The 71,094-nt window shown below is 33.7% G+C and overlaps 6 protein-coding genes across 9 annotated transcripts; 1 reads left to right on the top strand and 5 right to left on the bottom strand.

The window, feature by feature from the left end:
- Positions 1 to 15,607: 15,607 nt before the first annotated feature.
- Positions 15,608 to 17,700, bottom strand: LOC118029304 (uncharacterized). Of its 2 annotated transcripts, none has more exons than XM_035033163.2 (2): positions 16,949 to 17,700; positions 15,608 to 16,205 (listed from the first exon to the last, which is right to left on the bottom strand). In XM_035033163.2, exons 1-2 carry the CDS (start codon positions 17,235 to 17,237, stop codon positions 15,886 to 15,888), a joined length of 609 nt encoding a protein of 202 aa, XP_034889054.1. In that variant the 5' UTR covers positions 17,238 to 17,700; the 3' UTR covers positions 15,608 to 15,885. The 2 variants fall into 2 exon arrangements, with proteins under 2 accessions (XP_034889054.1, XP_034889055.1); XM_035033164.2 differs by having other exon boundaries at positions 15,608 to 16,196; positions 16,949 to 17,681.
- A 2,068-nt stretch (positions 17,701 to 19,768) lies between these two features.
- LOC118029303 (long chain acyl-CoA synthetase 9, chloroplastic) lies at positions 19,769 to 26,021 on the bottom strand. Its single transcript, XM_035033162.2, has 12 exons — positions 25,786 to 26,021; positions 24,957 to 25,445; positions 24,619 to 24,699; positions 24,157 to 24,426; positions 23,407 to 23,538; positions 23,118 to 23,291; positions 22,758 to 22,987; positions 22,035 to 22,152; positions 21,365 to 21,496; positions 21,122 to 21,256; positions 20,845 to 21,051; positions 19,769 to 20,081 (listed from the first exon to the last, which is right to left on the bottom strand). Exons 2-12 carry the CDS (start codon positions 25,401 to 25,403, stop codon positions 19,914 to 19,916), a joined length of 2,094 nt encoding a protein of 697 aa, XP_034889053.1. The 5' UTR covers positions 25,404 to 25,445; positions 25,786 to 26,021; the 3' UTR covers positions 19,769 to 19,913.
- A 9,376-nt stretch (positions 26,022 to 35,397) lies between these two features.
- LOC118029302 (uncharacterized) lies at positions 35,398 to 40,093 on the bottom strand. Its single transcript, XM_035033161.2, has 9 exons — positions 39,742 to 40,093; positions 39,360 to 39,596; positions 39,128 to 39,264; positions 38,920 to 38,986; positions 38,439 to 38,538; positions 38,064 to 38,227; positions 36,784 to 36,830; positions 36,661 to 36,711; positions 35,398 to 36,031 (listed from the first exon to the last, which is right to left on the bottom strand). The coding sequence occupies exons 1-9, from the start codon at positions 39,812 to 39,814 to the stop codon at positions 35,669 to 35,671; spliced, it is 1,239 nt and encodes a 412-aa protein (XP_034889052.1). The 5' UTR covers positions 39,815 to 40,093; the 3' UTR covers positions 35,398 to 35,668.
- An 8,636-nt stretch (positions 40,094 to 48,729) lies between these two features.
- LOC118029300 (UDP-galactose transporter 1) lies at positions 48,730 to 53,422 on the top strand. Its single transcript, XM_035033159.2, has 5 exons — positions 48,730 to 49,220; positions 50,617 to 50,866; positions 50,978 to 51,185; positions 52,413 to 52,644; positions 52,981 to 53,422. Exons 1-5 carry the CDS (start codon positions 49,110 to 49,112, stop codon positions 53,206 to 53,208), a joined length of 1,029 nt encoding a protein of 342 aa, XP_034889050.1. The 5' UTR covers positions 48,730 to 49,109; the 3' UTR covers positions 53,209 to 53,422.
- A 328-nt stretch (positions 53,423 to 53,750) lies between these two features.
- Positions 53,751 to 55,818, bottom strand: LOC118029301 (uncharacterized). Its single transcript, XM_035033160.2, has 3 exons — positions 54,988 to 55,818; positions 54,170 to 54,291; positions 53,751 to 54,071 (listed from the first exon to the last, which is right to left on the bottom strand). Exons 1-3 carry the CDS (start codon positions 55,372 to 55,374, stop codon positions 53,921 to 53,923), a joined length of 660 nt encoding a protein of 219 aa, XP_034889051.1. The 5' UTR covers positions 55,375 to 55,818; the 3' UTR covers positions 53,751 to 53,920.
- A 4,246-nt stretch (positions 55,819 to 60,064) lies between these two features.
- Positions 60,065 to 68,673, bottom strand: LOC118029265 (uncharacterized). Of its 3 annotated transcripts, XR_012169831.1 has the most exons (17): positions 68,129 to 68,673; positions 67,827 to 68,003; positions 67,556 to 67,696; positions 67,224 to 67,391; positions 66,523 to 66,840; positions 66,277 to 66,362; positions 65,487 to 65,571; positions 65,179 to 65,391; positions 64,542 to 64,601; positions 64,253 to 64,332; positions 63,803 to 64,119; positions 63,609 to 63,700; positions 62,188 to 63,528; positions 61,826 to 62,106; positions 61,053 to 61,220; positions 60,602 to 60,949; positions 60,065 to 60,427 (listed from the first exon to the last, which is right to left on the bottom strand). XR_012169831.1 is itself a non-coding variant. In XM_035033107.2 (16 exons), the coding sequence occupies exons 1-16, from the start codon at positions 68,405 to 68,407 to the stop codon at positions 60,814 to 60,816; spliced, it is 3,942 nt and encodes a 1,313-aa protein (XP_034888998.1). In that variant the 5' UTR covers positions 68,408 to 68,673; the 3' UTR covers positions 60,465 to 60,813. The 3 variants fall into 3 exon arrangements, 2 of the variants coding, with proteins under 2 accessions (XP_034888998.1, XP_034888999.1); XM_035033107.2 differs by lacking the exon at positions 60,065 to 60,427 and having other exon boundaries at positions 60,465 to 60,949; XM_035033108.2 differs by lacking the exon at positions 60,065 to 60,427 and having other exon boundaries at positions 60,465 to 60,949; positions 66,577 to 66,840.
- Between the last annotated feature and the right edge of the window lie 2,421 nt (positions 68,674 to 71,094).

Below are 71,094 nucleotides of genomic sequence, written 5' to 3'. Positions count from 1 at the left end.
CAAACTAGATGCGACCGTACGTGCAGCTCTAGTTTTCATTCTCTGCATCTAACCAATTTTATATAAATAATTATATAATTCAATTGAAATGTTAAAAAAAATTCGACAGCACCTCTCCTATACTTGGATACTACCCAAATCCACAAACCTATAAATATTAACAATAGCCACAACAAATTGACCCAATCTATACTAATTATTCCAACATATTCAATTACTAATCCTAAAGTAAATTCTACATTAACAATTACAATTCAACAAATTATTCAATAATTATGTCAATACAACAAAACTATAAATTCAAAATAAATAGAAACAATTAAACACAAATCATCAAGTTAGAGTAAAATTAATAATTCTTCCAACATATTCAATTACTAAATCTAAGATAAATTCAACATTAACAATATTAATTCAACAAATTATTAAATATTCATTATGGCAATAGAAAAATAAAATATATTCAATAAATTTAAAAAAAAAATATAAACTAACAATTAAAAACATATGCAATTACTAATTATTCCAACAAATGCAATTACTAATTCTAAGGTAAATTCAACATTAACAATATTAATTCAACAAATTAATCAATAATTATATATGGCAATACAAAAATAAATTATATTCAATAAATTAAAAAATATATATAGACTAACAATTAAAATCAATGGAAATAATTAAATACAAATCATGCAATAATAGAGTAAAATTACTAATTATTCTAACATAGTCAATTACTAATTCTAAGTTAAATTCAACTTTAACAACAAATATTCAATAAATTAACTAATACCAATTATAACAACACAACAATAAAAAATATTCACAAAATTCAAAAAAAAAACCGACATCAAGAAAAGAAATGAAATATACATACCTTAATAATATGTCCAATTCAAAACTTTATCTAGATTGCAAAAAATACACCAAAACAACAAAATAACAAAAATAAAATAAAATAAAATAAAATAAAATAGAAAAAACCACATACCTTTATTCAAATCTTGCAAGAGATTCAAGGTGAAAGCCTTGAAGGATTGAGAGCAAAAAACTGAAAATTATAGGGCAGCGGAGGAGAAGAAAAAATGAGGTGAAGCAGCGGGCGCTGGAAGTTATAGGTTATATGGCAGATTTACCGACGGATATTAAAAAAATATTATTAATTTTTTAAATCCATCAGTAATAGGTCAACAATTCGTCGGTAAGTTTTGAATTTCGCACCGAATTTTTTAATTGCCCTCCAAATTTTTCGCGGTCCGTCGGTGATTCCGTCGGTAATATGACACAGTTAGAGGTGCATTCAATTCACACCCTTTGGAATTCGCGCATTCCATCGGTATTTTTGTCGGTAAAATTTGCCCACCGACAACTTACCCACGGATGAATTCCGTCGGTATGGACGTCGATAACTTCGTTTGTATGGATGTCAGTGATTGTGGCATTTTGGTGTAATTATTTTCAAACTCTCTGTGATATGCCGACGGACAAATGTCCGTCGGTATGGACGTCGGTGATTGTGGCATTTCGGTGTAATTATTTTTGAACACTCTGTGAGATGCCGATGGACGACTGTCCGTCGGTATGGACGTCGATGATTGTAGCATTTCGGTGTTATTATTTTCAAACTCTCTATGAGATGCCGACAGACGGTTGTCCATCGGTATGGACGTCGATAACATCATCGGTATGGATGTCGGTGATTGTGGCATTTCGGTGTAATTATTTTCGAACTCTTTATGAGATGCCGACGGACGACTGTTCGTCGGTATGGACGTCGGTGATTGTGGCATTTTGATGTAATTATTTTTGAACTCTCTGTGAGATGCCGACGGACGGCTGTCCGTCGGTATGGACGTCGGTGATTGTTCAATGTACAAGAGGTGTTGTGTTTGTATTTTCTATTTACCTTCCTGTAAAAAATGCAATGATAAATTGTCCATCGCACAAAACAATAGCAACAGTGCTTAAACAATAAATATATATTTCATGTTTCAAAATATATCATCCATAATGTAAATTACATTAAGAAAAGGGTTTTACACAGGGCTTCGTTTTGATAGTTAGTCAGAATTTTCTTCTTCTTCGTCATCAATTGAATAGTCATCACCTTCATCGCAATCTTCAATATGGATATCATCTTCTTCATCAACATTTTCTTGTCCGCTAGAGCTCAAAACAACGTTCAACTCCTCTACGTCAACATAAACAAGACTATCATCGGAAACACGAAAATTTGAATTTTCTTCCAATTCAATCGAAGGAGCAACTCGATATGGTTCAACCAACTCACTAACTTGAAAGACTTCATCCCACACACTTGTTTCTTCGTTCTCATCCTGAACAACCTTGACACGACCCCGTGGTTTCGTTTTTAAAACGGACAACCAATCAACTTTTGATCGATCCTTTCTAAATGAAGGGGTGTATGTGTAATAAACTTGTTGACATTGCTTTACAAAAACAAAGACATCATTTATGTTGCGGAGTCTAGCTTTTGAGTTGATTTCAACCAGACCATGGTGCGTATCAACTCTGATTCATCTGTCCATCTTGTCATACCAATAGCATTTGAATAAAAACACTGTATTCTGCTCGCTATGATATTGTAGTTTGACAACCTCTTCTAATCTACCATAGTAGTCAATTTCTAACTCACTACTTATGGATCCTTTAACACAAACACCGCAGTTGTATGTCTTTCTTCCTTGCCCGTATTCTTCAGTATGGAAAACATATCCATTGACAAAATACACGTTGTAGCACTTAACTTTTCTTTCAGGCCCGAGGCTTAGTGAAGACAATGACTTAGACGCACTTCTTCCTATTTGATAAACCTTGTATACATGTAATGTACATCAATAAACGATAAATGAACGAGAATCTCGTAATGGCATGCATACGTACAGTAATTTTGCAAGTTAGAATGAGTTTGTGATAGTGCTTACATGTGTTCTGAACCATGTGGTAAATTGTTCATCTTGTAATTGAAAGATCTGGGAGTTGGTTAGCTGCGAGTTATTGGAGAGCAAATATTATCGATGTTGCCTGCAAGTGATAATGAGTGTATGATTTCACAATATATAATTGCCAATATTTGACTGACAAAGTTTAATTAGTATTACACATATATAAACTTACTGAATAAATGGTCTCAGCTCATCACAGTTAAATAGAACATAGTTGTGTGCTTGTTTGAATTCTATTTCCGAAAAATATCTTCCTCGTACGGCATTTTTAGGTGTGAGTCGTCCAGTATTGGAGAATATTGACAAGTTCCCACTGGAAGGCACTTCACCGCCATCGTCATGCCGTGGAACACGATTGATTCTTGTTCTCATATGAGGTTCGAAATAATACGAGATAAATGTTGATATCTCTTCAACAATATAGGCCTCACATATCGAAGCCTCAACATGCGCCTTGTTCTTAACATTTTTCTTGAGATAAAACAAGTACCTGCATTGAATTACAATTCAAGTATTTCCAATTAAGAAAAACATAGAAAAAACTTTTAGATATGAATTCCATTGCAACTGTAATACCTCACCGTTCGAATGGGTACATCCATCTATACTGGACCGGTCCTCCAGCTTTTGCCTCGAACGGTAGATGTATAGGGAGATGCTCTATTGAGTCAAAAAATGAAGGAGGGAATATCATCTCAAGTTTGCATAGTGTCTCGATGATATTCGTTTAAAGCCTCTCAATGTGCTCAACATTCAACTTGCTGGAGCATATATCTCTGAAGAAATGACTGATCTCCGTCAATGCATCCCATATTCCCTTTGGCAACAAATCACGAAAAGCTAATGGGATGAGTGTTTGCATAAACACGTGGCAGTCATGACTCTTCATTCCATACAATCTGCAGTCCTCTATGTTAACAAGCCTTGATATGTTCGATGCATGTCCATCCGGAAAACGCAGACTCTTAAGTCATTTGTAGACTAGCAGTTGTGCGTTTTTCTCTAACACGAAGCTTGCCCTTGGTTTTGCGACCCGTGACTCCTCATAAACCAACTCCATATTTTTACGGTTATAGTATAAAGCTATATCCAATCTAGACTTGATGTTATCCTTTGTCTTCCCCTTCACATCCATGACGGTGTTGAAAATATTCTCAAACATGTTTTTTTCGATGTGCATGACGTCAAGGTTATGGCGGAAAAGATTGGTCTTCCAATAAGGAAGCTCCCAAAAGATACTCTGCTTTACCCAATTATGGGTCAAACCAAAACCAGGAAACTTTTGCTTACTTGATTGAACGCCAAACATAATGTCACCGTACTCTGATACAACATGATGCAATTCTTCACCAGAAAGACGCGGGGATGCAACATCTTTTTCAACTCTGCCAACAAAGAAATCTTTTATGTTCTTTCTGAACCTGTGATTAAGTGGCAACAAGCGACGGTGACAGTCAAAAAAAGAAGTTTTACCTCCGTTTGCTAGCGTGAATGCCTTGTTGTTTTCCATGCAGTATGGACATGCGAGTTTCCCATGTGTGCTCCAACCAGAAAGCATTCCATAAGCTGGAAAATCATTGATAGTTCACATCAAAGCCGCCCTCATAAGGAAATTCTGTTTCCTCGATATATCATAAGTCAGAGCTTTAGAGGACCACAACTACGCCAGCTCATCAATCAACGGTCGAAGACAAACATCTATATTCCACCCCGGATTGCTTGGACCGGGTATGACAGTAGAAAAAAACATGAACTCCGGCCTCATACACATTCCCGGTGGCAAGTTATTAATTGTGAGTATGACCAGCCAACAAGAATAGGGAGCAGCAAATGACCCAAATGGGTTGAATCCGTCTGTACACAACCCAAGACGGACATTCCTTGATTCAGCTGAAAAATCAGGATGCACACTGTTAAAGCGTTTCCACGCTTCACCGTCAGAAGGATGCACCATCACACCATCAACCGCATCATGTGTTTGGTGCCATGTCATGTGCTCAGCAGTCCTTCGTGACATGAATGACCTCTGCAGTCTAGGTGTGATTGGGAAATATCTAAGTTTTTTATACGCCACTAGAGTCTTTCCCCTGCCAGTTCTGGGTTTGTAACGCGAATGCCCGCATGTCATACACTCGCTCATCTCAGCATTTTCAAGGTAGTATAACATGCAGAAGTTAGGGCACATGTCAATTTTATGGTATCCTAAACCGAGGGGTTTCATCATGGACTTCGCAGCATAGAAGTTCTCTTTGAGCCTGTTCCCTTCAGGTAAAATGCTTCTTGCCCAATCAATAATTTTATCATACCCGGCCTCACTCAGCCCGTGATCTGACTTGATGGTGAACACCTGTGCCACGGCCGACAATTTATTGTGGTATGTGCAGCCATCCCATAATGGTTCGTCAGAATCTTTCAACAAATCAAAAAACCTAGCTGCCTCTGTATTAGGTTCTTCTTCTATGATTGGACATTGACTGACATTACCTTAATTCATTTTCATTGCATCCATAACCATGTTTCTGTAAGGATTAGTGTTGTCATTTGTCGCTTCATGCACGTTGCTAGCACTAAAAGTTGACCCAACCACCATTTCTCTCATTCTCCTATTACTAACAAATACCTCTCCATGTGCATACCAACACTAGTAATCCTCCACAAACCCTTTGTGTAGAAGATGCATCATTACAGAATCTGGATGCAAATACTTTTTATTTTGACACTTCCTGCATGGACACCTAATACCGCCTCCAGTAAAATTTCTGGAATAGATGTTGTGAAATTAATAAAACCCTGAACCCCGTTACAATAATCCATCCTCCGCAATCCTTGGGGTGAATCTAGATACATCCATGAACGATCATCCATGACTTCTATCAAACCTCTATAAAATTATGATGACATCATGTATATATTAATTAACTAAGTTAGGTAAATAAACCTGTAAATATATTACTTTACCTCGAGATTATCCAACAAACCAATCACAACTTCTCATAAATATTAAATATTCATTATCATTTATCAACGTCCATACAAATATATATATATATATATATATATATAATTAACAGAAATTACCACTCTGCAATACCATCGATAAAACTTAAAAATGACCCATTAAGCAAGCTATTAATTATTTCAAAACATAACATGTAATTTGGTAATTCCACAAAGTTTTAACAATTTACAAACAAATACAATCTTACAAAATCTAAAACAAATCATAACAGGTATAAAATTATACATTCATAAACTACAAGTTTGTTTGAGAAATAACAATAAAACATGTACTTCTACTAATAAAAATACATATACTAAAAAAACAATAAAATTGACATTTAAATGTTAAAATTTAAAAAGATAGAATTACTTACAAAAATTAATAAAATCCGTCAGTAAATCAGAACACGGATGCTGTGACCACAAAACTTCAAGAAATACAACTGCTGAGATGAGAAAGATTTTTGTTTGGGGGCGAGGGGGGGCTAGTTATTTGCAGATGGGGAGAGGAAGAAGAAGGAGAAATGGGGGAGGAGAGTGTCGGCAGGGCGGCCATATATTCACTTTTTCCGACGGACTCATCGACGGTTTTATTCCGTCAGTGACTCCGTCGCTAATTGTGACGGGGAATCGACACGTCACCACACGGACCTGCTTTTTTAAATCCCTCGGTGATTCCGTCGGTATTTTTTGACGGTGCACCTGTCACTTCACCCGTATGGATCTGGCATTCAAATCCGTCGGTGATTCCGTCGGTATTTGTGACGGTGAACCGGTCATGTCACCCGTACAGGTCCCAGGTTTTGAATCCATCGGTGATTCTGTTGGAAAAATCATCCGCCAAAACCTCCACCTCAGGTACCCGCCCTTTTTTCATTAATTCTGAACTTTATGTCCGTAATTCGGTCGGTAATTACCGACGGTTTACCGACCGAATTACGGACGAAAATATTCTGTCGGTAATTTCGACCGAAAAATACCGACAGAAATATGCCGTCGGGGATTCCGTTGGTATTTAGCGAGTTTCTGGTAGTGTAAAATTAGTGTTATTATGTATAACCAACTGATTAGTTATAGAGCATATTCACTAATAACTCAAATGAACAACTTGGTTGTTTCCTAGTTTTAGGCCTTCAATAACAAATCATATATGGGCCTCAATCTAATCCCACACAAATGCCCAAGAAGCCTAGCATTGGCACACTTAACACTATAGTGTTATGACCTCAAAGAGGTTAGTGTGGCGCCAAGTTTTATTTACAATAACTACCACCAATGAAAATACACTTCACACCTTATCAATATAACAATAGTCTTTTTTACCATTCATCTATAGATGCCAAACTTTCCCACCAATTATTATAGAGCCTAACCTTCCAATACATCACCAACACGACTTTACATATGCAGTATAGATAATTCTTTTCCATCATTACTCAACATGGTTTTTGCAACTCTACACTAAACAAGGTAATTTCATGTGATTGAGTTATATAAATACATTGGGTCACTAAGTAATAACACACAAGGTCAAGAAAAGTTCATAGAATAAAACAACACATGATCATCATAATATAAACTCTCCTATATTTGCATTCTCGTTGTTAAACGTTCTTGCCCGTCTACATATTATTAACTTATGATTTCTTGATAATACAAGTTGCAAAACAAGTTGTTGTTGTGCAAAAAAAAAAATAACTAGAAGATAAAAGTTAGGATCATTTTGGGTCCACGTTACTGGATCCACGGTTACCTTCCACGTATTATTTGCCTGATTGCAAATCATGGCCACTCTTCTTTTCTTTACTTGTTAATTGAAATACAAGTCTACATTATAACTAGCATTGTTTTTCCATTTTCAGATAACCAGCGTTCCACCAGTGTGGTTATATATATATATGATCATTCGTTGTAAAAGCTCCTGGGGTCCATGTTTTCTGGATGCATATTCATTGAGACAATATCTAACATTATTTGTCTTGATGATTGTTTTGGTGCATATGCTGTGTGCTGTCTATTTCAGAAACACTATTTTCCTGATCAAGAATGATGGCCTAGCTAGCTAGCTAGCTATGGATTACTAATTAAGAAATTACATGGCTTGTGTAGCACAACGTTTTTCAATGTTTTTGGATTAGTATACGCTGTTTCCCAACATCCATTACATCAAGCTAGCATCCACAGCATAGGAGAAGGGGGAAGTGATCGCAAGAAAGAAAACGAATAAACAAGTAGGGAAGTTTTTTCTTTTCCCAAAATAGATATTAAGGAAAATGGACTGAAAGGTCCAAAAAACACTTTGAAGCCATCATCTGCTAGCACAGTAGATGGGATGTGTTTCAATTCAGTCCATACGTAGTCAGGCAAGTTCTTATCTTTGTCCCAGTCACTGTCTCTTCTATGGTGGTCACATGGATGTGGTTTCAACGTTTCAGTGCTTTTAATTCTGTCTCTACTCTCTGCTAAAAAGTTAGGGTGAAGTTCATGTGTCAAGAGACCAGTATATAATGCATGATGAGGACTTGTTTCATCACACCATGGACTCACCAGTCACCATGTACGAAGTAGGAGCTCTTAGCCTCCCACAAGCAAACAATTAAATGCTAGCAAAAGCATATTCCTGACTTCGCATCGATCCAACCAAGCGAATGAAAATAAAACTGACACGAGAATCAAGCCTAGAGAGATAACTACGGTTAAGGGAGAATATCGGAGTGTATGAGATTCCCCTGTGAAATCTAAAATGCCAGGGGAAGCAGGAAGAATTGGTAAAGAAGGAGGAGGAGGAGGAGATAGTTATGGGCAGAGGCCTACCAATTAGGTATTTAAAGTCTCTAATGTAATTATTTCAAAAATAGTTTGGATACGTGGACAGGAGTTCACTCTCTATGAGGTGTGACAAAACAATGTGAAAGTGTACCCCCAGCGGAAAAGTTGTTTGCTTAAGATTGCACAGAAAGCCCTTCATCATCATACAAGTAAAGAAACTAAAATTGTTACCCTTTAATGTTTCTGACCACGCGCGTTCTTGGATCATGGTGGAGTGGAAGAATTATGGAGTCCTTATGGCAGCTCCAATACTCTTTTGCTTTCTATGCTTATCGTCTTGTATATTTTAACATATTATGTATAAAAAGATTGTGTATATGTTGGCATAAACTTTGGTGAAGTCATGTAACTCGATTGGAAAGTAAATAGTTGAAGTTGCCATCATACAGTGCTGTGGGCATAAAGGAATATAGATACAGTCAATATTTTCATACGCAACTGGTGGATCCAATTGCCATCTTCTTCTTGTATTGTTGTCGCTTGAGCTGGGTGAAGATTGATGCCTTGTCATTTTCGCCCACTCCTTCTGAGGCTTTTCTCATGGTCCTGTGAAGGAATGGTCCTATTAATTAGGTTGAAACAGGGACATAACATGCCCTGTGAAGGGTCCTAATGAACAAATCAAGCCTCATGGCCTTCTTTGCACATGCAAGATGACTCACACGAGGGGCAGGGAAACATGAGGTTGATGATGAACTTAATTTCTTCTTAATTCATGAAACACAGAACAATTAAACACGAGGATTTGATGCAGCTCTTTATAGTATCATAAATTATGTGCTCTTTAAGAATTAGGAACACAAGATATATAACGTCCAAGGAACCAAACATTTATGTTCCAGTCTAGACAATTACAAGACAAGTGATAAAAGCTACGTGAGGGCCCTTGAATGACCAAATGTTTCAACTCTATATGTGCACAATCAGAAAGCCAAGCAGCTTTAATTAAAATGGGCAAGGAAATACTTACAAATACTTCTCTCTGCAGGGTATGTTCAACATCATCAATGCAAATTGTGAAGAAAAAGCACATGGCACCAAATCTTTTACAGTCTATACGTGATGAGTCAACATTTTTTTTTATAGATTTTTATAAATAAAAATCATATTAAAAATAAAATGGGTCAAGTAAACACGTCAAATCAAAAAACTTAGTTTTAGCAGTTAGTCAAGCCCGAGATAGCATTGGTTTGACAAGCCCGTCATACCAAATAAACTTGGGCTTTGTAGTTAGCCAAGTCCAAAATAATGTGGGTTTAGCAAACATGTCAGACCTAAAGAACTTGGACTTAGAAATTAGCCAAATCCAAGATGATGTGGGTCTGCCAAGTACACCAAATACAAAGAACTTGGACTTGGTATAACAAACACGTCAGGCCTAGAGAACTTGGACTTGACAATCATCTAAGTTTAAAATATTGTGGGTCTAGCATGTTAGCACTTTGTCTTGGCAATCAGCCAAACCTAAGGTAGCATGGATCTGACAAACATGTCAAGCCGAAAGAACTTTAACTTAGAAGTCAGCCAAGTCCAAGGTGGTGAGTGTCTGACAAGCATGTCAAATCCAAAGAACTTGAACTTGGTAGTCAGCCAGATCTAAAATTACATGGGTCTGGCAACCATGCTAGAATTAAAACACTTGAGTTTAGCAGTCAACCAAGCCTAAGGTAGTGATTACCTGGCAAGCATGCCAAACCCGAAGTATTTGGATTCAATCATTACCAAGTTCTAAGGCTATATGCTTGACCCTAGACGATCATTTAAAATAAAAGTATTGAAAGCATGACAAACCACCATGCCTCTCCATCTATAATAATCATTCATATTAATGTAATAATTTTCTATATTCATAGGTGCATACAAGGTCTCTTAAAGGACCTACCATACTTACTATCTCTTTAATGATATGTAATGGATATGTGTCTCCCATTAATATCACCAAAAGCAAAAGGCTTTCCAATTTATCCATTCTGTAAAACGATAAGATTCAAGGGGTATAAATACCCCTTGAACCATCAAAGTAAGGGTTCAGAAATTTTTATCTTTTAAGATAAACTCATAGATTTCAGGACATTAACTAACTTAAATCTCAATAACAAACATCTTTGTTTCTTGAATTTAAAGCTTTTGTAAGTTATTTTTTTTCTTTCTCATAAATATACTCACTTTATCATTACAGGATCTTTAAATCAACCTCGACTAGGACTATTTTTTCATGTACTCAAGCTTTTACCATAAGCTTATAATTCCTTAGTCTAAAGAGAAGTATCAGAACATATTGATTAACCACTATCTCAAATACTAAATAACCTATTATTTATGTATCTTGAATTTTAAAACATCATCAGTGGTGTTGTCTATAGGAATACTTACAAAAAGTCATAAATAGCTAAAATCAAATGTATAAGCCACCAGGTAGTTTATTACACCTTAGAAAGCAATGAACAAAATCTTAAGACTAATCTTAACTTCCTAGAAGAGTCGCATCTAATAGTTGTAGTTAGGAATGAAGCTTATAGGCTCAGAGCATTAGAGATGGTATGTGTTCTCACTAGTAGCAATCTCTAAGCGATTGATAAATGGTCTCATAAAGACAATAGTCCCAACTACAACAATCACCAAGTTATCTAACATCTTGGGTCTCAACAGCATGTAAACTACCTGTCGCAGAGAACCCATCTCCACCCTTAGTAGGGGACAACATGGATATATAATCATTGTTGGATGTTGGTCGTTTAAACTTTCCTTGTTGGTTTTAAAATTTTTCTTAAAAATTTTATGTGTTGGACCTGGGAAAATATGTTTTCCAACCATTGGCGTTAGACCTGTGTTGACCTATGTTGGTTTGTTGGTTGTTGGTCAATAAAAATTTTCTAAAGAATTTTCTAAGTATAAAATATGTATGTTTCCTAAATCTAGGCATTTGACTGTTATGATTACTTAACACATGTTAGCATGCTTAAACATAATAATGATGCAAGTGATGTAACATAAAATTTCAAAAAACTAAAATATAAAACATAGGCCTTATAGCCAAATTCAAGGCTTTTAAAAGCCCAAGCATTCAATACATTATATAACACTTAAAGGAAATAACAAAAAATCTAAAGGAAACTACATCTTCATGCCAGGTTCCTAAGCTAGGTAAACTTCATCCCTTGTTGATGTAGCTCTGATTGGGAAGACATCAACAAAGTCGATGACTTGGCCTTCTAGGAAACTCTCACTAAAGTCAACTTATATCCCTCTAGAAAGGTTAAATAAATACAAGTTTGACATTACCATGAAAAGCTTGTCTCCTAATGTCTTCGTTAGAGACATACTCCTTATATTCGGTCCAAAAAACTTGGGAGGAGTTCTTCAAGTTTTCCATATGTGTACAAGAGTTCTAAACCTCCTTCCTAGTTATCCCTAGCTCCTCTCTCAAAGTCTCCCTCACCCTTTTCAGCTCAACCATTTTTTTTTTTAATTAGTCATCCCTCTCTCCAGGAAGTCAATACGATTGTAAGTCTCTGTCATCCTTTGCTTAGTTGACTCCAAGACATAGTCTGAGCTCTTATCTGCCCCTGCAGCCTAGAGTAAGTAGTCCTAAAAGAGTTCATCTCAATAACTTGAGCAAAGTTTTCTTTTTCAAGTCTGTGTACTTCAGACTTTTCAACACAGTAATGCTTAATGGCCTCCTCATTAACCCTTCTCTCCTTAACCCGCCTACTTTTCAAGTATAAACACATCATAAAGGTCTAAACAACCAAAAAGATAAGATAAGTTATGTTTAAAAATAGCATAATAAAATAGATAAAGAAAAATATTTAGTTCGTTATCTTACTTGAAAAGCTATATGTCCAATAATGGTCAAGTAGAGCTAGAAGCTTAGGTCAATCAATCATTCCATATCAGAAGGAAAGGTGAGGAGTTTATCTAATGTCTTTATCACATCCAAACCACCAAGTCTCAATATTGATATCCCTTAAAGAATGGTCTCCATTATCCCCCTCCCTTCCTCACTTAGAATGGGGAAACAAATAGAGGTGTGGTTTAATTTGAGATTAGAGAAGATATCCTCCTCTCGAGAAGATGTAGGGCTTGGCTGGAGGATCCGAGAAAAAAGTAAACTAGGCTTGAGGGAGCATGAACACTATATGGAGGAGGGACAATCTCCATATTATAATTTGAAAGGATGGAAACTCTCTTTCTCTTCCATTGAAAGACAACCTCTAGAATGACCGAGGTTAGTGTTGGCACCTTGTGGCCCCTTGGTAAGGCAGACCGAGACCCCTTTGTTGCCTTTTGACACATCTTATCAATAAGAAGGCCAATTACAAGGATGTCTTCAGAAACATCATCGGCTTAGACTGTGGCAATCTCCTCAATGTTCATTTGAATAAAAAACCTAACTCTTCATCTTCGCATCAATGATTAACTGTCTTTAGAAGAGAAGCCTCCACTGGAAAAGGGCATAGAAGGGGTAAACCCATTGAATTTGAATCCAACAGTCCCATGTAAAGACCTTGTATAAGAATCAGTCAGAAGATGAAAGGTACTAAAATAAATAAAAAAATAAAAACATATGAAAACGAGATTACCTAAAACACAATATTCTCTTTAGCCATACAATCGATATCATATTCGGTATGGAGATTATTCAACCTGGTGCACACCCTCTCCTCCTTTGGACCCAAGAAGGGCTTATCATTCACACCTATTGAGGGTGTTCTCCAATAATAGGTACAGCCCCAGATTGGACTATACTCATCCTGAGGTTTAGCTAGGTCATCGTACCTCACTATCACCCATTGTTCCCTCTATTTTTTTTAGCGAGAGGAGTTCCCCCTTATAATGTTCTTCATTGGCCTATTTCATCTATTGATGAAAGTAAAAAAACAAAGGGATTTAAAGTCCATTTTCAGTGCTACTGATCAAGGTATGATATTGCTTAAATACCCTAACCATAGGCTCCTTATTCAAAATCCTTAATAACTTTTGAAATAACGATAGAATGGTCCATCCATTAGTATAAATCTGAGTAGGACTAAGGTTGTAATACCTCAAAACATCATTTACAAATCCATGTAAAAGAAACGAGTATTCAAGCTCATATAGACATATGGGGGCAATAATGATAATATTACCCCCATCATATTTGCTGATGACCAAAGAAATACTATCACCAGTTTTAGGGGCTATCATTATATACTCTCTTAGCTGACTAGCATTGGTTAAGGTTACTTAATCTCAAGTCACTAAACTCCATGTGTCATCCATCAAAGTCCTAGGAAAACTTAGTTATCCCCTCAGGTTTGAAACTTCTTAGGGAATGACCTCATCTTTTCTTCTAGCAAAAAATGGTTGAGCATCATCCGTTTCAGATCTCGGGTTAATCCTTATGGCCAAAGATCTTCAACAAATGATTTCAGTTTTGGGTCTGAAAGTGAAATCACCTTCAAGAGATATATTTTGCTTCCCTTTTCTAGAAGTCATAATGTTAGAGGGAAGAAAAGGCTGAAAGAGTTTTTACGAAAACACAAGGAAAGAATCTAGTTTACCTAGCCAAAGAAATCCTCCCTGCTATTAAATTGTTCTCTTATTGTGAAAAATTCAAAATTCCTAAGTTAGGGAATACTATAAAAAAAGGTTTAGTAAAAGCAAAAGAAAGAGGGGAAATATAAAAATGAGAGACAAATGTCACCTCATTGTAACTTAGGAATGTCAAAAGCTTGCAATATTTATTACAAACTTTCGGGTGGTCTTCCCAAAAAACTTTGCTTCTTTTTCCCTAAAAAATCTGTTTAGATCACCAATGTCTAAACACCTTTTTCCCAAATAAAAATAAGACGTGTACCAACCTTTAATACAAGATTACACATTAAAAGTTTAGGGGAAACTGATGAGTCAATATTTTTTTATTATAGATTTTAAAAAATAAAAATTATCTTAAAAACAAAATAGGTCTAGCAGACACACAAGACCTAGAGAACTTAGACTTGGTAAATAGTGTGGGTCTCGCAAATATGTCAAGCCCAAAGAACTTGAACTTGGTAATCAGCCAAGTCTAAGACAATATGGGTCTAGCAAGCATACCAAACTCAAAGAACTTAGACTTGGCAGTCAGCCAAGCCCAAGGTAGCGAGGGTCTATAAAATATGTCAAACCCAAAATACTTAGGCATGGTAGTCAGTCAAGCCCAGAGTAACATGGGTCTAGCAAGTATGACAGGCCCGAAGCATTTGAATTCAACTATTACCAAGTTCTAAGGCTATATGTTTGATCCTAGACGATCCTCTAAAATAAAAGTATTGAAAGCATGACAAATCGCTCTGCCTTTTTATCTGGAATAATCATTCATATTGATGTAATGATATCCCTATACTCATATGTATATACAAGGTCTCTTAAGAGACCAACCATATTTATTATCTCATTAATGATATGTAAGGGATATTTGTCTTTCATTAATATCATCGAAAGCAAAGAGCTTTCCAGTCTTTCCATTATTTGAAAACGATATGATTCAAGGGGTATAAATACCCTCTGAACCATCCGAGTAAAGGTTCAAAACTTTTTATCTCTTAAGATAAACTCATAAATTTCAAAGCATTAATTAACTTAAAACTTAAGAACAAACATTTTTGTTCCTTAAATTTAAAGCTTTTGTAAGTCATTTATTGTCTTTCTCATTAATATACCAACTTTTTTATCGGATGATCTTTAAATCCTCCCGATTGAGACTATTTTTGCAGGTATTCAAACTTTTACCATAACCTTGGAATTTCTTAGTCTATAAAAAGGAATCAAAGTATCAAACATATTGATTAATCACTATCTCAAACACTAAATAACTTATTATTTACATATATTTTATTTTTAAACGTCATCAATACTGTATATAAATATGAAAAAAAAGGTAAAAATAAAAAATAGAGAAACCCATAAATCTCAAAGCCAAGCAGTTTTTAAGAGTGATGATAAAGCTATTTTGACTCTACCATCTCAAGAATATAGAGCTTTACAGTCCAGAATGAAGCTCAAGCCACAAACAGGAATGGTGCGGTGGAAAAGGCAGGTGTTCCTTTCTATAGAATTCTCTTTCTTATTTGGTTCTCCTCTTTGTCAGAGTCCTTATCCAGCTCTTCCTCACCTTGACTCCCTCCACCATGGTGGACCTCTTCCATCTGATTAGCTGGAACATATGACCAATCCCCCTTCGCCACCTCAGTGAGGAACGCGGTTTTGCCTGCTCTATCATACTGACGGTCTCCTTAATGTCTCTGCCTTGTTTGGCTTCCATGTTGAGATTTTGATTCCATGACTTGCTACAAGGATCGATGAAGACCTTAGAAACTGTGCCCTTTTCCCATGAGGCAGCACCATTGTCCTCAAACTTGATTGATATAAAGGAGTCTGCAAAAGCTTATTAAATTAAATTGAGATAGTGAGTTACAAAGAGAAAAGGGATCGAAAGATATGAAAAAAGTAGCATATTTTGTATACTTTCTACTTGGAAGCACAGATGCATGTTGCGTTTCAATTGCATCAGTAATTTTTAAATACAAATAAGCGGAGACTCATGCATAGTATTAGCCATATAAAACATGATCTGCAAGAAAAGACATCCTAAGGGGTCCGTTGTTAGGTTTTGTTTGCATGACCTATCTGTGTGATGAATATTAGCATGATCTGTTGAATATTACACTGATGAAATTACATATCCATATGATTACCGCTATCTGTCATTATATAGAAATTCATCTTTTCATTAACTCTTTTCCTACAATAATGTTGTGGGCTAGTTTTTTCCTCAGAAACGTGGGCTATGTAGGTTCGTGAATTACAAGTTTTTTTCTTTTATTTTTTTACGTGCTTGATTTACAGTAGCAAAACAATTAGAAATAACGAAACACAATGATACTAATAATTAAAAAGTTTCTAAATCTCATCTGTTAAGTGCGGACTGATCTGGATGGTATGTATATGTACTCTGACTGCCTATACTTTTGTCACGACACAAACAATAATTTTGCATAGACAGACTACCCTCTTGCTGGAAGGAGTTCAAGAACAGCAAAAGAACTGGGACTCTTGTAATAATAATAATAGCACTAACAATCAAAGTGCCAAACAACAGCAGAAAACATTAGCAGCAAAAATTATACCTTCTTGACTGGTGGGTTCAGCATCGTGATCAGAGTTATTAGACTTCCGGTTCCGAAGCTCAAGCCGGTTTAGCAAAGAACCAAGAGCGAAAATCTTTGGAAGGTTTATGGGTGGCTTTTTGTGTGTTGTGCCTTCATTTCTACGAGCTGCTCTAGCAGAAGAAAGATTGCCTTGCTTTGCAGCCAATAGGAGGAGCCTCTCACTCAAGCATAGTGGACAAACCCCAACAACAACCTCTTTGGGATGGAAATAACAGTATGAATTGTCTTCTGATCTGTAGGCATTCATGGTATGGTGATGAAGAGGATCTAGTGGAAGAGAGAGCAAAATACTGTGGAGTTATAGGGGAGAGAGAAATTGAAGTTAGAATGTGTGTTTGTTTGCTTGTATAAACTATATATGTATGGTGGAGTGAAATTTAAATTAATTAATTGAGGGATTAATTACATACTAATAAAGAATTCATCGACAAGTAAGATCATACTACTGAAGATGGCACCCTAATAAATATTAGAATCACTCAAGTTTGAAGAATATAAGAGAAGGGCAGTGGCCTGTGGGTTTTTCAGAGACATTCTTGTATAATTTCAGAATCCATTTCCCTTTTGAGAGAAACCAAGAATTGCTTAAGAATAGGGTTTTTCTTGGAACTTTCATGGAACTCGCTCTGCTTGGCTTGCTTCTTTTCACTTTTTTCTAACTTTTTATCCAAAGCATGTTGTGCAAAGCTAAAAAGAAAAGGGAGGGAGGGGATTTTTCGCGAAAGAAAACGTCTAGTGCTTAGGTAATTAATTAGTGATTAATCAATAATCTAGGGGCCTTAGCTTTTTCGATCTTTCCACTAAAGAAAATGTGCAATTGACTATGGTGGCTAGCAATCTTACTCAGAAAGACAAGATCCTGTTCACCGAGAAGACATTGGATGGTGGAATGGGTCAATGGAATAACGGTGAAGTCAACATTTGCAACTACCGTTTAATTTTGGAACCACTAAAAGGCAGTACAGGTATGGCTCTCTGGAGTGGAGGTAAGGTGCCATGATTCTACTGGTTTACAGGAACTTGTCCACTCCATAGCTTTTCTTCTTGCTTTCTTTCATTTCGTTTTCCCTAGTTGACAGATTAACAAATACACCAAAAACTGTACGTCATTTACTTTAATTCAATCCACTGTAAAATATATATTGGGTTATCGTAATGTAATGATTATTTTACCTTATTTCCTTTGATTTCTGAGGCTTGGCTCGAGAGTAAGGCATTATTTTCAAACATTTTTTATGGTAGGGTTCAGTGAGCTTCAATAATAAAATCAGTCATTTTTAGTTAGGAATTGTAATAAATAAGAAAAAGACTTTTAAATTATAAGCATAAAAGTATTTATTTTTGTTTTTATAAGAATAAATTATTTAAAAATTAAAATACGAACACTTAGCTCGATGCATAGCTGAAATCAAGGATGTTGGGTCTGGCAATTTACTAAATCCTTGTATGTTTAGACTTAACATGTAGCTAAACCAAATGATATTAGATTTGACAGTTTTCCAAACCTATGTTTGATTAGGCTTAATACTCGACTGAATCCAATAATATTAAACCTAAAAACAAGCTAAACTCATGTTATTTGAACTCATTTATAACAATAAATAAATTTATAGAACAAACCAAATATAAAAATATAAAAAGATGAAATTACCCATAATATTTTATAGTCCATTTAAAATTACACTTGCTTACCAAGTTACAAAAAATTACAATTTGCAATCATGGTCAAAGAAATATTTCAAATTGAAGGAAATGACCAAAGTTCCCCATATATATTATAACAATAAAAGACACCAAACAAGAGGTCTCTTCTCCCTCCATCTCTCTTGCAGAACTTGTGATTTCTCTCAAATCAAACAACATAGAATTACTATTGAAACTTATTTATTGCACGAATTTGTGTTTCAACGTTGTTGTCTTTTCTGGGTGGTGGGATCTCTCATAGGTTTTATCCTCAAATCAATATATAGCAAGTTGGTTTTTATTTTTTATTTTTTCAAATGATGGCTTTGAAACTTAATGATAATGTGTTGTGATGTGGTAAGAAAAATGATTATTCAATTGTTTATAGGTTGTATAACTCTAGCTTTAAAAAAATCAAATTTGCTATAATGCAACATTAATCTTGAAGAGCTAGAAAACCCTAAAAAATTGATTGATTCTTCTTTAATTGATAATAACCAACATAAAAATATGATTGTGGTAGTGAAAAATCTTTTATTATTGTTTATTTGAAAACATAGAAGAATCCCAAATTGTAATTTAAATTGTTCATTGTTGCCCAGAACCCTAACTGCTTAATTTTTTAAAAAAACATAAATTATTGGGCAATAAACCCTTTATTAATTATGCTAACCAATTATTGAGGATAATTAGTAAAAAAAAATTGTGGAAACTCTAAACACTTTTTTTATGTGAATAGTTGATTTTAGGAAAGGATTTGTATTTTACCTGTATCATCAATCAAAAGTTATAGCATTAGAGCTGGTTATGAGTGTGTTTGGCTCGGAAATATAATGGTTTTTTTTTTAAATGTACAATATCAATACTTTTAAAAACTTAGAAAAAACATGCATTTTACTTCAAAAAAAAAAAAAAAAAAAACCTACACTATATCAGTGGGCCTACCATGGACGTGATTACAGTGAAGTACCTACAAATAATTGCAGTAGTAGTTGCAGATATTTTTTAGCCACGACTTATATTGCCTAACTGAGGAGGTCTCTTGTGGTGCGCTCTAATTCAGGGCCCAAGGCCTGTGCTTTTTCAAGTTTGAAATATCAGGAAAATGTTTGGGAGAGGGCATCAAATTGAAGGGCTCTTAAAAGTTCACCGTTCTCTGATCTTTACCAAAAAGGAATACCAGTAAATATACAAGAAAAATTATTGCAGGATACGTGTAAAAACTTCGAGAGTTTCTGACTCAAGATTCATATAACTTCGAGAGTTCTTCAAAGAAAGCCTTCCTAACGGCCTCTCTCTTAAGCTTGAGAGCTGCAGTGACTAGGCCAGTTTCAGGAGTCCATGGATCAGGAAGCAATTTGATCTTTGTTGGGATCTCAAGCTTCTCCAATCGTGCTGCCTTTGCTGCCTGCAAATTAATGAAACAGGAAAACTTAAAACATTGAAAAGATAATGATTAAAAAAAAATTCAGGCACACATTCTACAATATCTGGAGCATTATTGTGAAGAAGGCGGAGAAGTAGCATAGCTGAAAAAGACTGCTCCTCTTTTGCTGCTCGTAGAAGGGAGTTACGGTGGTAAAATCTTGAGCTAGCAGGCAAGGGCAAGTGCTCCGCCAGGCATAAGACAATTCCTAAGAATACTTTCAATGCACTCTATGAAACTCCCACATCGGGTAACATTGATTATGCATCACAATCTAGATAACACAACCATCTAAGACTCGCTTATCTGAAATACTAGGGTTTTCTATCTGATGTGCAAAAGTTCTTACAAAACAAATGCATGGTCAGAAGTGCTTTATGAGCAAGGCAAATGTTGGCCCCCAATTTTGGCAACACTCAGAAAGGATGAAACTAAAACCACCACATTTCTTTACAAGTTGGTCAGAAGTTTTATTCATAATCATTTTATTCCTGATAAATTCAAATAAAGGCTCTACAAAAATCTCATCTCTTAACATCTTGCCAGTCGTATTCATGAGCATATTTTGGTATCCAGTTGATTTATTATTTGAACAGGAGACTTCAAGAGCGTTGCACAAATGTTGCTTTTCAAGTTTTTCTAGTACTTTGTGCCATAAACATTGGAATGGGTAAAAAATATAAGCTAAACATCCACTGGCACCCTTTTCAATTCTAGAAGCTAAAACATGATCAGAAAGGCATACCTTCAAAAGTGATGCCTGCAGTTCTTTTATTGTTTCTTCTTTCTCACACAACTCTGCAAAATCAGTAAATGCAATTCCCTTCTTTGAAGCCCATTCTTCTAGAGCAGGTTGCGCCGCCACTACAAGGGCTACACAGTAACTATGAAATGGATCTGCATGCAGCATTATATTCTCAACATAGGGGCTCACGACAAGTGCAGCCTCAACCTGTAAGGAAAATGTTAGTCCCAACGAAAATGTGATGGAAAATAGCGTTTTATGATATATATACCGATACCTTTCCTAAGGAGATATATTCCCCATGTTGAAGCTTGACTATATCCTTTTTACGGTCAATTATCTCAAGGCAACCATCAGCGTGAAATTGTCCTATATCACCTGTATAAAACCACCTCATTCCTCTCTCATCAACCTTTTCACAAAAAAAAAAAAAAAAGCATTGTCAAACCTTATGTTGACATTTTTCCTTCAGCACATGGTTCTATAAGATAAACACTGGCATGAATCTTTGATATGTTACCTTGTACTCCTCTTTTGTTTTTGCTTCATTTTTAAAGTATCCCAACGTAACATTTGGACCACCAATAACTATTTCCCCACGAGGCATTGGTGAATTGCTAATTAAATACCCACCTTCAGGCCAATCTATTAACTGAAAAGGAACACATTATATTATTAAAATTTAAGAGTTCATTCACTGAAGTATAACAGTGAGACAAGATGATCCAATCAGAACTACGACAAAAATGAAGAAAACACGTGCACAACATTGAATTAATGGCAAAGCATCATATAAACAACACTAAATGATAATGTTTAAACAGCATGTTTATCCATTAATTGACAGGAACTCCTAGCGTAAAAATATATTGCAATTATGTGAAAACCAGGATTCTAGAATAACCATTGGAAATCAACATAGAACATCAGCCAACAACAAAAACCTAAGATCAAAACTCAAACTCCACTTCTTTCCTGAGCTAGCCCCAGAAGGCCAAAATCTCAGAGGATATGGCAATACATGTGGATACCCACAAAATCACTGCTTAAAAGCACCCCAATGTCATGTATGGAGACTCATGATATATATTTCCAAATTAAGCAGATCATTGTTCATGACTTGGGAATTTCTGAACAGATCAGCATGAGCTATTTCAAAATTGACATTTAAATTTTTAATCATAGCTTACCTTAATATACGAGCAAGGGACTGGATTACCAACTCGACCAACAGATGGATCGTCAAACTCAGAAAATGTCCCACCAGCACAAGTCTCTGTGAGACCATAACCTTGGCATATTGGAGCCCTGTATGAATCCATTAATGTTGGTCAGGGGCAGAAAAAAGAAAAACAATAAACCAAATCGTAAAGAGTGGAGAAAGGCCTGGTAAAAAATGACAAGCCCTGATAATGTGGGCAGTCATTGATGTTTGTGATAGTAATCATAGTGAAACTATGAAAGATGAGGATAGATTCATCTAATCATGCATCTACACAGCTAAACATTTTTGCATGTTAGGATCTAAAAAACAACCATTAAACTTGAGTCTTCATGTAAATACACAAGTTCTCTTTTCTAAGTGGAAGCCCATCTTTTATATTTAAGTCTTAAAATAGAATTGAAATAAAGAAGTGACTTAGGGCTCAAAATCCCATCTGCCACGTTGCATGAATTTAGAAATGAAAAATGCAACTGCAGGTGGGGTTATAACCATGATGCCATGCTGTAATTATCTTCTGATGCTTTGCTTGGTAATTTTGTAGCCCTTTTTCAATGTTACTGAAATAAACAATGTTCAGGGATGGAAATATAATTTTTCAAAACATTAGCATGATTAAATATCTCAGTTCCATGGTTAATAGATCATTTATACATAAAGATTCACAAAAATCTGCTAAGGCCATACTAACCCAAGGCAAATGTTGATAAATCTTTGAGTATCACCAGAAAGAGGAGCACCACCAGAAAGCAAAAAGCGGATGCGACCTCCCAAAACTGCCCGAACCTTTCTAAACACCAGGAAGTTCCACAGAAGCAATTCTATGCCCCTAGCGCCAAACCAACTACCATTAATTGCAGATATTCGACGAGCATATGCAAAATCAAACAATTTCTTGGTAAGGCCACCCTTTGCATCAACCTGAAATGTCAAATATATTTTAATAACCAACGTTGTTTTCACGGAGAAGTCATTCAGAACCACGCACGCACGCACGTGTGTGAGAGAGAGAGAGGGGGGCAGAAATGAGAACTTGTCAAAATTCCCTAACCTTCTTCTGCACACCATCTCGGACACGATCAAGAATTGCTGGAACAGCTGCCATTACAGTTGGCCTTAAGACAGTCGCATCCCCCTTTGTTCCCCTTTTGATCTTGTTTGATGTATCAGTGAGTGTCATTGGGGTTCCATATCCTATAGCACTTCCAGCACTTGCAACTACATTCTGTAACATAAACAGTGAGGTGAAGCATGTATATACTTGTGTGTATGAATGTACTAGGGGATATGAGAAGGCATATAGCTACTGTGGTTATGTAAACTGGATAAATGCTCCATACCTCAGCCGCTATTTCAAGGATATGAGCCAATGGTAGGTAAGCCAGATAAACATCCTTGTCGTCAAGGCCAGTAACAATTGTCCTGACAGAAGAAACTACAGCTAGGACATTACCATGTGTCATCATTACACCCTGTACAGAATGGACATAATAGATAAATAACTAATCAGTAAGCTCTGATATGGGGTTGTATAATTATTAAAATGCCAAAAACATAGACCGGGATCGATAATTCTTACTTAAAACTCTAAACACTATAAGAAGGTAAATCAATAAATTCTGTGGTAGTGCTTCTAAATGAAGTCTTTTAACATAAATTCTCATAGCATGTCAATCCTGAATGTCAAGAACCATAAGCACCAGCACGGGCTTAGCAATACCTAGGGAACGAGCAAATATCCTCAATTGAGGCATGAAATAGATGGATCATTGTTAGTCTGCTATGTTATGTACAAGTCAAACATATGGAATGTGACCTTTCATGGAGCCTTTGAGCTTTAAGTCAGAGCCAACTTCTCATCAATGTAAACAGCCAAGGAGTAAACTAGTTTGGAGAGGAGGTTAGGAGGATGCTTAGAACCTTGGTAAATATAGATTCCTCGCATAATCAATTCAAACACCGCATACAGATCCAAGTTACTCCTCAGTCAACAACTAACCAATGAGAAACCAACTAAGATGCAAAATGGTGAAGTTGAACAAGCTAAAGATGAAGTGGAAGATGCACATCATGCAATAGATGCTCCTAACCTTAGGCAGCCCAGTACTCCCACTTGTGTACATTATAACTGCAACATCTTCTGATAGAGGTAAAGCAGCATCAACTGGATTTTCTCGTCCAAGTTTCTCCACATCAGCTACTGACACAACTCTCCAGCGACCACTCTGCGCCACAGATGATGCACTTGATGGAGTTTCATCATCCATACATATGATGTATTTTACTGTTTCAAGCTGTCCGCTTACTTCTGCAAGCTTTTTCAGTTCTTTGGCCCCACAAATCACAGCTGTAACTTCTGTCTGGAGAGAAGCAAACTCAATTAAAATTCAGAAATATGCTGCAATCAGACGAGTAAAAATTTATACCAGCATGCCACCTGCAGTCAATCATTCAGTGTCCAGCAAATAGGGTTACAGCAATGTGGAAGTGTTTTGGGGTAAATGCCTATCTAGCGAATTGGAGCATTGACTAGAGAGAGTGAGAGAGAGAACCTCGTTTAATGAATAGCAAACTGCTTCCTCGCCCAAAGATGCGTAGATGGTAACCACAGAGACATTGCGCCTAAAACAACCCTGATACGACATAAACCCATCAGTAACTCAGGTTATTATGTGAGGCATAGGCTGGATTTTGGCCTGCTGAAAGTAATACACCTACACATTCCGTTCATCTACTAGATAAAGGAATGTGAATTCCAAAGAGTTCTGTATAGAAATATACTTGATAAAAACTCAAGCTCCCTTGCATCACTTTTCATATAACATGCTCCTTGAAAAAGAAATTGCAATGTGTAAATATATCAACATGATATTCACAAAAGAATGAGCACCTGCAAGGAAATAAACCACTCTGCTCTTGTGTCAGCAAATATCGCAACACGTTCCTCACTTCTAAGCCCTAGGTGAGCTAAGCCAGAAGCAAAATTGCACACTTTTTCAAACACTTGCCCATAGGTCAGCCACTCATACTCTCCCAAATGAAGCTTCTCAAAAGACCTTCCACCGGCAGAAACTTCAGTGTCCTTTGAGATTAATGTCCTCGTTCCGAGCAAGCATTTATGTTCATGTTTCTTGCACGCCATCTCAAAAAGTTGAGCAAGAGTTGAAACACCTTCCCATGCAGTTTCCAAGAGGGTTGGAAATTGAGCGTTCCGAATCGCATATCCCGGTTCCCCACCGACATCAACAGGCACCCCACGTTTCTTTGCATTCTTTGTTTTTTGATAGAGAAGAGTAATTATAAGGGGAACCAGGATAGCAACTATATACGGAATCATCTTTCAACAATAGCCCCTGATTCTATCAAATCTTTCTGAGTCCTGAAAACAAACAAAAAACAACATTCATTATTGTCTGGGTTGTTGCCTTGTAACGATCAAAGAAAAGATATCATCAACAACAAAATGATGCTCCATGGATTATCCATCTATCTATCTATGTATCCAGTGAAACTAAATAAATAAAAAAGTACTATTAACAATGAATAATTGCAACAGCTCAACAAAATTGAGAAAGAAAGATAGATGCAAGAAAAAAAAAAAACTATAATTACAAATATCAAAAGGGCATGTGATCTCTAACATAAAACAAATAAATAACTACTATTAAAAGACATTGTAGCAAAAATCTGATAACATTGACCGATGAAAGTTTTATTACCGGGCGGGCTGGCTGGCTTCGTTGAGTTGTGTCTCCGAGTGGAAATGAGTTAGCAAGATTACAAAGGATTTGTAATTTAAGGAGAGAGGGGATCGAAACGGAAGCGTTTTAAAATAACAATCTTGGAGATGGAGGGAGGAGAAGGTTTTTTTTTTATAGGAGGAAACAGAGGGAATGGAGGTTCCGACTTATGGCTTACAGGTGCTCGGTCCTCCTCCTCGAACTTGTTTCCTTTTTCATATTTTTAAATACGAAAAAGAATTAAGTGGGTGTTTAAAAGTTTTTTTTATTAAAAATATAATAAAATAATATTTTTTATTTTTTTTAATTTATTTTTATATTAGCACACGTTGAAAAATCTGACAATGTTGAAAAAATAATTTAAAATAAAAAAAATTCCATTCAACACAAAGACAGGTGGCTGCTTTTGGGCCATGCATTTGGCAATTTCATGTGGTCCATATTGTTCTGATGGCTCTGCGGTTACAGTTTAGGTTTAAGAGTTTCCTCTCTTTTCTTCCTTCTGGGACGAGAGTTACGGTTTTGGCCTTGACAAGAGATATTTTGGAGCTCCAACTAGCGAAAGGAGGGGCATCGGTTCGGCTTTTGATAATAATAATAATAAAAAAAAAAAAACCAGATAAGAAAATAATTATATATATATTATATATAGAATAGGAACTAACAAAATTTTAGTTTAACCAATCCGCTTTAGTTCGATTTAATTTTGGTTTAAAAAAAAAAAACTGACAAAATTTATCGGTTTTTTAATGGGTTTTTTAATGTCAACTTTTCAATTCATGATTTTTTTTTTTTCTTGATACTAAAAAAACACGTTAACAAAACCAAATCATTCTTTTTTATTTTAAAAAATAACTTTTAATCCTACTAAAAAAGTTAGGTACTATGATTTGTAGTTCAAAGTCAAATGTGGTAACTTTTTAGTTAACCTTTTTCCGAAGGCAACCTTCTTGTTCCCCTTTTGTTCAGGTGAATTCTACAATGCCTTCTCCATGCATTATTCAAATTTAATGCCTTTTTTTTTTTAATGGAATTCATAAACGTTTTTTAGAATCTTTCACAGGATTCCAGAATAAAATCACTTTTAATTCTGAAATTTAGCAATCTTTTAATGAAATCCACATTGATGTTGCAAGAGACATTAGATCAAACTTAAAAAGGGCTAAAATAAGAAAACAAGTGGCCACATAGTTATTTTATAAAGTGATTAGTTTAAAGTGATTTTTCAAATATATAATCATATTATAGAGTGACAAACTCAAAGTAATTTTAAAAACATATATGGTTATTTTATAGATTGATGAACTCGAAATAATTTTAAAAAATAATTATTTTACATAATGACAAACTCAAAGTCATTTTACAAAAATATAATAAGTCATTTTATAAAGTCATTAGCTAACTGAAATGATTTCAAAATTATATTTATTTTCCGAGTGATTTTTAAATATAGTATTTTTATAAAGTGACAAAATCAAAATATTTTTTAAAAAAAAATAAAACATATGATCATTTTATAGAGTGATGAACTTGAATGATTTAAAAAATATAGTTATTTTGTAGAGTGAAAAGCTTGACATATTTTTCAAAAATATAGATAAACTCAATTAGATTTTCAACCTGTCATTTTATAGAGTGACAAACTCAAAATGATTTTAAAAAACATAGTCATTTGATAAAGTGATATAAACTCGAAGTGACATAGTTATTTTATATAGGGTAACGAACTTGAAGTATTTTTTTTAAATATATTTAATATATAGAGAAACAAACTTGAAGTGATTTAGAAAAAAAAAAACAACAAACCTATTAAAGCATAAAGAAAGCAATATTTCACATTTTGAAAGATCAATTTCCTTTTCTTTTTTTTATGCCATTTGCATACTTGAGGACCTTCAACTTTAGAAGTGTCAAGAATAAGATATTAACTTACTTTAATTGTATAATTGATCCCAATACATTAAATGTTTACTACAAATGATCACCAAATAAACATGATTTATCAATCATATTAGCTCGACCCACAATCGACTCTTATCATTGCCCCCTAAATGTAGCATGAGATATCTATTCATCATTGCTTCTTTTTTTTCATCATCACTATAAAGAAGTTATCATCTTAGCTTATAATAGAGTCCATCAAATTATTGTTTGGCTATTATCATCACGATTGGTCCTTTCAACTGAATTGCCCCAACTGATTTAATTATGTTCATCTTTCCTAGTGGACATAAAAAAGAATGCATGCTTCATTATCATTTTTATCAAGAACTTTTCAAAATTATTCAAATAAAAAGATTATATTGTAATTCATCTTTCTTGTTTCAGGACTAAGCCATAAATTTTAATAATTGTGTTCACGTAGGTCTAATTATTGAAATAAATTCTTTGAGATGTAAATCTAACTTTCATTGAATGGAAATGTATATTTCTTTGGTCAAAAGCTCAAAACATATCATTCCAGTGTCATATGAGAAAATGAGTTTGTGAAGAAAATTAGATTTTTTTTTTGGTATATAGAAAATGAGTTTATGAATGAAAAGGTTATTCCTAAATTTCTAGCTCTTTTTAAGAAATGACTCGAACATATTCTAAAAAAAAAGGAGTTATTTTGTAAAGAAAACGTTGAATTTCCAAAACAAGAGTTTTGACTTTTCTAAAAAAAAAAAGGCACCTTACTTTTTATTGTGTTGATTTTTATCATTTAATGGTAAAAACTTACGATTCGATGTTATAAAGAATGATATGTAGCATATACACAGATCATGATTTCATTTAAGAAATATTTTACTTCTATTTTTAAAGGTTGAAACTTATCAAGATAAACAATGTTTTTTTTCAAAAATGGCTTTTAAAAGCATGTAACACATATTAAGGTTCAGGTCTATGAAAGAATTAGGTAAATATAATGCTTAAATGATGTTTAAAGGTTAAATGACATCGAATCACTTATCTAGTACATAGATATTCTATGATTGTCACCTTAATTTTGATATTTTAGTAATTAATTCCACCTCAATCTTTATTCTCCAAGTTTTATCTTGTTTTTTGTCATTGAAATTGTATCTTCAATTTTAGACTTTGCAACATTATTAGGGAACATTTTGGAGAGCCTTTCCATTTCATTTCATTTCTCTGCTTTTCTCTCTTTTATAATATTTTTATTATATTCTCTTCTAAAAGGTTAAAACTTATCAACATAAAAAAATTTTTTTTTAATCAAAATAGCTTTTAAAAAACACATAACATAGATTAAGTTCAGTTTTATGGGGGGAAAAAAAAAAATTAGGTATATATGATGCTTAAATGGTGTTTAAGGGTGAAAAGACATAGAATCACTTATTCAATACATAAATCTTCTAAGGATTGTCACCTTGATTTTGATATATTTTAGTAATTGATTACTCCTCAATCTTAATTCTCAAAGTTTATATCTTTTTTTTGTCATAGAAATTTTATCTTCAATTCTAGACTTTGCAGTATCATTAGGAAAATTTAGAAAGTCTTTCCTTTTATTTTATTTTTCCTTTTGCTCTCTTTTATAATACTTTCATCCCTTTGATATTCTTCTTGTTTTAGTGTACTTGGAGAATTTCATCAATCGTCTAAGATTAAAACATGCTCTTAAGGGATTATCCCAGTCTTGGTTATTATCCAAGAAATATTTAAGGCTTAATGAGGGATGATAATGGATATATTTTAATTTTTAGATATAACGAATATGGTTTTTCTTCATTTTAAATCTATACATGCTCATGTTAATAAATCTTAGCCTTATTCAAATATCATTATTAATTGAGAAACCATGAGGTTAACCTCATAAAATAAATGGTTGGAATTATAACCTGAATGTGAACTATTTATTATTATTTAAGTCATAAATCATTTGATTCTATTTTGAGCAGTACTATGTCATTTTAAGCAAGCTTTTGTTTTTAAGGTTTATTAGTAGTGAAAAGGTAACTTTATGATTCAAAAAGAAGGATCGTCAAGACTTTATATTTTAAGATATATCGAGGATGGAATAGATATTTTAATATTAAAAATGAGAGATAAGTTGGACTCTGCCTTTTAAAGTTCATCAAGATCATAAATGAGATTTTGGAATTCGAATAAAGATTGCCCCTAATATTTGTATGATATGTTTTGGAATTTGATCGATGAATTTGTTAAATGTTACTTTCACATAAACGTATCTTGATTCTCAAAACAATAATTGAATATAAAGAAAATAGCACAATTAAAAAAAATATATGATGCAGTCCTAAAATAACAAAGTTCTAAACATGCAGGATGATCATAGTTGCAAAGTTTAGGCACTTATTCCATGATAGCCATGATATATTTGTTCACTAAATCAAAATCCAATTTGAATCAATTACTTGATCCACTAATCATCAAGATAACATCATACTTTGGTTGCCCGCTTTAACTATCCCAAAACCTTTATTGATTATATTGTATTCACTACATTTCTCTTCAAATGATAATTACCCATGCTTAATTAAATTTTTTATATACTTCTTAAACCTTTTAAAATGATTTATGGAATAACCCACAACTTCTACATGATACTCACATTTAGCATATTTGTTTATACCATTTAGGAAAATATGGTCGGATGGGTTCGAGTGGTAAAGGTACTATTTGATAGGCATCCATATAGTGTTGATAAATATTAATGAGAGGAACTGGGAAGAGAGATTGTTCATAGCATTTTCTTTAATGACTTTGACTTTGTGTATTTTTAAAAGCATGATGATGAGGTTAAAATAAATATGGTAAAGGTGTTTGGTTTTTATGGTAGAATTTATCATTTTACAGGGTTGAAAGAGTTCCATTGCTGGTTAAAATTTTAGGTGCTTAATGATGACAAAAATTTGGACAATGTGATCAAGTTCTTAGGCCATTTCCTCTAATGCTATTGACTTCGTAGATTTTTTTTTCAAGCAGCATTCTCTTCAACAATATCTTATTTGCCCCATATCATCATTTCTTTTCATAGAGTTTGTTCAACTCTTTCAAACACAACCACAATATCTAAGAATTGCTTTAAAGTATTACAGATCATACATTCAAAATATGGAGCCTTGAAAGTGTTTATAAATATGAAGATTATTTCATTTTCATATAGAAAAGGATTGACTTTAACAACAATTCATTGCCATCTTTGAGCATATTCTTTGACAGTTTCATCTTTTTTTTCTATGTAATTTGTAAGATAATTCTATCGTGGGCCAATTTTAAATTTAATTAGTATTGATTTTTAAAAGCTTTAGCCAAATGACTCCACTTCTTAATTTTAATTCTATCAAAATCCTTGTACTAATTAAGAGTAAGATCATCCAAGCTTTCATGAAAGTGATGCATCAATATTTTTTTTCTTTATAGATTACATTGACAATTATGGTATGATGAAGCCTCAAATAAGTTATAGGATATTGAGATCTAGTAAACTTGTTGAATTGTGACACCTTAAAGCCTTTAAGAATAACAATTTTGAGTACCAGACACATCTTAATATCCTTAAAAAGACCATACCAATTTATCTTTTCAATGGCTTTCAGTCACTCTTCAAATGAATGATACTAATTTACATTTACTTTTTCAATATTCATCTAAAAAAGACAATTTGATCTTGGAAGGGGTTCAAAGTGGCTATATATTCTTTTTTTAACAGCAGTGCCTGATCTAGTTTAGTAGATTCAATAACGGTTAAAAGTTTATTTTTGGCAAGCCAACACATTTTTAGTGAAAAAATAAGGTACTTCTCATATGATCTTAGTCTATGAAAGATCTAGAGAAGACATCCCTATAATGAGTATAGGAACTTGAAGCCTTGTACTAAGGTTTATGGATTGTAAAGTTGGTTCAAGTAAACCAACTAATTGATTCATTTCACCTTTTAAAGAGTTGGTTTATTTGGTATGCTCTCTCTCTCTCTCTCTCTTCATCTCTTATAATTTGGTTTAATGTGGGCTTTCAAAGAAAATTAAACTTTTAAAATGTGAATTGTACTTATTTCTATTTTGGTGTGAAAACTAAAAAATAACTTATGCAAAGATAAAATATTTATGTAAAAGAAAAATAATTGATTGTTTATGATAATATAAAGAGACACCATAGGGAAAGTTCTAGCCATTATGTGTGAGTAGATTAGCTAACTTATTGATCTAAAAAAAAGTCCCTCATCACTCAGGTGAACAAACCTTAAAATTCTTACTCAAGGCTTACGAGTCATAAAGAGTACCAGGAAAATTTCATTAACTACTAATTACGATCCTGTAAACTTTTGACAAGAGTCTCGGGTTTATGAGTGCTAGCCCGAGACAAAACTACATCAAGACACTATCTTTTTTTTATGCTAACCTAAGACAATTTGTATGTCAAATAAGGTGTCATGTCATGGTGTATAGGCACAATCATGAACAATTTATAAAAATAAAAATGATACATGACATGCATGTAAACGAGATATGTAAAACATAAGCAATGACATACATATTGATCAATTTAATCAAATACACATGGTATGAACATTAATAAAAAGTATCACAACATAAAATATATATATATATATATATATATATATATATATAATCAAATAGACAAAAAGCTTAGCCCTAAGATCCATAGTGGAAGTCATCATTTTATCATACAGGACATCTCTACAAATTGATTATGTAAAAAGGGGGGTTAAAAAAAAAAGAAGTCACCATCTAATTTTAAAGGTAAAAAACCTTGACTGGTCTTTTCAAATATTTTTAGGTAAAAGGTTGATTATACTAAAGAGAAGATGAAAATCGCCCTAAAATACCCTATCTAAAATAAGTTGTTTTGTGTTTGTTTTTAATGATAAAAATATATATTGTACTTATATTATAAGAGTTTGTATAAATTAACACATATGTATGTGTTTTTAAAGTAAAATAATTAATACATCATTTGGGATCTAGGTTTAATCCTTACTTTTTAGAATACATATAGGAGATTCAAAAAAATAGTAAATGATAAATTTGGCTTTAAGCCTGTTTTCTTTTGGTTATACAATTTGTATTTTTATATTTTATAAAGTCTGATTTCACGAGGACAAATTTTTTTAAAAGATTTTACTATAATCGAGTCAATTCTTTGATGAAAATAAAACCTTATATTTTTCTTTTGAAAACCACAAAGTTTAACTTTTCAAGAATAGATTTTTTTCTAAGAATTTTGTCACTCACATGTTGACTTTTTTATTAAAATAAAAATGAAACTTTTATTTGCACATTTTTTTTTTAGAAAACTATGTTCATTACTTTTTTTATAAAAAAAAAAACTTCAACTTCTCGAGTACAAAACCCTTTAAAAAAATATTATCCACAAGTTGATTTTTTAATTAAAAAGATATTTTTTTTGCAAAAACCAAAATCACACTTTTAGATGAAAAAAAATAATTTCTCATTAACATAATTATTTTAAGGATTATACAGTCATCATGTCCACGATGACTAATTGGCATGCATAACGAAATCCATGTCATAGCCATCAAGAAGCAAGTCTCAATATAATCCAATAAAATTCCATACATGAGCAAAAATTGTCCACGTATTACAAATAATCTGACAAAATCCAATTAATACAGACAAGTATAATCTATTATAAAAATCATCAATACAGGCAAATATAAATTATTTAAATAAATAAATAAATCATACATTGGAGTTCAAAATTAACCTTCATGAGTTATTGGAGTCAGTTGGAACCACAGCGAAGTAGTTGAAGCGAAGAGATGCAATGGCGGCGTGTGGGCTATACGCGTGGAGGGACCGGTGGGATTCCAGGGCATCGTTTTGCATACCGACTATGGATCAGTTGCTCCTATTTTCCTTCTTGTATCTACTTCGATAGTGTAAACCACCACCACCACTTGCATAAAGAAATCAGGGTGGAGAAATCAGCTGCTCCTCTTTTTAAGGCTATTGTTATCGTGGTTAGTGCTCAACAGAGGAGGAGAATGGTTCGGCGAGCCTCATGGTGTTGGCTAGGAGTGGCTGGTCAACCTTTTTAAGATAGCATTTACTTACTATCCTTAGAAGAAAAAAAAAAATAAAATAAAGGAGACAAGACTAAAAATAATACTGAGAGATAATTATATTTAATAATAATATACAAAGATAAATTGATTGTTTATGTATATGTTTAATTGTTTAATTTAATAGTGGATAAGATATAATAAAATATTAAAAAAAATTTATTTTACTTTTAATATATATTGTTATCAAATTTATATATTTTTAAAAAAATATCAAATATTTTATTTTTTAAATTAATATATATCAAGTGTTGAAATTAATAATATTATAATAATTCTAGTTATAAAAATTGGATTGACTTGATGGATTGATCTAGGCCTGAATTGATCTGAGTTTAAGAAAAATAAAGGAATGATTGACTCGATCTAATCCGATCAAAAACCCAAGTCAACTCGGGATAAAAAACAAGTAAAAAAACTCATTGACTTTTTTGAAAAAAAAATTAAAAAATTTTGGGTCAACCGAGTTGACCCTTCCAACCCATTACATGAACATTATCTCGAGTCAACACCCGAGTTGAGTTTTAAAATTATGATAATAATCATTTGTATCTATACATTGATTCGGGTCAACCCATGTTGACCCTCTCGAACTTGTAACCTGAACCTTTGCTTTGGTTGATCCACAAGTTCGGGTTTTAAAATTACTATAATAACAACTTTTAGCATTATATTGATTCTTGAATTAAATTTTAAAACTATGATAATAATATTTTTATTTTTATGTTGATACCCAGGTTAATGGTTAACTCCACTCTTGATTTAAGTTTTGTCCTCGATTGATTCTCGAATCGAGTTTTTAAAAATATAATAATTATTTTTATTTTTATTTTTATTTTATTTTTAACTTAGTTCAATGCTACTTATGACCGTGTCTGACTAAAAATATTTATTTTTATATCTATATTTTTATCTTTTTAACTTAATATACTTCTTTTTTTTACTGTTAAAATGTTTACGGCTACTAGGTATCGTTTGCATGGACTTATGACTATTTTGGGTAAAGTAGGTGTCTTGCCTTTAGCTTTCTTCTCTAATTTGCTCGGTGGTTTCTTTGTAAGGTTTTTTTTTTTTTTGGTTAATGTCTGTATTTATATCGTGCGCTTCTCTGTGTGGAAAAAGATAAAAATAATAAACTGGGAAAATAATGAATCTTCATATTACTTCAATCTGATTTTCCAATTTTACTTAATTTTTCTATTTTCTTTTCTTTTCCTTCTTTTGCATAATTTTGCTTTATAATTTTTTCCCTAATCACCTAGTTCCCTTTTTTCTTTCTTTCGTCTTCGTTCATCCCCTTTATTTTTATATCTTTTTTTTTTATCACACGAAATAAAATAAATAAAAACAGAAATTAGTTCAACTTTATTATAAATGAGTTATGACATAATATGTGAGACCGAGGACTCATTCGGCGACTCTGACTTGAGGTTCAGTCCAAACAAAACAGTGCCTTCCACTTAGAATCCACCTGCATGTGAAAATAAATTAGCGACATTTTGCCCCACCAAAATCCATTCAGCTGTAACGATCCCTTTTTTTTTTTCCTCACCAAATCCTTTCGCACACTACAATTCACAATGCGAACATATTCCAGAAATATACATGGTTCCAAAATCCAAATAAAGCTGCACTATATATACTAGCTTTTCTTTGTCTCAACATCGAATAAATTACCCATGGCAACTGTGTGGACATGTCAAAAAGGCAAATCTCCTATTTAGAGTGAGAAAAGGAAGAAAATGAGGAGGATGCATGTCGATAATTGATACTTATTGTATCAATGTTTTAGTTTGTCGGTGATCTTCCATTCATGGCATCTTGAGCATTTCCATGGGAAGCTGCCCCTGAGAACATTTCCATCATTGACCTGAAAGCTCCTCTTAGTTCATCTGGCATATTTTCTGTCATATTCACACCTATGTTCCCGCCTATTCTTATTTCAGGTTCATCAGATCCATTAGCGCTCCCATCTTGTCCTTGCCTGTCCGGAGATTGCTCTCCCATGTGAGCAGTCATGTTCCGTAACATGCTTGAAAAGTCAACAGGAACGCCGTTAATGTCAAATTGCATTGGCATGCTATGGCTCCTAGACCCTCCTGTGGATTGATTGCTAGATTCATAATTATCACGATTGGATGAACTAGAATTCTGCACAGAGAAGGATTAGAACATATGAATCCTGGTGATGAGTAAAGCAAACAAAATGAAGAATAAAGTGATGAATATTTAGTGTATTCAAGACAAATTTTCAACTTCCATGAGTGGCACAAGGATATTTGGCACGTAATACAACAATCGAACTGAAGGTGAAAAGGAGGAAGAACATGCTTTTCCTGTATAAAAATTGCATCCATAAACATAGGTTGTATTTGCTAATTATAGTGAAAAACACTGGGAAGGTTGAGGACACACGAGTTCAATAAAGAAAAGACAACTTCCAAATACATGCATTCCCAAGATACACTGAAGGTACACGCAGTAAATGGGGAAAAGCAAACAATAAGGATTTCTATAAAATGTTCAAGCTTCATATTGCTTACTTGAATCCTTAAAAACAAAATAATTTTTTAATAGTAGCAATACTATTGCAGCAACAGCTGATTTCTTTTGATAACAAGAAGCCGGAACCATTACAGTAGTATTATAATATCAAGTTGACTAACTAAAAGATTGTTTATCATCACATACCAAATTTAAAATAAAATAAAAAATTCTGTACCACACTGGTCCAGTAATTCAATTCTCAAATGGTGGAGAAAAATAGAAAAGTAAAATACCTGGCCTTGTTCTGTTCGTTGCTGCTGTTCTTTCAATTTCTGCTCAGCTACCTACGTTCATAAGGACAATAAGCAATAACCATAAAAGAACAAGAGGACTAGAGAACTAAAGAAGGCACAAACCCGAATATTTTCTTTGACCGTTTCATTACTGGGGTCCAGTTGCATGGCTGAAGAGGGGGGGGAATCAAAATTTGAAATTAGATTATTTACCATAATAACGAGTCTTTAAATTCCACATGCCAAAGTTCAACATTATTGCTTCCTCGATGTAATTGTTAAAGTAATCATGATATTGCCAACCATGTTCTAATGGTTTAAAGCACATCCCAATGACACTAATAATGACTTAAACAATCTATTTCATAAATTCAATTGATATTAACCACACACCAAAAAAAAATATGCTGCGTGTTCTTATATTCTCTTTGCTTTGACTTTCATAGAAGGCAAAAACATTTATTAGCGAGGAGAAATGAACACCACAAAAAAATAACTAATAGATTAAAATTCTTAGCTGAAAAACTATTACCAGCACTAAGGATTGGAAATTTGACTGCTGGATGGCCTCCAGCAAATTAGGTTCATCTCTCAAATGCAATTAGCATGGCGCAAGTAAAACAGATGCTGATAGTTTTATATAGCTATATCATATGAACTTGGACAAGGGGCAGTGGTCGCAACAAGGATACTCAGTATACAATTATTAACCGGTTTTTAGTGCTAAGACAATCATTAAACACCCCAAATTCACATGCAAACAACTCAGGTAATAAGTGTACTGAAATGGAAATGTGGAGACGAGGAATAACACAAAGTGAACCTTGAGCATTTATCTGTCAGCCAGAGAGTATTTAGAATTGTTACTGACACCGGATTTCTCCACAGAGCATCAGTGCCATCTAACAAAACCAGCTATAATACAGAATCAGGTTAAATATCCCTTTGGAAATTGAGAACTAGGCTGCGTGTACACCCACACTACCATACAGCAGCATTTTATGCTTGATTATTATGGTTTTTGGGAGGTCTACTAACATCAATGGATTGCCAACTTTTCTCTTCTGATGCAAATTGATGATGGACTTGCACTTGCGAAAATATTGAAAGCTAGCTAGAATGCTACACAAACTCATCTAACTACAATCCAATATTCATATTTCTGAAACAAAACAATTGTACAGCTAAACCTAAGACACAGCACATCCTTATCAAATTATCATGCAAGAATGCATATTCGAGAAAATGAAATTATTAGGGCAACACCAAGATGGTAAGAAACTAAACATGTATAAGGATACGAAAAACATAAACAAAGAATTCAAGCATAGCTAAAGGATTTTACTAGTAGATTGTGTGACAATTAGCATCTCTTAATATCCAAGAATTAGTGTTACACCCACCTTTCTTAAATCCTTTATCAATAGCATCCCTGTAGTTCCCTTGTGCATAATAGGCTAATCCAAGGCGACTGTAGGCTTTACTGTAACCCGGGTCAATTTCGGCAGATTTAAGACAATCTCTGATTGCTTCGGTATATTTGTGAATCTGAGTGTAGGCAGCTGCCCTGATGTGCATGAATTATGTTAATCAATTGAAACCTTGAATGTTTGTGAAACTACATATACAGCTATAAAGGGCCCCAGTCATTGCCCTAAACAAGCTGGCACAACGCACACTCTCCTAATCCTCAAACATAGATGCAAGCAGAAGAAAAATTTCCATGTGAGAGATTCATATATTGTGAGTATGCATAATACAAAGGATCAGTAGTGCACCTGTTACAGTAGTAAACAGCATTGTTTTCACAAAGTGAAATGGCGCAAGAATACAACTCTATTGCATCAGAGTAAAGTTTACACTGCACAGCCCTGTTACCTAAAAAGCAAACAAAGATTACATAAAACAATCAGCCTAAAAGCAACAACAAACTAATATATGCAACAGCTTGAACACAGATTAAACAGTACTGATGTGAACAAGACAGCTGAGTGAATCAAGGAAATGATGAAATATGGCAACTGATAGATTGTGAAATATAGAAGCAAATATGATTTTTAAGGCTGTATATTCGGTACCAAAACCGCAAAGTTTGTCTCAGATTGATTTGCACCAAAGTTATTACCAAAAGTTTGATTAAAAGAAAAAGGAGGCATTACTAGATATTTCCCAGAATCAGTACAAAACAAAGTGATGTAATCTGCATGCGATTTATAAATTAGAAGAAACCCACATCATAGAGGGACAAAACTCGTGTACCTTGTGACTTTAATGCCTCAGCTAGACTGTTGCGGTCATAGGTCTGGCATCCATTTTTTTCCATTTCCTGATATGACACAGTGCTTCATCAGTCAAACTTTGAAGTGGAACCATATAGTATCGTATTAGCACATACAAAAACAAAAATCAAAGCACGATAAATAAATCTACATTGAAGAGCCGCTTGGAATTAGAGTATAAAACTTACATTTAAAGCATCATGAAACAACCGTGTCGCTCTATCAAGTTGGGCAGGATCCTCATTGCCATCAGGAGTTGTTCTAAAGAAGTGCATTTTCTCAAGCGCAGCAAAGAATTGCCCAAAAAGCTCATCTCTAGATAACCCTGCCATGCAACAACAACATTTAAAATCAATCAAAACGCCTTCCAGTTAAACCCTAGAAGAGCAGAAGCAATAAACAGGAGTATAACACACACACCATCATTATTAATATTATTATTAGAAGAAGTAGGAGCATCCACAGGAGCCGCGCCGCTGCTAGGATCCGATTTATTCTTTTGCAGCCCATTTGCTTCCAGTGAGCGAAATAAATCAATCAACAAACCAGGTTCTAAGCGATCATCATCAATAGTTGGTGAATCAAGCTTGAACGCATCACTCACACATTCTTTAGCAACTTCCAGACCTTCTAGGTCAACACCGGGAGCAGCTTCCACTGAAAAAAAACATGGAATTAAATAGCCACAATTCGATTACAAGGCATCGAGAGAGAGTGAAATTAGCATGGGCGGTGAAAAACAGCATAATATGAATTATGAAATGCAATCTATGGTAAAGAAGATTCTAGAGGGAGGGGTAACCGGAGTTGAGGAAATCGATGAAGGCACGAGCGATACGACGGGAGAGAGGAGAATCAGTTTTTAGTTGAGCCATTGAAGGAGGAGATAGAGAGCTAAGTGGTGTGGGCTTGATAAGAAGAAGCGAAAATGAAGATTTAAGCGGTTTTTATTTTTCACGGAAGGGACGAGAGAGAGAGAGAGAGAGAGAGAGAGGGTTGATGAATTATGAGGGAAGGTATAGAGGAAACTTGCTGGAAGGGGTTTTGAAGACCGTGTGTTTGGCTGCAATGGTAATCGTATCCTAGGCCATGGGATATGTTAGTTATTACCTACAACTCAGCCTTAACCTAAACCAAGGTTTTCTTCGTTTATTTTCTTTGGAAAGGTTGCTTTTGTTCCTGAGATGTCAGCAATGGTGGAAAACAACAAGATGAAGGTTCCAGAGGACCATGGGAGGAAGGTTGATGAACAAATTCAACACCTCTTCAAGACTACACATGAGCATGGTAAGAAGCTTAATCACTTCAACTCATACTTGGAAGCCATAATAATTAGACGCCATAATAACTATGTCGAAGGCTAACTCTAGAAGTCATGTTTGTTTTAGGTAGCGTAGTTATAGTTATTTTTTAGAATATTTTTTATTTAAAAAATATTAATATAATATTTTATATTTTTTAAAATTTATTTTTAATATTAATTTGTTAAAATAATTAAAATAAAAAAATCAAATTTTAACCAAAAAAAAATAACAAAAAAATATGTTAAAACTTATTCTCAAAACGGTGCCTAAAAGAGTGAACACCACAATTTATTCAAAGGGTGAATCCACGAAGAAATGGACTTGTGAATCAAGGAGTGGATTGTTCTTGCAACCAAGAAGTAGCACGAGTGAGGCATCATATGATTGATCTTCCAAATTTCCAATGAGAGAATCGTACGAGGATACGTAAATACAAGAAATTCCTCAAGTTAAACTACGTACCTGTACAATAATGGGTTAAGTTAGCATCATTGTACTTGGATGGTAAGGTAGAAATTTTGCACGAGGGATTCTTGTATGAAGGAGAAAATTTAGAGAGCGAAGAGGAATTCATAAAATATTTGGCAATAAAAAAGATACGGTGAAAGAATTCAATAAGTTAGCACAAGACAAGAGTGTGGATGAGTATGTGGGAAGATTTGAAGAACTCGAACCTTTAATAAATGCTTTGAGCCCTTCCCGACGAGAATCATATTACATTTCAAGTTTTATAAGTGGGCTAGATGATGATATCAGATCAATAGTGAAGATCTTCAAGCCTACAATATTGTTAAATAGCAAGATGAGTCCATTAATACAGTGGCCAAGAGAAGCAGAGTCTTGTAGGAGAGTAATCTAGTTTACAGCTTTGGAATGGCAACACGTAACTCTTACACTAAGCTTTTTGTTCAGTCAAAGAATGGCCAATACTAAACAATCAAAAACATTGTGTAAACAAAGAGGAAGATTAGGTCTGTGCTCTAAGTGTGGAGAAAAATATATGACTGGACACCATTGCAGTGTCGAAATTTGAGACATAATGGAAGGTATTTTGATTAGTTTCTATAATCTGACTCCTTTACTATTAGATCATGAAACTTCTCAGTGTATTCATCAACAGACATGATCATCCCTTGAGTCCGGAGAAGCGTATCTTTACACACCATTTATTCATAATTGACCAGCAAATATTTTGTCTCCGGTGAGCCTTCTTACCTGCCCAGTCTTGTATGAATGACCACCAATAACGCTTCTGTTCTCAGGGCTGGAACTTTAGCCTGCACACTTCAACTGACTGGATTTTGATTTAGCAGAATCCTTAGCTTTATCACCCCTATTCATGTTGTTAAATTCAACCAATTCCTTCTGCTTAGTTCTGTTTCGAGTGCTCCTGTCTTGATCATCAGAATTTGCAGCAGCGGCTCTTTACACTGAGTTATTCTAAGCAAAAGGATCGGGAACACATGGCTAGGGGATTGAAACCGGTGATGTTTTGAAGTTCAAACATGCTTATTCAAATGATTCGGGCAGATGTTTGGGGGCGAGGAATTGGAAAATCATCAGCAAGGATGTCATTTGATTTGATTAGGAATTGTTTTGAGCTAGGTAATTAGTGCAGAGAACTGGAATTAATATTATTGAATTATTTAGATGGCTGTTCAACCAAGCCAGGCTTTTGTTGCATTGAAACTAATATCTATCGTGTATGTTGAAATGCGAGATTTTTTGTTCAAGTTCAGTAGTACTATCAAATTGCAAAATTTAGAGCATTATGCTTTACAATTATGTTACAAAAATTTAAGCTGAGCTCAACGAAACGATTTCCATTTCCAAGCAATTCTCAACTTTCTCCGTCACTTTTAGTGATTTTTAGGTTATGTATGTTTTCTGAAAATAAATTTTTAAAAAATTATCTTTTTAATTTTTTTGTCATTAAAAAAATTGATTATTGAAAAATATTTTTCAGTCAAATATAAATTTTACTTGGTTTTCATAAAAGTGTTTTCCTGAAAAAATTTGGACAGAAAACACTTTTTGAAAGTTGTGAAAAATTTAGAAATGTCATATTGTTTGCTGATTATATCAAATTTGGTCCTCAAACTTTTGATTACTATATATATTTTGTTTCGAATATTTATTTTTCAATTTAAACTCTTAAAATTTAATTTTATATTAACTTTGGTCTTTATTTTTATAATTATTATTTACTTTTTCCTTATCATTTGTTTATCTATCAAAATTTGATCCTTATTCTTTTGATTGTTATTTATTTTATTTGAAATAATTTATGAAATGTTAATTATTATTATTATAATTTCTTCATCTTTCATTTTTTTAATTTTTTTAATTTGATCTCTATTATTTTGATCATTATTTATTTTATTTGAGATAATTTATGAAATTTTTTTTAATTTTATTATCATTCAACTTTTAAATTTATAAAATTTGTTCCTTATTATTTTAATAAACTTGAAAAAATTAAAATATTAATAAGTTATTTTCCAGCTTATTTTCCATGATATAATCAAACACTGGAAAGTGTTTTCCAGCTTATTTTCCATGATATAATCAAACACTGGAAAGTGTTTTCCAACTTATTTTTTATTATACTATCAAACATAAAAAATAATTCATTTTTTCATAATTTATTTTTAAAAAATTTATTTTCTAAAAAAACCTATTTTCGAACTAATAAACAACGTACCTTAATCAAATGGCACTTCGTATGATGGATCTGCAAGTGACTCTGACTCTGAGGCTGCGATTCATGTGCTTTTAACAAAACTGCTTTGGAATGACAATTAAAAAGCCATTAGCTCGGCCCAGTTGAAATGAAGAGTGGCCCCAGTTGAAATGAAGAGTGGCCCAGTTTTCGGGTATCATGCCTAAATAATTGACAGAAAAGGATGGAACAAGATGTCCCCGGCGTTTGAACAGGTCGCTATCGTGTTGAGTCTCAGAGGAGATCAGCCTTCGTGGGTGTTTCCGAGGAAATTTCTTCCGGTGCAGTGGATATTTGCGACGTTATTGCAGCTGGCCAGCTGCAGCAATATGTCCTTGGGCGTTCACTTGGAAAACGACAGTTTTTAAGACCCAAGCTTGGAAAAAACGGGCTGTATGTTTTTCTTCTCACGCGTGATTTTCAGCTGACCATTGTCGAAGACCTTTCGGGTCTTCTGTCATCGCCATTATTATGGAACCTTAACGTGTTTCTCCTGAGATATCAATTCCTTCATCAACTATCCATGCTTTAGTTCTTGGTCTGCCATGTGAGGACAATGTGGCGTCACAAATGGTTTGACGATTCGACGGTGGTAAAAGCATTCGTGAGCGAATGGATTGTTTCGGGAAAATGGAAGCCATGGAAACGTAGATAGAAGACAAGAGATAAGCTATAATATAGATCGTGTATAAGCGAAGAAAAGGTTCGTAATCTCATTTATTCAAAACTCGGTGTGCCAGCTGAGTTTTAGGCTTTTCCAAGTTCAACTCAACGGTTGAGTGGTCAGTGGTATAATGAAAACCTCCGGATCAAATCACTAATGATATCGATTCAGAAGCAGAACAGGAGGGGTGCCACAGCGAGTGAAAAAAAAAAAAAAAATCGCTTTCGTTTTCTGGTTTATAAAATTTTGAATTGTATTCACGGTTAATTGAGTTTTTATCAGTACATCTTTTTTTAAAAATATTGAATTAAAAAAATTATAAATATAAATTTTTTAAAATATAAACACGCTTCAAAGAAGATATATCATGTTTGATGCTAGTTAAACTTAACCACGATTAAACTTGATGGTATGACAAGCCTCAAGCACGCAAGTCTTTGTGGTGTGTCAAGCTCCGCACATGCACGAAGAAATGATCATCCTTTCTAGACACGTTCATGGAAATAATCATTCTCTTTAAACACGCCAATGAAAATGACCAAACCATCCTCTATGAGAATGAACATTCTTCATTATACACGTTCAAAGGGATGACTCTCCTCCCAAGAACCCAGTCTCCTTTAAGCTCATCAAGGGAAGGACCCACCTCCCTTGGGTATAGCCTAGAGGAAGAGCTAGCTACCATGGACTCAGCTACATTTAACGTCTTGAACCATAATTTCTATATACCTTTTAAATGTGTAAAAGTCATTCAAATATCCATCATATTTTCATCAAACATTAATATAGATGTAAAAGATATTTATCTTTCATTAAATATTATTATGGTAAAATTACACTCCAAGCCCTTATTTTCACCAAAAAACAACTTATGGGCTATAAATATACCATGAGACCTTTAAAACAGAGGTTCATAATCTTCATTCTTTATTGTATATATATTATCAAAGTATCCCTCTCTATAATATTATTGTATTTTCTCTCTCCAAAAAAATACTTATTTAAACATCAAAGTCTCCACCTCCACTAAAAAAAATCGTTTATAGGTACTAGTTATAAAGTCATTTTGGCCTACGCAACAGGTATAAGATATCAACTATTTTAACTAAAAAGAGTGGATGAGATTGTGAGGCCAATTATCTAAAACTTTTATTTCTAAGTTCCTTGTATTTTTTGAGATATTATGAAGTATAAAGTGTGAAATGAAAAATGTCTAGACATAATCCACTCGTTTAGCCGATCATGGTGACGCAGGCTTTGAGAGCTTAATTAGGTTCACTGTACTCAGATGCATACTATGTGGATGGACTTGGCACCAACATGTAAAATGCTCACTGTATTCTGTCGTGATGAATATTATAAACTTAATCAATTCCGATGTGTGTGTGTGTGTGAAAATATCACTTGCTTGCTTTCCAGCAGCTGAAATGCAAGCTTTACCCTCTCTCACCCACATGTATGAATCACTCTGAATTGTGAAAACTGACTGATGTTTCTGGCTATATTGTTTGTGTGATGATGTTTCGTGGATAGTGAGTGATGATCAGTGCACGGAAGCTACATTTAATCTCATAAAAAAACCTCTCCCTATCGACTCCTTTGTTTTTTTTTTTTTTTTTAATTAATATGTGTATCTGGACCAGTTTGTGTGTATCTTCACTAATTTTACGGATCCTGAAGTTAACGATCATGTAAATCTCTAGTAGTTATGAGATTTATAAAACTCGAACTAGTGATTTCTATAAAACAAACCAAAAACCAGGTCAATTAAGCTACATCCTTTCGTACTTGTTTGGCAGTATAGTTGTGGTTACTTTTCAAATAACTTTTTGTGCTAAAATACATGATAATGATATTTTTTTATTTTTTAAAAATTATTTTTGAAATCAGCACATCAAAATGATTTAAAAATATTAAAAATATATTAATTTAAAATTAATTAAAAAATAAAAAAAATAATTTTTTTTTAAAATACTTTTAAAATAAAAAATAATCAGACACTCAAATGAAGTTGTGCTCGACGAATGACAGACTGCACATTGAGGAGAATCTTCACGAATGGGTGGTTTTCAGCTACCTAACAATTAACCCGCGTAGTGTGTGTGTGTGTGTATGATAGGTCAATTTCTCCACCTATCCCCTATAATATCCACATAATATATTTAAAAGTTTGGTATTTTTGTTTTCTTGAAACTAAGATTATCATTATTCTTTTTTTTTGTATCATTTTAATTATTATTTTTAAAAAACTGGAATTCATTGTTTTGTATTTTAAAATTGTTTTGTTATTTCTTAACATTAATAGAATTACATATTTTTATTTTTTTTATAATCATAATTACATTTTTAAAAAAAGTTTACAATGATAGTAATATAAGAAAAATTGATTACAACAATAAAATACTTTACCAATGAGAAAATATAAGTATTTAAAAGTTGTTATAAGTTTTTTTTAGGTCAACTAAAAAAATAAAGAAAAAAAAATAAAAATCAATTGAGTAATATTTTTTTAATATATATATATAATATATATATATATATATAGAGAGAGAGAGAGAGAGAGAGAGAGAGAGAAGTATACATAGAGAAAAGGTAGCTCATGCGCATGTGATTTTCATTGTAGCACTAGATATAAATTATTATAGTCAAATTATCTTTTTGCACCCCTCCACTAAATACAGGTTACTATGGTCAACTTACTTATTTTAGTAATAGTTTTTATTTTTTTTAATTAATTTTTTATTATTTTATATTTATTTTTTATAAAAACTTTTCAATATCACCCCTTAAATTTTAATTTAATTTGTTTTTCAAATTATATTTGATCATTATTTTTTAATTGTTATTTTTTATATTATTTTTTTAATTAATTTTTATTTTTTAATTTTATCCTTCATCATTTTATTTATTTTATTTTTATGTTGAATCCGATCCTTATTATTTCAATTTTTTTTATTTAATTCTTTTTTTTTTAATTTGGTAATATTTAGCACTCGGATAATGACTTCTCCATCGGAACCAAATTGATCATATATTTTATAATGACAATTTCGATTATTAATCATTAGGGTATTGCGTTGTGTCCCTTGTTTTTTCCATTTTTTTAAAAAATAAAAGCCAAGAATCACCATCACAATTCTTGTTTTAAATCTCTTGACAATTATCAGCTATCGATTTTTTACGTTTCTTGAAGATGAAAGAATTAAACAACACATCAATTAGAGATATAAATAAATCGGTTTCATGTTTTCATGAGATTTAAAAACAAAAATATAGAAGAAGAATACTATAGAAATAGTCCTAAATTAGGCAAAACTCACAATAATGTTACGAATTTCGGATGTAACAGCCACATCTGTAACTCAAATGCATTACAACTTCCTTTTTTAGTGCTCCTTTAACTATATTTGTTGTGAGAGTATAACTGCAATTGTTTTTTAAAGTATATTTTATTAAAAAAATATATTAAAATAATATTCTTTTTAATTTTAAAAAAATTATTTTTTATATCAACACATCAAAATAATTTAAAAACATTAAAAAATATTAATTTAAAACTAAAAAATTAAAAAAATTAAAATTTTTAAAATACAAATCCAAACATCAAAGTCCATCATCATATCGCTTAGGTCAGTTTCAATACCAATATAAATGAAGCATTAAAGAAAGAAAGCCGGTTCTTGCGCTCGTTCTTTTGGGAGGAAGTATATATTTTTTATGTTTTTAAAATGTATTTTTATCATCATTGAATCAGTATATAAAAATAATTTAAAATTTTTTTTTTTTTAAAAGGAAATTTTAAGAACACGATTAATGTAAAAGGTTATTTCTCCCTTTTTACACGCAAAAAAACCGAGACCTACAGCAAGTGTGTAACCTATCATCTGATCACAGATGTTACAACCATCTCCCAACATACAAACCACCACCTCGTGTCCCACAGAAAGAGCCACCCCTGCATAAACTCTTTGAATACAAAATTAAACGTACCAGCCTACCAAAAAAAAAAAATTAGGGATGCCAAACCTAACCAGTGGAGGTATAAATTCCAGTCAACGCCACCAAAAAGTCAATGGATTCAATGGCTGCTATTCCAATTCAATTTATCGTGGGGCGAACCCTCTTTATGTTCATGATAGTGCGCGTTTGAGTTGTGTAATAGTTATTTTTTAAATTAATTTTTATTTATAAATATATTAAAAAAAAATTAAGAATTACTTTTTATATAATGACATCAAAATAATAAAAAAATACTAAAAAAATTAATTTTAAGTAAAACATATATTTTTATAATAAATAGCAAGAAAAATAAATACACAATATATTTTTTCTAAATTTATTTTTAAAAATTATTAATTTGAGTGTTACAAATCTCAGAAGTTATTACATATTTATCTTATTATTAATTTCAAAATCCCTTAAGATTAGAATTAGTTAAAATATACGTAAACTGATTAAGATGTTTAAAGTTAAAAAAAAAAAAAAAAAAAATACATACACACAGTCACACACACACAACAAAAAAAAATATATAGAGCACTAATATTCCACGTCGGCAGCTCAGCTTATAGAGATGAACATTTTTCAATATCACCCTTGAGATTTCTCATAAGTTCCATTTTAGTTATCTATCAATTAATAATTAAATATTAAGGAAATGCTCTTGTTTTTGCAGTTTATTTATTCTCACTTGATGGTTAACTGCATTATTTTATTAAATATATAATAAAAAATGTAATCTTTGGAAACCAATTTCATCCCCAGCATTACCTAAGGTTTTAGTATTCCCCTTTAATTCATTACTATTATATGGCATTGAAAAGTTTTAAATGATTGGGTCCAAAGTGAAATATTTGGAAACCTACATGGGTTAGAATATTATTTTTATATATTAAAAAATATACTCAAGGCTTGTTTGGTGCAGTAGTTTTGCTATTTAAAAAAATAATTTTTTTGAATTAATTTTTTTATATATATTTAGATTATTTTAATATAATAAATTTTAAAATATAAAAAAAATAATATTTTAATACGTTTTTATATAAAAGAAAAGATACTTTGAAACGGAACAGCACTTAGTAGTTGATACTAGGAAAAACAGACAATGTTTTGTTAGTTCATATAATAAACACACGAGAGAGAGAGAGAGAGAGAGAGAGACGTTTAATATTCAACGAAGAAGTTTTAAAACCCAAAGAGCTTAAGCAGTAATCACATGGAAGAAGAGCTGCCTGCTCCGTTACGCCCTCATCCTCACCTTCTTATTACTTCTTCCTCACTAATTAGGGTTTGTTAATTAGTTTCCCTTTCCACCTCTCTCATTTCCCTAAAGACCGCGTCACCGTGGTTCCACTTTCTCTTCCTCTATCCTTCCTTTTGATTTTGAATTCAGCTATTTGAAAGGGAGGAGAAGTGAAATTTCTTAATTGAGGTGAATTCTGTGGTTTCTTTTTTTTCTGAGAGAATATACAGATTGCGAAATGGAGGAGAGTGTGATTTTTCAGTGGAGTGTGTTTAGATCTCTGCTCGCTATTCTCCAATGGTGGGGTTTCAATGTTACTGTTATTATCATGAACAAATGGATCTTCCAGGTCTGTTCTCCCTCTTTTCCTACACATCTTCATGATTAATTATCCTGATTCTATTTTTAAATGTAATTAGTCTGAATTTTGTTAACTCGGCTAGCTCAATTTCCCTGTTTTATTGAGTAATCTATCGATTTCGCTTGACGGGTAAGCTGAATTCTGCAGGAATTCTAATTTTTTTATAGCTTAAATCTTGATGTCAATGCTCTATTTTTTTTTTTCTTAGGTATGTATAGATATTTGCATCTGTTTTTTTTTTTTAAAAAAAAAAAAAATTTGTTTTTTCGGGTTTAATCAATCTAATTGTAACTGTATATGTTATTAGTGAAGGATGGTATATTAAATTCCTCTATTTTTAGTTTCTTTGGTGCGTATTAATATGCAGGTATCTACAAACATTCAGTTTTTTTTTTTCTCCAGCTATTTCTGTAATTTAAATAATTGAATTCCCATGTGCACATTCACTAAGGTAGTTAATTAAATCATTAAAATTCCTGTTGTAGATTGATATGCATGTTTGGCACATACAGTTCACCAACTGATGGAAAAAGGGATAAACCCTGTTGGAACTTTTTGTAAACAGACAAACCATCTTATGTGGTGGTGGGTATAATTGAGCTAGCCACTGTTTTATTAGCTTGCCTGTCCTCTTCATATTTTTTTCAAGCCTGTTTGTGATGGTGGGATATGGCTTCACTTTTTCATAATTCGATCAATACTCCAACCTATATGGGACACTGAAAAAACAGATCTACTCTGTATGTATGTTCATCACAGGGTGTGGAATTTATGCTAATTGATTGAAAAACCTGATTATGCTTTCCAAATCTATGTGCAGGAAATTGTATTCATTTTTTTTCTGATTTTCTTTGAAAAGAAATTGGATTTTTTGGGCTCTGGTTAACTTATGATTGTATTTGTTTTGGACTGAGGGGATGGCTATCCTCTTTTTGAGCAACTATTTTATGTGAATTCAGTTTGAACAATCAGTTGATGTGACTATTATTAAATCTGATATTGAAGTTATATTCAGTAATGAATTAGCAGAATCCTTCTGTTTTTGTATTTTATATATGGAGTGTAGTAGAAAGTTTCAATGCTCCACATAGACCTGAATATTACGGGAGCTCCTGGTAACTTATCTCTCCTTCACATGTATTGATTCTAAAATCAGATGACCTTTCTGACAATCCTTCTCATGACAAGTCTTCTTTAAATTATTTCTCTCCCTCTTATTAAAAGCCTACTTATCATCCTTTCTGTTCCAGTTGGTTTGACAGTCAATGGCAGAAAAAATTTCCTCAGTGTTTAGCTCAAATGTTTATGTACTGGAACTGGAGTTTGCTTGATGTTTATGGGTGTCATCAGAGATCTTCTAATATGAAATTGTTTCTTTTCACAGAAACTGGATTTCAAGTTTCCGCTATCAGTATCTTGCATCCATTTCATATGCTCATCCATTGGAGCATATGTGGTCATCAAGGTTCTGAAGATCAAACCATTGATAGTGGTTGAACCTGAAGATCGCTGGCGAAGGATATTTCCCATGTCATTTGTGTTTTGCATCAACATAGTGCTGGGGAATGTGAGCTTACGTTTCATTCCAGTTTCGTTTATGCAGACAATAAAGTCATTTACTCCTGCAACCACAGGTCAGGCCCAGAAATCATCAACATAAATAAGCTATTTTTTTATGTTTCCTGATCCTCAGTATTTTTTTGTTGTCATGCAATAATTTTGTCTTATCTTCAATGGCTGGACAGTTGTTTTACAGTGGCTAGTTTGGAGAAAATATTTTGACTGGCGAATTTGGGCTTCTTTGGTGCCAATTGTTGGAGGAATCCTTCTAACATCAGTTACTGAGCTTAGTTTTAATATGTTCGGATTTTGTGCTGCCTTATTTGGATGTTTGGCTACTTCAACAAAGACTATTCTTGCAGAATCTCTGCTGCACGGATATAAATTTGACAGGTAGCGTCTCTGTTCTTGTCAGCCTTTGCTTTACTTGCTCTTAAAGTTTTCCATTTCTTGTTTTATTGCATTCATTTCTTATTTTCTTGGAAATCCTCTAATTGGAACTCTTTCATCTGGCTTTAATAGTTATTTGAGAAGCTGCAAGATAAGCATCAACAGTTACTTTATATTGCTGACTACAGGATTTCCCTGTGTAATGTGTGATACATGTATCATTGAAATTTGAATTTTAAAATCTGTATTATGGTATGTTTCCTGTTGTAGCATACCTATATTTACAACATAGCATACTAGCAGTGAAATGCTTTGAAACATGGAAACTTCACCGTGATGGTGTCTGACTTGAATGATCTCAAAAGAACATGCTGCTGATTCTATAGGTGAAACCGGTCTTGTATATGTTTACTTGGTGACTATTTTTCATGAGGCTTAGAGATGATGCCAATCTGTAGAAATTGCAGTGTTGCTAGTCTGGCACAACCTGTCCATTTCTTTATGAGAGATTGGATTGCAATAGATCAGCCATTTCTTTTCTTTCATGTTTTTGATTGAACTCTCAGTTAAAAACTTTCTGTTTCCTCTACTTCCAATATTTGTAAGGGTTATGGGGATTATACATGTCATGCCTCATTTTAACTGTGAGCTCCCCTTTATGTTTGCTATGAACACGTGATGGAAATTGGAACGGGTACAATACTTTTGTTTGGAAGTGATACAAGTTAGGCTTACATTTTACCTGCAATATATTGGCATCCTGTGTTTATTACAGGTTAAATCACACAAGACTTGTATACAAAACTTTGCTATAGCATATATACTTCTGGCATGTATCATATTTGCAGATTTCAGGTGAGGAGCTCACCGTGTGATTTTTTTTTCTAATTGAATACTTGTTGGAGGTTGAAAAAGGTCTTTCTCTCCTTATCATACCAAAAGAATTTATGTTCATTGGTGGCTTGGCATCTCTACTCCACATTTTGACCAGTTTAAGACAATTGAAGATGGGCATCCTCTTAGATTGGTTCTGGAGCTTAATGCTCAACTACAAAACATTCCAGGATCTTGTTAATTCCTAGCAAATAATGAAGCAAAATTGAAGTTTGTAAAATTGTTTCGGAAAACTGTCAATGTGTGGGTTTGATTGCATGTGAAATTGTTTGCATGATTTATCTCTGCAAGATTCAGGCTGATCCTTTCTTATATATTTTTCCTGTACCTTCTTAGCATAAACACCGTGTACTACATGGCACCTCTTGCAACCATGATCTTGGGATTACCAGCAATCTTGGTTGAAGGTAGCGGGGTTATAAATTGGTTTTACACCCACGAAGCTGTCTGGTCTTCCCTCATCATCATTTTAAGCTCTGGGCTGCTGGCCTTTTGTCTCAACTTCTCCATCTTTTATGTGATTCATTCCACAACTGCAGTAACATTTAATGTTGCTGGAAATCTTAAGGTGAGACCAAAATTTTTCATCCCTTAACCTAGTATGACCTGTCTCAAGATTTGAACCTGCACGCTGTTTAGTACCTTCAAAAAATTTTACAACAGAATTGATCTTGCAATCACATTTTCGTTGTATTCATCAATATCCAACACCACACCTGGATGTTGCATGCATTACAAGTTTATTGACAGTTTCTTTCGCTTTCACGTGTACTTGAATTTATGTTGCATCCTTCTCCACCAAAGACTATTTTGCGTGATCTTCCATTGAGCTTGCAGTTTTGCAACAGGAAGCAACTATGGTATTGATATGCATACTCTGTGCCCCAATCTTAATTGTGTACAGGTTGCATTTGCTGTTCTAATTTCCTGGATGATATTCCGGAACCCGATATCTGTCATGAATGCTGTTGGATGTGCCATTACACTTGTAGGGTGTACATTCTACGGGTATGTGAGGCACTTGCTCTCCCAACAGCAGCCACCGCCAGGAACTCCTCGAACACCCAGGACTCCGAGGAGTCGGATGGAATTACTTCCCCTTGTAAATGACAAATTGGATGACAAGGTCTAATTGAGAGGTCATGGTAGTGAGGTTCTGCGCAGTTGGCACAGGAGGGAGGGGGTGAATTGAAGAGAAGAATGAGAACTTCACTTTGTCGTGTGAGCCTCCATTAGATCACTCAAAATTTTACATATGTTCTTTTTCCCGCTGAGAAATAGAAACCATTCAGTTTTTGGCCAGTGGTCTAATATTTATTTATATTTGATAAATCAGCCTTTATGTATCTTTTCCTCTGTTAATTGATGACTGCCCAATCTGCATATAGCCTCACCATGCAAGAGCACAACAATGGCAAGCTCTGAAAAGTTTCACATTATCTTGACCTCCATCGCATGCTGTAATGAAACTGGTTGCCGGGGACGGAATTTGCATCACCTGTAATACTTCTCACCTTACAAATCAGGAAGCTACAATCGTTTGCCATCAAGTTGCAAGCAATAACAGCTGGTGATTTGTGTGGAGTGCTTGAATAGCTTGTTTTGCCCTTCAAGATTGACGCCTTACGGGCATCGACGAGCTCAAACAATCTCGGGGGTTAAATAAAATAGAGCAACATTAAATGCTATCCACAATAAAATTACTTTCGTGGGTGGAGAGATTCTCATAGCATTACATTGAAAAGGGGGAAGAACTGGTCAGTGCTAAAGGGGTTACGGAGAGATTTGACGCTAATAGTACATTGAATCTAACCTAACTAGTGTTATTAACCTCTGAAATGAACCTAAGCAAGGAGCCAGAAGTCCTTCTGCCTTCTAGTGGTGATGAGGTACCCGCTCATGCCTTGGCTCTGCTTCCTTACACCGACAGTCAAGCACTCTGCATTGTTGATGCACTGTTGAACAAAATCTTCGCTGCTGCTTGTCCCACAGAGGCTGCAAGAAATCTCACCAGTGGATGTTAGAAGTCAAGGATCAAACAGATTCGGAGACCAAAAAATTTAGAGATATGAAGGTTGGAGTGTTGGACCCACCAGCTGATAAGTGTAGAGGGCCTTTTCTGACCCAGGACGAGCACCGAAGCCTCTAGCTTCTTCACCTGGCTCATTACCGTGCCCAGCTTGGGTCCTTGAATCACCAGTGCTTCCACTTCCACCTGAAAATTGCCCCAGATCAAACATAAGACTGATTTAAAACGAAGGCATGAATCGTGACATCTCTCTTTCCCAAATAAATAAATGAATGGAAAGAAGAGAAAATAAGGATAAAAAGTGCCAGAAAAATCTCCCACCACATCCATCTGTGCCTTTCTGGAAAGTAAAAGTGACAGATGAAAAGACAAACCAAGCTAGTTAAAATTGCCCCCCCTACTCCCTCCAAGAAAGAGAAAGAGAGTGCAATGCAAGGCTGAAGAAGGGATATCATGCAGTTAAAAAGTAAATTAAACCAAGTGACAAGGACCTGAATTCCCTCTCACAAGAAGCATTCAAAGGAAAGAGAGGAGGAGCGGAGTTTACTAGGCAGGATCTATCGAACACAACTAGAAGATACTCTCTTACAACATGGGATCTGTCACTCATGCAAACGAGAAACAAAACTAAAAAAAGAGAGATCACAATTGTGATGCAGCAGAGAACTCAAGATCAAGCATTCAAAGGAAAGAGAGGAGGAGCGGAATTTACTAGGCAGGATCTATCACTAATGCAAACGAGATGAGCCAAATAGAAACAAAACTAAACAAAAAAACAGAGAGATCACAATTGTGTGATGCAGCAGAGAACTCAAGTTCAATTTTAGACCCAACAAATGGCAAAGAGGGGAGGGGGATTTCTTGAACATAAACAAAGCATACCTCAGGTCGGCTAGCCTTGCAAAGTGACCCAAGAGAACTAGCAAGATAAGGAGAGTAGGCATCAGATGTTCTTTCACCGCTGCCCATGTCGCTAGGAGGGATAATGTGAAGCAAAGTGAGCAAATCACCCTTGTTAGCCACATGAGTCAATGCCCACATCATTGCATGCTTGGAATGTGAAGTTTGATCCACCACCACCACCACTCTTTTCCTCATAACCAAACCAGCATTGTCATTACCATACATGTAAGCCCCTTCCATTTGCTTCAAACTTCTCTCACAGTTATAGCCACCTTCAACAGTGCAATACTTGCTGTTGCTAGCACTCCTCCTCCAAGATGCTGACCTCCCACTTAGCTGCCGTAGGAAAGAACCTGAACTTGGCATCTTTTATAGCCTAACCAAAGCGAGATAGTTCTTATAAGGAGAAATCAACTTTAGATAAATACAAGCACTGTCACAACAGAAGAAACCAACAGAGGAATAGTGATGCTAGTACAATAGTATAGGCTCTAGCTAGCAAAGGAAAAGGAGAGAGAGACAGCCATGGGAAAAACTGGTTGGAGGGCTGCCATTACAAAGAGACCGTGAGATTGGTTTCAATACTAGTATATAAACTATAAAAAAATAAAAAGTTATGTGACAAAGAAAAGAAAATGACGGGTGAGATTGGAGCTGAGGCTAGAGAAGGTCTCGTGGGGCTGGCTGGTGATGATGCAAAATCATGATATCTATCTCTTTGCGCAGGCAACAAATTAAGAGTCACGGGTCACTGTGAATAAGAGAGAGGCTCTGGTCAGGGGTTTGATGATGAGAGAGGATTCCTTGTACCACCATTTTTTTATGTTTCTGTATCAGATTCTTTTGTACCGATTTTTTTTTCCAGATCTCATGTTCATTGTCTTGTATGATAGTACGAAACTACTATGAAACCCGTATCTTTATCGTATGTTAGGTATTTTTTCATCCCTCAAGGGGCACATGATATGGGCGGTAGGGGTCATTTTCATGGAGTGAATTTCACTTCACCTTCTAGTTCCTCTAAGTTGTACAGCCGCTCGGTTAGAAAGAAAGTATTTTTGAAAATATTTAATTTTTTTTTAAAAAAAAAAAATTATGTTTAGATTGTTTTATTGTGTTTATATTAAAAATAAATTTTAAAAATATATATATTTAATATATTTTCCTGCAACTACTAATGTTCCTGTCCTGCTTTCAAATTTCTAATAATAAGCCTAGGCAACTCAGCTACGCACAGAAAATTTATGCTGGCAGTTTCGAAGATTGTGAGAGCAAGATGTGATCTTCTTTTATTTTGGATTGCCATGTCAAGATCATTGATGATTAGATTTCTGATCGATAGTGACAGACACGTGGATTGATGATTCGTAGAATCAACGCCATGAGCCCATGATCATGAAAAAAAAAACAAAAAAAACTTTGAGAAGCGCAAAAAGATCTTTTTCTGTAGTTTCTAACTAAAATAGCGTGAAGCTAGATAGTTTACCGACGCTTGGTCGGATAAAAAAAAAAACACTCGGGTGTTGTCGTACTAGTTGGTTTAAAATAGAAGTGAATAAAAAAACTGAAAAATAAATTAAATTCAGAAAATTTTAAAAAAAAAAGAAAAACTAAATTGTGAAAAAAAAAAGATTAAAATTTTAAAAATAACTAATCGGTTCGGTTTCAGTTTTTAAACCTGAAACTGAAAAAATCAAAATAAACCCAAATCGGAAAAAAAAAAACGAGCTAAAACGAAAAAATTAAGTCAAATCAGTCTGAATTGGTTTTTTTAAAAAAAACTGAACCGAAATCGAAACTGGTCGGTTTGAACTGATTTCTGTTTCATTTTGGTTTTTTTTTTAAAAAAAAATTTGGTTTAGTTATTATTTTTTATAAAAACCGAACCGAAAATGATCATCTCTATTTTAAAAGGATGATAGGCTGGTATTATTATTATTATTATTATTATTTAAAAAATTTATTTTTGATATTTATATATCAAAATAATTTAAAAACTTTAAAAAATATTATTTTAAAATTAAAAAAAAAACTTAAATTTTCATAAAAAAAACAAGTTGAAGTGCAACACCAAACAGGCATTAACAATACAATTAGCAAACTATTTGTTTACCTTATTATGGAGAGATAACTGGAAAATCAAATCTTTGTTTCACATATTAAAAAATTATTTTAAATTTATTTTTATCTAACAACATTTAATGAATACCACCAAATTTAGGTCTGGAAGCCAATTTCAAAACTGTTTGGTAAAATTTTTAAGGGTTTTGTTTTTGAAAATCCTTTAAAAAAAACTATATATATAAAAAAGATTAAAAGTGTCTTGAGGCTTTTAAAACTATTTTATGGACATGCTTGGGGAAAATATTTCTATATATAACACAACTTACATCGCATCTAAGCTATTTTAATTGTGAGATGTCTGATTGAATTAATTAAATCTTAGACTTATTTTTTAATAGTTACTAGATTAAATATTATAAATTTTAAAATTATTAAAAGCTTATCTAATTATTAATTTTTAAGGTTTTAAAAGATTAATTGATGTAAATGTAAAATGACTTAGACACTCATGGTAAAAAAATAAATAATAAAAAAAGAAAAGCTACCCCTGATAACTGTAGCAATGCAGGAGGATTTTAAAGTGCAATCCACACCTGGCAATGGTGGCAGTGAACCGGTGGCTGTTGAGGCTGGGAAGGGGCGTCATAGTAAATACACACCATCAAATTTAATGGTTGCAACTTTCAGCAAAGAAGTGCTCTGTGCTTACCTCTGCCTTTCCTTACCTTCTTCTCATTCAAGACGTCAGTGTCGTCAGAAAAGTCAGTCCTTAAAGAATCCTGACCCGAAGACAGCCTATAATGAATTCCCTTCTTTTTATAAAAAAATAATGATAAAAAATACAAAGAATTAATCATCAGCACAGCAGTAGTGAATAAACAAAAATAAATAAATACCAAAAAGCCAAAAAGATCGTACTTCCAAATTATTGCTCCCGCCCAATTCGCTGATTCCTGCTTCTTTCTCTGAAATTACCACCACAGCCCTTTCTATCTATCTTTTATCCGAACCCATTTACAGGACAGGTGTCTAATGTTTTCGACTTTCTATTGTATACAATTAAGTATACCTTTGATATATAAAAATACATACATACATATTTTACTACGCTGAGCTGTTTTTTTTTTTTTTTTAATGTTTACATGTTGTAATTGTGTTTTTTTTTTTAAATCACTACTATAAGGCCGGAAAAAAAATTGCATAGAAAAATTCAAAACAAAAAAATCATAATTAAAAAATTAAAAATAAATAATTTTTTTATAAAATAACCAAAAAAAAAATAAAAAAATAAGGAGTGAAGAAGAAAAAAAAGTCCATAGGTGATAAAATGCTTCACCTCCCCAACAGTGCCGCACCATTATAAAAATAACGTGGCAGCCCATCTAAGGACATTGTGTAAATTTATCATTGGAAGATATCACACGTGCCTCCCAAAATATAAGAGTGCCTCCCGTACGCGCCAATAACTTTTCACATTAAAAGATAAAATTGCTCTCGGTGGCTCTTGTTTGATTAATTAACATAAAAATGGGCTCGTTGTTTGATTAATTTTTATATCTAAGGCCTTAACAAGTCATTTAATGAAAAGACAAAACACTCCTCTTTGTAAGTTTTTAAAAAATCTAGCATAAAGGGTAATTATATAATTTATTACACTAAAAATATAAAAAACAATTATATCTCCAGTTAAATTTCTAATGACCAAGAAGACTTGTAAAAAGATAAAATTAACCAACTGGTTTATTTAAAAAAAAAAATTATAACTACACTACTGTATTTAATAGTGAATTGGGTGTTGCGACATTAAATCACCCTTCGAGGTGCGTGTGTATTAATTGCAAAATTGAATTTAAAATGAGGTCAATAAAAGAGGTTAGTAAATCATAGCATTAATTAAAGTTTGTTTGAGAGTGTAGTAGTAATTGTTTTTTAAAATATATTAAAATAATATTTTTTAAAAAAATTATTTTTAATATTAGCACATCAAATTAATTTTAAAATATAAAAAATATATTAATTTAAAATTAAATAAATTTTAATTCTTTTAAAAAATACTTTTAAAACATAATAGGAACTCAATAACGTTATTTAATATTTATGTCCTCGGTCCAACAAACCATGAATAGGCTTTGACAAAATGATGATCATTTTTAAATGGATTCTTGAACAGTGACCAAATAAACTATAAAAAGCAATCTCATAATATTTAAGGACTAAATTTTAAATCTTTAAAAACTATCATCATAACGTGTACTGCCACTCCCTTATTATACTGTGTGTGCTGCAGTTGATTGACAAGGTTTTGCAAGCAAGAAAACTTACACGCTCACGGTATCTCCTGCCTTTTCGCTGTATATTCCATTTTATGGGAATTTGTGCATCTGAAGAATTTCAATCCAAAATATACGGCCCAAACCCAATCCCTGACGGAGATATATTTATCAGACCTCACCCGGGGTTAACCTGGTGAAGAAGCTGAGACTCAAGTTATATAAGTTGATCCCAACCTGAAAAATTTTTTAAAAATATATTTAAAATTTTAATATTTTATATAAAAAAAATTTTAAAATAATTTATGTAAATATTAATTATAAATAACAAAGTTTTAAAAATTATTTCAAAAAAAATTTTATCCACATTAAAAAGATATTATGTTAGTTTGTTATCTTTTTTAAGTTAAATTATTTAAATACAATTTTTTTTATTTCATATTAAAAAAATATAATTTTTTTTATTATGAACATAGAATATATATACCAAAAGTTTAAAATCTTCACATTAAAAAAATAATTTTTTTTAATTTATATATATTAAAATACTTTAAATTTCCACATTAAAAAAATAAAATATTTTTTTAATATTTATAAAATAAAATTTTAAAAAAATTAATAACCAAACTAAAAATTATATAAAAAAAATCTCTTATTAAAAAAAAATATTTAAAAAATAAAATAGATTTCAATCAAATTTTTCACAGATGTTCAGGTCACGGGTGAAGCTAAATTTTACTAAATTTTTACTTATTTTAATCTTTTAGATCAGCCCAGTTACCAACCTCATCAGGTTTTTCGAATTTAATAACTGTAGACGTAGATGGGTCTTCAAAATCGCAAGCGTGGGCGGGGGATAGAGATGTGATAATACAGACGAATTAGCATTCAGCAGCACTTTTTCTTCAGTCTCGTGAATAGAGGCAGAATACGACATTATCATGACATAACCCTACCGTGGCCGGTGCCTTCTTCCTTTCTGCTCGCTACTTTTAGGGCACGTGGAGTACTTGAAGGAGCCCCATCCCAGGGCCTTTCCGACGGGGATTAGCGAAGCTTTTTGAGTTTGATGATCTTCTCAACCCCTGGCAAATTGCAAAATTAAATATAAAATCGCATCTGTTTCTCCTTCCACTTAGTACTTTTCTTCGATCTTCCTCTATAAATTGCCTTATTTAAATATAAAATCAAAAGGGAATCACAATTAGCTTTACAACAACAACGAATCATGCATCCAAATTAAAGGTCAAGAAGATAACCATAATGACCAAATCAGACGTCGCCCTAAGGTGTCACTGGCATGCCTAATCTTCAGCCGTGCCATCGATACAAGTAAAATCAGCATCCACTCTATTTGTTCCTGTGATTTCGCGAAAGTAACCAATTCTTGTAGCAGCTGCATTGAGTCATGGCTAACACTAGAGCTAGTGAAGAGTCAACTGTCTATTGAGTTAGTTCCTCGACAAAAAGGTTAAATAGTTCTATCTGTGGCGTCCATTGATTGGGACGGAATCTTTGAATAGATGTTAGACTGACCCAGCAATGAAATTTCTTCCGGAGACAGCATTAGTGAACCATTGCTCAAGTAGTTTCGAGAAGCCCGTGCCCTACATTATAATAAATTGTAACTAAATTAACCTTGTGGTGATGACAGGGAAAAATTACTGGTATTAGGAGGGTTTCAGTAATTCTCGCATCACAGGCACATACCTCCGTCCTTTTGCCTTGCCAATGTTTGCTGGTGATCGAGAAGCTTCTGATCTTGCCATGTGGCACAGCGAAGATTGATATTCATAGAATGCATCACCTTTCATTGTCATGTATGCTCGTGAAGGGACTATGGACTCGATTATATCACAAAGGCTTGACTTCATTTCACTGCTTGAAGAAAATCAAAGAGAATTGGGTTAAGAGAAAAACGCTGCAGCTAACACAGATATTAAGTTTGGTTCACAAAGCAAGAGAAATTGCATGCAATTGACCGTGCCAAAGCATGGCAAGTTTTGATTTGGCATATAACGTGGACAGTTCATTATAATTAATTCTTTTCTTTTGTTTTTTCTTTTGAGGGACAGGGAATTTGGAAAAGAGAGGATAATGTATGCTTTCAATCAAAGGAAAAACTAAAATAAAGGAACAGGCCTTGGAAAAGCAATGCATAAATTTGCCCTGCTTGGCTAGACATTTGATAACCTATATGCCATTAGTTTCACATATTATACAGGCAATTAGGTATACATACCTAGCTTTGCTATGTCTCTTTACAAATACCATTTTAATCCAGAAATTTAAAAGAACATGGCAATGGCATGAAACCTTTGCCACGTGCACACAATATGGAGTGATTTTTAAGATTCCTTGCATGGCAGTGACTTTACATTAAATGTCATTTTTGATCTGTAATTCAAATGTGGAAATATTCAAGCCAGTCCGCAAATGATCTAACAGTATGAGCATGAGTAGAGTTGAGTTGAGCTCTATACCTATTTGACGATGTTCCATTTTCTGGTAGGCTCATCTCAGTACTCATCCCAGAATGTGAGCTCTTACTACTCAAATTCTGTCTAACCAAGTTACCAAATTCCATCATACTAGCAGTAGACAGCATCTCCCAGGTGAAATCTACTTTGGACTCCAAACCCATTTTTAACCCGGCATTAGCAAGTTCTTTGGCATAGAAGCAAAATCCTTGCCGAGCTATTGTTGATGACATCTGCAAATGCTCATCAGACCAGCTGAACGTGTCCACCACATCAGAGGAATCCTGCAAAAAATGTACCAATATGAACCAACTAGCTGAGGATAATACAAAAGGAAAAAGTTTTAATTGTTAGTTCATACTAACCAAAGTTTGGTGCTTTGAAAGCAATAGTTCAGCTTCTGAAATCAGATTGCTCATACCATAAGCAAGTTCTATTATCCCAGTAGCATCTTTGACTTCTGAGGTGACAAAATGTCTTAGATCTATGTGACGATCACGAAGTTTTCTCCAAGACTCTCGTACTAAATCAGTCATCATACAGGATTGAAATTTCTCCGCTGGCTTGGGTTTCTTATTGAAATCCATGCGGCTACATTCATCCAATACTTGATATTCTCTTGTAATAGCTTCAGCAAGTTCATTTTGAGAATCTTCCACCTCTTCATGAGATGATTCTGCAATTACATCACAAGTGCTTCCCAACATATCATAATTATGTTGTAATATGGGCACAAATTTGTCAAGATTTTCAGTTTCAACTGGACATAGGTTTTGACTGAACTCGTTGCTCACTGAAACTTCTTCCAAAGTGTCAGCCACTGAAGTGCAATACACCCTGCTAAATGACACCTCTGTTCCACCATTAATTAGAGTTTCTGGAACAAATGTTGATTCTGGCACACATGATACATCAACTGATATGGATGTCTCTTTTACATGCAAATCAATTGCTATATCTGGACATTGACTACAATTTTCATCTAGTTTCTCCACTCCAGAACAAAGTTGCAGGTCAGTTGATGGACTTAAGCAGTTTTGCGTGCTTGTACAGTGAGAGGGAAATGCACCATCAGCTTCAAGGGTGAATTCACTGTTAGTATCCCTGTCTCCAATTAAGGGAACTCTGTCATTGACCAACTCATCTTCAGAATCCGAAGACATTACTACATTGAGTTTCCTTCTACTTTTTCTCTGAGAGAATGATACCAGAGTTCCTGAGGAATCAAAAACATCATATACTGCATCAAAAGGGATTTCGAAGAGATCACAATCATGATCAGAGCAATTCTGGTTTAACATTGCTTCTTTCTTGGCCTCGATACTGTATTTTCCATAATTATGAATCTTCAAGTTATTTTGCATTTCTTTATCTTCAAAATCTTCTTCTATGACCTCCATGGAAACAGAATTTGCTTCTTCCATCGTAGACAATGAATTTGTGATCTCCTTTTCAACTAGCTCAGATAAATGAGAAGGGAAATTCCATGGCATCATCTTTGGCAATACTCGATGCCCAGCCTCAGGATCAAACTTGAGCGGGCCAAACAGTCTTGGTGCTTCTCTACCTGGAAGCAGTTTTCTAATTTGTTTGCCCTGAAACCAGAACTGAAGATGCATAAAGGTTTTTCTGATATCTCCTTGACAATATTCAACTACTTGCTCTAGTAGATGAGGTTGAATGTTGACCTTCTCAGCAGAACAAACCTACAAGTCAATAAAAACACCAATTTAAGCTGGATACAAGATTAACAGCATAGGAAAGCACATAAACAGGAAGCACATACCATATATGCTTGCTGAAGAAGCTCCTTCTCTGATGGCATCATAAAAGAAACTTCTAGCCTGTCCAGACTGGTAGGAAGAACGGGATTTTCACCTGGCAATCACCACAATCACAAGTTAGTGACACTAGGAAAAAAACTACCAAAACAAATGACATGTCAAGCAACAAAAAACAATTTTAACAAGCAAACCCTACTATTGCTGGTCAGTATCACAGGCCCTTTCGCTTTTTCAGCTATTTGTTGTATTGCAGAGACAAAGCCACGATCTTCGGTGAAAGTAATATCCACATCTTCAAAAAGAATCAAGTGTCTAAGTTGTCCTCGACCACAGGCAATTGTACTCTCCTTGGAAGCACACTTAGTAGTGGCTCCAAGAGAATCATCCTTATTCAATATTGGTATCACCTCAATAATCTTGCTGTCAGAATCTGGTGTCAATTTACCATCAGGAAGGGCTGAGGGAAATTTTGCAATTTTGTTGCTCTGTGGTTCCACATGAATTTCCTGTGACCTGGAAGAAATACACTGTATATTGTAGAATAGAGGATTATATTCTCAATGGTTGACTAGTTTAGGTTTTAACTGCTGTGTGTTGTAAAAGAAGTTAAAGGAAATATGTGCATTGCTGCTGAATATTGACAAACCATTCGAGGGAATGTGATTCTAATGCCTCTCCAAATCTTTGCTTCACCACAGCTCCATTTCGACACTCTGATGCATTGACCTGAGGATGATGATATGACAAAACATTTAGTTTTCACTTTACAGGCTACAGCGTTCCTGTTATGCTATCCACTCTAAGGATGAAAAACCATGTGCAGTCATTAAAAAAATTGGAAGGATGCAATGTTTATCATGGCATCTAAGATAGTCCATGAAAATGATGCGCAGAAAACTGTAATTCAGTTCTGAAAATTAGTGTTTAAGCAGCACCTCCAGAACTTTGAATCCTTCTTCCTTCGCACAAGCATAGATAGCAGCAGACTTCCCACTCTGCAATTAAAGGCCATGCGTTTAACTACTGGGATGGAACTAAAATTTGCATTAAACTAATACTAACACACATTACATTATGGACATTCTTATACAGTATAACAGTTCATTGTTTAGTATTGAAAAGAAACTCCATCAAAAACTCCAATAACAACACATTAGCATCCTCTAAAGTGGAATGTGACCAAGAATAGGCCATACCCAAATTGTAAAACATAAAAGAGAAAACAATCCATAATATGAACAGAATTATCAGAATGATTCCACAGAACAGTGGTAGGGCTGAAATCTTACCCTGACCTGAAGCAAACTAAAAACAATTCCAGTAAAGAATCCAAGGAGCTAATGAATAACTGTATAGCATGCTGACAAAAGCATTTGACCGAGAATCCTAGAAACCTTCCCTTTTTTTTTGGAGAACAAACAAAATGAAACAGAACTTTTTATTTCCTCCTTAATGAATTGCAACCAAGAGGAACTTTCATATGGAATTCCACAGCTAATTTCTTTCCACAGGCACCTAAAAAAAAACAAGCAGTAGGAATCCATGAGGTATTGAGAGGGAATTGATTCATACCCCAGTCGGTCCAGTGATCAAAAGAACATTCTTAAGGCTGGCCCCTTCATTATTATTTTCTGAATCAGAGTCACTTTGAGAACAGGTATAATCAGCATCTTGTCTATCACATACATCACCACTGAAGGTATCTGTGCTGGCTTGATGACCTCTTTGTTTCCAAGAACAAAGCCACTCACTCAAAAGTTTCACTGATTCATCATTTCCACATACCTGCAGAATTTTTGGAAGAAGTATTACAGAAAGGGAAAAAAAAATCCCGTAACAAAGACTAGCAAGAAGATAGAAGTAGAATAAAAACGTCTGACCTCAGTGGCATTCTTTGGCTGGTACTTATCCATCCACAATCTATCCTCAAGCTGATTAGTGCAACTAAGGTATGATGAGTCAGTCCTACAATATCAGCAATATAATGAAAAGGACGTTACCTCTCTAAATGTACTAACTATCTGAAACTAGTCAGATAAAAGCAGCAGCAAAAAACTAGCATCTATGCAACAAGGTCAAAACTACTTTATGATAAGACAGCCAACATGTTTGGGGCTACGCAATGTTAGCAGCAAGTATCGAATATGACAGCTATGATATTATCATCACTAGATTCATAAACCAGCTTGACCAACAATATGTTCTGCAATTTAACCCTAAATACTGATGATGAAGGGAAATTATATCTCGTATATAATAAAGTAGAAGTGGAATGGTTGCTTATCACTAAAAAAGGTGGGTACTTGGCAGTTGGTATTTTGCATTTAATGTAGTTTGCTTATGGTTATCACAATTCATGTAATCAGACTTCCAGCATTTGTAAAACTATCCATTCATTAAAAACCTTTCCAGTGCTCCTTTCAGCCATAAAAATCTGAATCAGCAAACAAGAACAGGAATGCTTATACATATGATGCAGCTGAAAGAACTGATCCCTTGAAGCTACAACTACAAGCATCAGCATGAATCAGTTCAAAAGCCTTACCAAAGATGTTACTCTGCAATTCAAGGACTATGTTTATAACAGTAGTACACACTGAACAAACTGTAGCTAAAGTTACAGAAGTCATCAATTCACATGCAAATAGGATTGCCAATGATGATCCGAACCTTTCTTGGAGAAGGTCACTTTGCTGCTTGGCATCTGATTTTCTTGTACAGCCAGAAAAGAAACCAACTTCAACAACCTTACAGTCCTGCAAGGAACACATTTATAATCTCAAAAATAGGAATGTGAGATGCAGAGTTGCATAACAATCTGAATTACAGTGATAGCAATTTCTTCCCAAATGAAACTAAAAAAAAAAGTGAAAAAAGGGAGGGGGGGGGGACAAATAAAGATACAAGATACTTAACAGGTGTTGCTTTACATATGGTTTCTGTATCCTTAACAAACTGACAGCATCCCACCTGCGCATCAGATGATGTGGAAGAGAATATTGCCGGTGCCTCGCACACAAATTCTTGTCGACAAAGGCATCGATCCAAAGATGCATTATCTTGAAGAAGTGATGTACTGGGAGGATGTGACGCACAGGGGAAGTCATTTATGTCTAGCGATCCAATGAAGCCTACAAAGTTTGATGAGACGGGGCCTTCTAGACTACAACTGCTATTGGCAAATGGTTCCTCACAAACTTTCCAATCACTCCAATCAAGAGGCCTTGCATCATGCTACATAGTAATCTTCAAGTTTCAGTTGATGTGAGTTAAAAGTAAAAACAAATGCTAGCTTTGAACACCATTGATGGAACAAGAGTGATTTGAAAGCTGATTTTAATGTTCAGTAATTCACACAAGGTCAGAGCTGGATGTGTTGCTTGCGATGAGAGAGGGGATTTTGAAAAAATAAAAAAATTAAGATTTGATGTTTTATGGACATCCATAGATAGATAAACTATAGCAAGCCCCTGCAAAACTTTGATACACGCACAAACAATATCCCTAAATCCCAATATGTTTATCATTTTCGTCCTTACTTGGGTCCTGCAGTTAAAATTCAACATAGCCATATAGCTCTACCCTACAAGGATGCATGGCCAATGGATGATGCATACCTGATCCCTTTCAAAGACGTGAATAGGACCAATATCGATGTTTTTATCTTTTATCTTGGCCGAGCAATAGTTACTTTCTGATTCAGTTGTCTTGTTACATCTCTTACTCACTTTCCATGATGTGAAAAAGGGGTGTATTTGCTTCCCAGCAAACAATCGTGAATTTTCCTGATAAAACACAATAGAAGTTAATAGTGTTACACACCGATTCACTTCAGCAGATATCAAAAGGAGTTTAACTAAACCCTCATGGAGAAAGTGCATAAAATTTATATATATATATATATAAACACTTTTTTTTTTCTAGAATTCATGGTAGCAAGATAACTAACCTCGGCTGTCATCTTGGCCTCTAACCTCAAATTAGGGATTGGTGGTGATGCATCCTTGTTCTCTTTCATATTACCAATACCTTTTCCATTACTGGAGCCATTCTTTTTAGGTGTACCATTCATAAGTGACTTCTCCCTTGACTGTTGAATAAAACAAATAAATGGAGCACATAAATTGACTACAAAAATCAAAATGATTCGCACACTAAGCCAGTCAAATCACCAAAAACTTAACCACTTCATGCTTATACACGGCTAATTTTAATTGTACCTTTTTAGGAGTTATACTTTGTGGAGTTGCCTTTCCTTTCCGTGTGTCCTTCTTCTGACTCCCACAGTATTCTTCCCCTTCACTTTCGCCATCCCCACAGACAGCATTACATTCTTTACCGCGTTTCTGATCACAGCTGAATTCCGTCTCCGGTGATTTGTGCGGTAACAGCTTAGACTGTTTGACAAAAGAACTCGGTATAAAAAAAAATGCAACAAACTGATGGTATAAAAACTAAGCTGAAATATTGAATAATTCTCACACTAACCAATCATATTAACAAAGATTTAAGCAATGCATACCGTATCTAAATTACAGCCAGTTTTAATTTTGGTTTGTGGAGTTGTCTTTCCCTTACGCGTTCTCTTCTTCTTATTTTGACTCCCACAATACTCCTTGGCTTGATAATCGTCATCCTCGCCAATACATTTTTTATCGAGCTTTAGTTCGCTATTTTCTGGTGATTTATGAGGGAACAACGTGGACTGTACAAGTCTCCGGCGAACACTCGTCCGCTCCGGCTGCGGGATCTCTTCAGCTGCGGCCGCCACTGGCCCGTCTCCATCAGCTGATCTGTCCATGCTAAATTACGATGATTAAGTGAGTTGATTTTAGGGTTTTTGAGGATTTGGGGGTTTTGTTGATATAGAGAGAGAGAAATGGAGGGAAAGGGGCTTTGTTGCAGCCTCTAGAGCAGGATTGTATTTGTTTGGAAATGGGCATGTACTGTAAAACAAACGAATCTAACCTCTAATCTAATCTAATGCCAGGGGATTTTTTATTTTCTTTTCCTTTTCCTTTTCTGTTTTTTCTCTTTTGAACGTTGCCCGCCATATTTTGCTGGGCTTTGATATAATGCCCACTTTTTTCCCGCGCGCTCGATGTTGTGTTTTCATTGTTACGGATTGTGAGAGTGATGATGTTGTTTTTTTAAATTATTTTTTTTATTTAAAAATATATTAAAAAAAATATTTTTATTTTTTAAAAAATTTTTTTATTTTTATATATTAAAATTATTAAAAATTAAATTTTTTTAAAAAATTATATTGAACGATCCATAACCCCAAATGCTTAAACAAGAAATTTAGGAGCTTAATTTTAAACAGCATAATAATCAAAAATATTTTATAAAATAACACATGAAACATGGAAAAAGAATTTCACAACATGATTTTTTTTTAATCTTCATTTTCTTTGAGTCTTTAAATATCAAACCTTTTATTAATAATTAATTATTGGATATATGTCAAAGAATCATCTCAATCTAATAACTTAAGCTGTTAGGTGAAGTGAGGGGCTCTTTAAATTTAAAACTTGCACAGACTCATTTTATCTTGTATTTAATTTTTATCAATCAAATGAGAATGATGATATTCGAACTCGTGATCATTTGGTCATCAAGACTCTAATACCATATTAAAGAACCATTTTAACACAATAAATTAAGTTGTTAAATAAGGTAAAAGGATATATCATTTCCTTCTTCTTCTTTTTTTATACAAACTGTTGGGGATTATGCTTGGTCCTTTTCTTTGGTGATTTCAAAGTTGCTTGACAATTACAGTTACAAAAAACAACTAATTATTCTAGTAAAATTATTCCTCATTCCTTCAATTTACTTTTTTATATATAAGTGTTTGGCATTGCAATAATATTGGTTTAGGTTTTCTAGGTTGTTTTGTATGTTTATGAACAAGAATTTTGAGATATCAAGAAAATATTTTATAGCTTGGTTTTGTAAAATAAAATATAATTTTATTAGTTTATAGTAATTAAAGGTTTGAGAATCGAATTTGATTATTTATAAACAAATAATAATTTTATTAGTTTATAGTAATTAAACTTTTGAACACCTGTAATTTTGTTCAATTAAGGACTAGTTTGTCCGGGCATGGCAAATATTTTTATTTTTTTTAATTTCGGTTAATGTTCTTTTTTCTTTTAATTTGGTCATTTCGTGTTTTTATTATTTATTTATTTTTCAATTTACTTGATAATTTATTATTTTTGTTGGGAAATAATGGTCTCAATATTAAGGAAGAATTCTGATGTTCATATATTTAAATTATTTTGATTTATAACAATTAAGAATTAAAAGATCAAATTTGATAATGAAACAAATAAAGGGGGCTAAAGTTAATGGGCAAGTTTAAAATGGTTAGCACGTGCATTACACGTGCCAAAGAGCCAGGGAGGACGTGGTGCTCTAGCGAAGTGTGCAACATCCTACAATGGCCAAAAGATGCATTTCACAATGGCAATCAATGTGCCTCAACATCCACTTCGTGCACACTATCTTTGGTTGATTCGAGACGTCTTTTTTGTTTTCAATCTTGAACTTCCACATTGGATTCGCTTTGAACGAGGTTCTGTTGTTTTTTTTTTTTTCGTTTTGTTTATGCTTTTTTTTCTAGTCCTTATGAAAATCTTTTTTTATTTGATCCATTTACTATCATTGCATTTTCTATTATCACCTAATTAAATAATACCAACTTATTTAATTCTATTTTATCTCCTTTCCTGCTGCTGTTAGAGCTATGAACTTGGATTCCATTGTAGAATGAGTTATACATGTTTATTTCTTTGAAGCTCAGGAAACAACACCACTAATAAAAATAAATACCCATCTAAAGGTTGAGTAATTATCACTTGCATTAGTTATCCAACTAGCATCAATATAACCTTGGAGTACAACTGGAAAATTATTATAAAATAACCCAAAATGCATAGTCCTTTTCAAGTAACCAAGTACTCTTGTAATTGGTTTTCAATGATCTATACTAAACTTACTTGTGTATCTAGATAATTTGCATATTGTGAAAGCAATATTTGGTATAGTATAATCCATGACATATATTAAGTTGTCAATTGCACTAACATATTCAATATGAGCAATTGATCTACCCGTATTTTCTGTCCATTTAAAGGAAACATCAAATGGAGTATTTGAATTTTTTATATTCAAATGATTAAATTTATTTAAGACTTTCTCAATATACTAAGATTGACAAAGAGTGCAACCCTTAACTATGTTTTCTTACTTTGATACCCAAAATAATATATACGTTATTTAAGTCCTTCATTTTGAACTTTTAGGTTATATATTTCTTCGTATCATTAACAACACTCATAAATTCATAATAATAAGAATGTCATCCACATAAAAATATATTATCACACTAAAATCATTTGTAAATCTAGAATAAATACATCTATCAGCACTATTATATTTAAAACCATATTCTAGAATCACATAATCAAATGTATC

This window comes from Populus alba, chromosome 5 (assembly GCF_005239225.2).
Source record: "Populus alba chromosome 5, ASM523922v2, whole genome shotgun sequence".
Classification (NCBI taxonomy): domain Eukaryota; kingdom Viridiplantae; phylum Streptophyta; class Magnoliopsida; order Malpighiales; family Salicaceae; genus Populus; species Populus alba.
This window is presented reverse-complemented; position numbering and strand designations above follow the sequence as displayed.

What these genes read in the sequence shown, in the direction of transcription:
- LOC118029304 (XM_035033163.2), bottom strand. Translation starts at nt 17,237, where the DNA reads ATGAATGCCTACAGATCAGAAGACAATTCATACTGTTATTTCCATCCC. An exon ending in TGAACCCACCAGTCAAGAAG is followed by an intron (nt 16,206 to 16,948) that starts GTATAATTTTTG and finishes TAATTTAATAAG; the next exon opens with CTTTTGCAGACTCCTTTATA.
- LOC118029303 (XM_035033162.2), bottom strand. Translation starts at nt 25,403, where the DNA reads ATGATTCCGTATATAGTTGCTATCCTGGTTCCCCTTATAATTACTCTT. An exon ending in TCCCTTGCTCGTATATTAAG is followed by an intron (nt 21,497 to 22,034) that starts GTAAGCTATGAT and finishes GTTCCTTTTCAG; the next exon opens with TTAATAGATTGGCCTGAAGG. An exon ending in AAACAAAAGAGGAGTACAAG is followed by an intron (nt 21,257 to 21,364) that starts GTAACATATCAA and finishes TTTTGTGAAAAG; the next exon opens with GTTGATGAGAGAGGAATGAG.
- LOC118029302 (XM_035033161.2), bottom strand. Translation starts at nt 39,814, where the DNA reads ATGGCTCAACTAAAAACTGATTCTCCTCTCTCCCGTCGTATCGCTCGT. An exon ending in GCTGTTTACTACTGTAACAG is followed by an intron (nt 38,228 to 38,438) that starts GTGCACTACTGA and finishes CATGCACATCAG; the next exon opens with GGCAGCTGCCTACACTCAGA. An exon ending in CGGTCAAAGAAAATATTCGG is followed by an intron (nt 36,712 to 36,783) that starts GTTTGTGCCTTC and finishes TTATGAACGTAG; the next exon opens with GTAGCTGAGCAGAAATTGAA.
- LOC118029300 (XM_035033159.2), top strand. Translation starts at nt 49,110, where the DNA reads ATGGAGGAGAGTGTGATTTTTCAGTGGAGTGTGTTTAGATCTCTGCTC. An exon ending in CACGGATATAAATTTGACAG is followed by an intron (nt 51,186 to 52,412) that starts GTAGCGTCTCTG and finishes GTACCTTCTTAG; the next exon opens with CATAAACACCGTGTACTACA. An exon ending in ATGTTGCTGGAAATCTTAAG is followed by an intron (nt 52,645 to 52,980) that starts GTGAGACCAAAA and finishes AATTGTGTACAG; the next exon opens with GTTGCATTTGCTGTTCTAAT.
- LOC118029301 (XM_035033160.2), bottom strand. Translation starts at nt 55,374, where the DNA reads ATGCCAAGTTCAGGTTCTTTCCTACGGCAGCTAAGTGGGAGGTCAGCA. An exon ending in GCAAGGCTAGCCGACCTGAG is followed by an intron (nt 54,292 to 54,987) that starts GTATGCTTTGTT and finishes GGCAATTTTCAG; the next exon opens with GTGGAAGTGGAAGCACTGGT. An exon ending in CCCTCTACACTTATCAGCTG is followed by an intron (nt 54,072 to 54,169) that starts GTGGGTCCAACA and finishes GATTTCTTGCAG; the next exon opens with CCTCTGTGGGACAAGCAGCA.
- LOC118029265 (XM_035033107.2), bottom strand. Translation starts at nt 68,407, where the DNA reads ATGGACAGATCAGCTGATGGAGACGGGCCAGTGGCGGCCGCAGCTGAA. An exon ending in AGTGACCTTCTCCAAGAAAG is followed by an intron (nt 65,572 to 66,276) that starts GTTCGGATCATC and finishes CTGATATTGTAG; the next exon opens with GACTGACTCATCATACCTTA. An exon ending in GGCAAGGCAAAAGGACGGAG is followed by an intron (nt 60,950 to 61,052) that starts GTATGTGCCTGT and finishes ATTATAATGTAG; the next exon opens with GGCACGGGCTTCTCGAAACT.